Below are 71,712 nucleotides of genomic sequence, written 5' to 3'. Positions count from 1 at the left end.
GGTACTACAGTGATTCCAATTATCAGAGACCAAATGTGTTTTAACCTACCTGACCAAAAAAGATTCAAATTCCAATTCGGATCTCTTGGAAAAAGCACGCTGACAAAATGCTGTCAGTGTAAGTAAATGCTTTATTAAATATCAGTGAAATTGCTAAAGAAAACAGTTTAAATCATGTAAAAACATATTATACACAAAACACATTCACAAGACAATATGTGGCTGTACAAATAGCTTCCCATTGTAGTTGTTATTTTTTATTTGTACAAAATTAATACAAATTGGAGCTCAGTCCTCTTGTGGATATTCTGTCTCACACTTTTCACTCCTCGTGGCCTCAACTTAGCTAAACAGTGGAATTTGGACAGAAATTTGGTCCAAGTTGGCTTGTGGGGCAACTCTCACATGAAAGAATCGTCAAACCTCGCTTCACGACCTTAATTCATTCAGAGACTGAAAGAAACAGAATTAGTCCGTTCCAGCCCCAGAACCAAGTTATATTTACCTTGTTTTTATGGGCTTAGTTAAAAAGACATGCAAACAGAAATGTCAACACACTTCATTATAAAGATTTTGCCAAACCAAAGTGCATAGCGATATCAGAAACACGAACACCTTTCTCTTAAGCTATTATTTCCTTCTTTTTTTCCAACATGAATCCTAATGGCGCTATCACTTGTAATTCTTGGGAGCTACAATTTTAACGGCAATTTAAAAAAAAAAAGGTAATTTAGAGCATAAAGCAAAAAGACATGTATGTGAACTATGGAAGAGAAAGCACAACTGACAGTTCCGCGTGGATGCTGTGATGTAAGCATAGTTCGTGAACTGGAGCAAGATTTGTTGGAAAACCGATTTTTCCATGAACAGGGTCGTCCATTAACTGAGGTTTGATAGTTTTTCAAAGTCTTTTTTTCTGTAGGGTCAGTCCTCAGACGTAGGCTCGACTGGTGGCTGTGGATCTTGCGCCCGAGTACTTGACCGGGTACTCGGGTCCGTCCTTGGGTGGGCACGAGCTGCACAGGAGGGCCCCGCCTAAGATCAGCAGGGCCGCCGTACCCCAGCCGATGTAGAGGGCGGCACCCAGCTCCCTCCTCTGAGCGTTGGTCAGGATCGGGTTGTAGAAATCCCGGATGATAGTGTTGGCCGACCAGGACACTGGGATGAGTACCAGGACCCCGGCGCAGATGAAGACCACGCCTGCCGCGATCGCCACCTTGGCTTTGGCTGCCTTATCATCCACGAAGTTGGTACACTTTCCCCCGGCTATACCCAGGATGATACCGAAGCCGGCCAAGATGATGGCGATGACCAAAAGGGCACGGGCGGCCTGGAGGTCCTGGGGAAGGGCGAGCAGGGAGTCGTAGATCTTGCACTGCATCTGGCCCGTGCTCTGCATTACGCAGTTCATCCACAAACCCTCCCAGATCACCTGCGCCGTTACGATGTTGGCACCGATGAATGCGGTCACCTTCCACATGGGAAGGGCGCACACGATGATGGTCCCCAAGAAGCCGATGATGGCCAGGATGAAGCCTAGCATCTGGCGGCCCAGCGACACCATGTTGACCTCTTTGTGTTTGGTTTTCAGAGAAGCGGGATGCAGGAGCTGAACAAGTCAGGTAAAGACGTCGAATAACCACGCCGGAGCGTTCGAGTTGGTTTTAAGGATGACGAGCCGTACGTGGGGTGGAGTCCAGAAGCCCGAGTCTTGACTGAAACCGGCCGGCCTAGTGATGAACCTGCCTGACCAGATTCCTCACCTAGGACTGACGAGAGTTTCGACGAGATGAACATCAGTTCCTCCATGACTTTATGTAAATAAGGCAGCATTCTTGGTTTAAACGATGCTCCGACACCTGATTGGTGGGTCGTCACCTCCTTCCGGTTTTCAAAGTGACAAACCTTGGAGGTGCGGTAGTATCAGGGGGGTTTGATGGGCTTCATTTAAGACTTGTTGTTGTGGAAGTGGAAATTGTTGAGTGGATCAGTACAACCAATTATTTTGCTTTTAATTTGATTTTTTTTCATTTTTATTATCCCTTATACGGGAGGGGTACAGTTCATTAGCCTAATAGTACAGTTGTCTAAGTCATATTTGAACATTTCCGGAAAACAAGAAAAAAATATTTTTATCAATCAGGTTGGTGTTTTTTTTTTTAAATTGATACTGTAACAGTAAGTTAACAATGACTTTGAAAATGAGTGTATACTATGAAGGGTCATAGATTTATACCAAGTTCTTTATTATTTACAGTACTTTCTTTATTATTTGCTTTTTAAAAATATATACCATGTACATACACACATGTACATCTAGTAGAATGGCCATCAGGGTAACCAGCCCCCATCTCAATAATTTGTTTTGTAAAGTATGTTCAAGAAAATGCCACATTGTTGAGGATGTGTGTAAATTCATAAGAAAAGCACGGCATTACGTTTATAACAATAAAGACCTCTGTTCAAAGTGTGCTTGAGTGTAGAAACTCGACTTCCGGCATGTGTAAATGCTAAAGACCCGCAATTTGACCACATACAGATTGTATTCAATATGTTGATCAGAAACTGTGACTTAATAAAGCTAGATATTTTTTTAAAATAAAAACAGTACTCCTACTTTTGCATCTTTTGCATGTGTATTAGTGGCTTCCTGCAGCTACCTATATTCATATTTACAGACATGAAGTCGTAAAAGATACAGTTATTACCAAAGAAACTAGAGAAAATAGAAGACCAACCAAACAAAAACAAAACATATAGTATAATGTACATTATCAATGGGAAATGGCATTACTAAAGAGAAGATTGAATCTGTGTCATTATTATAACATTTATTTATACTCTTTACACTTATTGTACAGTATACATTTCAAAGGGGACATTTTCACATGGCTGTATAAATATTTACATATTTTACGTTTCTTACGTCATATTTTGAAACATAATTATTAAGATTTCTCACAAGCATTTTGTCCTCACACGTTTTTTAATACTCATCTTCCATTTTGTCAGCTCAAATGCAAATGAAAAAGACATGGAATGGCTGCTTCATCCCAGAATGGCTGACATGCTGTTCACTGTTGACCATGAATCCTTTTTTTGTGCGTCCTGTCATGATAGACATGTCAAGTGAATTTCATGTCGATAGGTGAAACTGGAATCTTTCCAGGGGTGCTACTGAACGAGAGACTTGGACGCCATGCTCCACCCAGATTAGATAGCCTAGGCAAAAAAGCTTGGTAATTTAGCATCTGTGATCTGTCTAGTATGCTTTCTTCCAATCGGGGCTGATTTGTGCGAATTTCCAACTAGGAGTCCTTCAAAGTACATGCCATGGAATTCACCCAAGATGGCTGCCTCAACCCAAAATGACCGGTTTCCTGTTCAATTTCAGGCATGGGTCCTTGAGACTTTTTAGTGCGTCCTGTCATGTAAACCCAATTTCGAGTTGATCGGTGAAACTGGTGCTGGGGGCTGATCTTTTCAAACAGTCCAGGGGGCGCTAATGAGTGAGTTTTTGGGCGTCATGTTCGGCACCTTTAAAATGTATACATTTTCACGAGGATACATGCACATGCCAATATTGGTGAGTTTTTGGGCTTGCTCTTTCATGATGTTGATACACAAAACAGTGCTATTTTTCTTTATTAAAAACATGTAACAAAACTGATTCATGGTATTTGAAATCATTTCAAGTAAAACATGTCGTTAATAATCATGTGAGCTTATTCATAGATGGATTTAAACGCTCAACTCAAGGTACCACTGTACAGCAATCCCAAATGGGCCTTGATAAATGATGCCACAAAAGAGGCCTGTTGTTCACTCAAATATTTTATTAACACATTCCGAGTCATTTACACAAAATCAACATTTACCAAAAAAAAAAAAAAAAAAAAAAGAATTACACAACAATGTTAGACTCCAGTGCAAACGGGCATGTTGCTGATACCACACTTCCAAAAGTGTTCGGTTCATTGAACACTTGTAAATTGTCCATAGGTGTGACTGTGAGTGTTAATGGACTCACACGTTGGGTTTCAAAATTCTGGAAATTTTAAAATTTGGAAACTATTCATGTGAATTAACGTGAATAAACCAAAAATTTGCAAAATTGCTGGTTGTGGGCAGATTTCATGCAATTACAGTATTACCTTGACTTACGAGTGCTCCAACGTATGGGTGTTTTGAGTTACAAGCAGCTACTTTTTTTGCTTTGCGATGTGAGGCAAAAGTTGAAGTATGAGCAAGCTTTGGATACGCTGCCACCATAGTGAAGTCAAACAAAAATGGAGGAATTAAGGTACAGTAATGCCCTCGCATGCGGGCAAGGAGAGCCATTCATTTTTGCATGGTCGTTTGCTCATGACAAAAGTAAATGTTTATAATTATGCTTGAATACGATACCTTTCCAATTCACAGTTAATCCCCATTGGAAGTATCCAATTTAGAATATTTCAAATATCTCCCATCTTAACTTTCCAAAGAAATTTGCTGAAAATGTCCACCCCTTGTCACAATAATGCGACATTCCAGTCATTTTGCAGTACAATACATACCATCTTCAGTGTGTGCTGTTTTGATAGTTAGTGTAATCAGGACAAGAAAGATCCAGACTGCAGTCTCTTTGCGGGTCCCGGTCCGGTGTTTAAATGTACTGTCGTGGCGAGTATCCGGTCGGCGCCGCGTACGGCTTGCCGGGATAGTACGAGCCACTCGGCGTGTAAGGCTGGCTGGAGGCCGGCGCGTAAACAGGGGCGTACGTGGAACCGTCGGCGTAGGGGTATGCCGCTTGGGAGCCGGGGTATCCGTACACGGGTCTCTGAGGCGGGCACGAGGTGGTGAGGATGATGCCGCCCACCAGGAGGATGGCGGTGGATCCCCAGCCAATGTAGATGGCCGCCCCGATCTCCCTCCTCTGCTCGTTGATGGTCAAGGGGTTCTGGAAGTCGGTGATGGTGATGGTGGCCGACCACGTGACCGGGATCAGGACCAGGACGGCCGCCAGGATGAGCAGGCAGCCGCCGATGATCACCACCTGGGCCTTGGAGGTCTCCTTATTCAGGCAGCTGGTGCACTCGGCTCCGATGAACGTGATCATGAAGCCGATGAAGCCGAAGACCAGCGAGATGATGACCAGCGCTCGGGCCGCCTGCAGGTCCGGAGTCAGCCTCATCACTGACTCGTTGAGTCGACACTGCATCTGGCCCGTGCTCTGCATCACGCAGTTCATCCATAGGCCGTCCCACACGATCTGGCCTGTCACGATGTTGGCGCCGATGAAGGAGGTGACCCTCCACATGGGGATGCCGGTGGTCACCGCCACCCCCACCAGACCGATGAAGCCGATGATCTGACCCGCAGTCTCCTTGCCGATCTTCCCCATGGCGAAGAAGCTGCGTACTGGAGAGGTCGACGCTCGGAAGTCGGCAGCTGCCTCTCTCTCGTTGACCGGGGGGAGGTTCCTCGCTCGCGGTCGTCGGGTGAGTTCTCCTCGCCAAACCGGATTTCCTCCTCCTCCTCCACCTCCAGTCACAGGAGTGGCATCCCGTTTGAAAAACACGCTTTTGTATGCAAACCACACGTGTTTACGACTCTGTGACGTCAAAGTATAAAATATCAAATAATAGTAGAATATCAAAGTAGATGGCAAAAGTTATACATTTCATTTGTTGAGCTATTTTATTGAGCAGGTTTTACATTTGTACATCACAATTTACTGTTACGCAGCAAATGAAATATTTGCTCTGTTTTCTATTAAAACAAGTTGTACATTTCTGAGAAATAGGAAATGGATGGACGAAAGATATTGTCCATGGATGGCTGTATCAACTTCATAAAAAGTCGGAATTTTGAGAAGAATAAAGTCAGATATTTTGTTCTGCTTTCTTCATAAAAATGGAAAATGAATGCGTTTACGCTTGCTTAAAGCCGTACTTTGAAATGCTAACCCAGGCTTGAATTTCCAAATGTAAAGTCTAATTTGAAACCCTAACCCTGGCCCAAATCTACTTAAAGCTTCAAACCCCACCCTGAAAACTCTAATTTAACCCTTCCCCTGGCTTGAAACAACATATTTAAACCCTAACTCTGTCTTAAAACGCAAATTTGAAACTCCAACCCTCCCCCAATTGAAACGCTCCAGTCTCATTTCCTTTGACTGGCAAGGGAGAGGGCTTTACATATGCTAATAATACCCACACATACTGTGCTTGCACGCCAAGATTTTAAAAGTGTCTTCCTCATGGAAACTCATTGTTACAGTCATGTTTGAGTGAGCATGGCCCTTCAGTGATAGCCAGTATCACTTTCTGTGAGAGATTTTCCGATTGTGTGCAGTCAGCAAAGTAGGCAACCAAAAGTGTTGCACAAAACCACTCACCACATATTCACAGCAATGATAACCATCAGCAGCAGTCAACAGGGAGTTGGTCATGAAACATACTTGAATGCCACTGGGCATCGAATGACACATCATTTTGCTACTTACGTACACAATAATTTGCTTTCGTTTTGTGTCAGTTTTACAGTAAACGTCAACCGGCAGTGACAAACATTATGCTATGTGGCGTAGATGAGAGTAAAAAATAAAATAGTAGGATGAATTGTAGTGGGGCGGCACGGTGGGGACTGGTGAGTACATCTGCCTTACAGTTCTGAGGACCGGGGTTCAAATCCCGGCCCCGCCTGTGTGGCGTTTGCATGTTCTCCCCGTGCCTGCGTGGGTTTTCTCCGGACACTCCGGTTTCCTCCCACATCCCAAAAACATGCTTGGTAGTTCGATTGAAGACTCTAAATTGCCCGTAGGTGTGAATGTGAGCGTGAATGCTTGTTTGTTTCTATGTGCCCTGCGATTGGCTGGCGACCAGTTCGGGGTGTACCCCGCCTCTCGCCCGAAGATAGCTGGGATGGGCTCCAGCACGCCCGCGACCCTAGTGAGGATACAGTGAGGAACAGAAGCTGAATGAATATATATATATATATATATATATATATATATATGCATTTCAGAGTAGCAATTTATACCTGGAAAAACCTGTATATTATCGAGTAAAAAGTAATCATTTTCATGTGACTCTAATCAGATATTTCCCCCACACAAAGTTATACATCTTTGAGAATTTTTTTTTTTATAAATTTGAGAAAAAGTTGTAACTTTTACAAGTAAAAAGTGATATTTGAGTGAATAATAAAAAAATAGAAATTTATAATTTATTTGACACCAGCGTTTTATATTATTTTCAGTCTGCTTGAATCAGTTTCAAGAGTTTTAAGAGTTTTAGTGGCTAAGTACAAGGCAGTTTCCATCAGCCATGTTTTGTTTACAGAGACTGAGGATGACGCCATTCTATTCAGCTGCAGCTGAATCCAATAGTGAGTCAGACAGGCAGTCAGCTAAAAAAACACTTAATGCCCGGTCTATTAAAAAAAAAGTAGAACTCTTCTATTAGCATTTAATGCCATCTTGTGGTATCTAATGGAGTTTCCGAAAGAAAACAGGATAGGTGGGTTTTTAGTAAATAACAGAGACAAGATATGGAAAACAAAAGTGTGAAGATGTGAATGTGAGTTGCAAACTACAAATAGGCTTGGGAACAGTGTAAAGAGGTACCTAGATTTACAACTCACACATTTTTGGACTTATGAGCTGCTGCTTGGTCCACTTTTTGCTTTTTTTTTTTTTTGCAAGTCAAAATTTGCTTCAGATTCTCTACCGTTCAAGAAAAGTGAAAAAAACAAGAGGAAAAAGTGGGGGAAAAAGGAATTTAAAAAAGGAATAATTCAAATGAGAGTCTGCATTTTAAAAAACAACAACACTTTTTGTCATTATATGTTAAAATTGTCTGTATGACCTGACAGCAGAATAATATTCAAATTATATTTTGAAAAATGATCCCACGATTGCCTCTAATTTAATTTAATTTTTTTTTTTTACAACTGGGTACAGCATGAGAAAAATTGCCAGATATTCCTTTAAAGACAGGAGGCGTGACCAAATAGTCTGTCACTCATTTGCACATGCACACATAGCCTCACACGGGACACCGTAGTCTTACGCAAAAGGACACTATAATAGTTTCTTGAAAAGTTTAAAAGAATGACTTGGACATCTCTACTTCAAATCAAGGGTAAACATATATTACAGTGGTGCCCTATACACGGACAGCTGCATATTACTGGGCTTGGAAACGACCATTGGCGCTGACATACAAACGAATGGTGACGTCACCGTTCTCACCGACTCGTCAGATAAGTTGATCACCTGTCTTATATTTGTACTTGACTGCACATTCCGAAAATTACAACATCAAACCGGGAACATTTTGTGTTTGGCACGCACATAGTCAGGTGGGGGCGTTTCTTTGGGCAGAGACATGAGGGGGAGGGGTGGGCAAAGAGCGAGGTGACATTCAAATGTTCCTTAAAGGTATTGTAAGAGCCACAGTCGCTGATGCACTTTCAGCCATTTATTGATTGGTACAAACAGTCAAACACAAATATGAAACAAGAACACTCACATGGAGCTGCTGTTGGCCACAACTCGTGCCCAGACGCTCACACGAATAGCGAAAAGCCGCAGATAATCGACGGCCATTATAATTGCGTTGAAGAAAAAAAATCATTCTTAAAATAAAATAAAAAACTTGAATAAGTGGGGATATACCATCAACAGGTCTTAAGTGTTTTTGGGGTTGTTATCACCCCCCCCCCCCCAAAAAAAAAAAAAAAAAAGTAAGAAGAAGAGCAAAGAATCAAATAAAATTTAAAAAAAATGGAAAAAGAACAAAAATAATTGAAAAACATAGGTGAATCGCTGGGTGCCGAACCACGAGTATGCTGGCGTCCACTGTATTACGATTTCTAAAACATGTTGATTTTGTTGGATTCTATTTTATTGTTGTATTATGATTTGAAATATTGTGTTGTGTTCTCGGGGCTGGAGCAGATGAATGACATTTCAATTGATTTGAATGAGGATACTGGATTTAATATTAAAGTAAATTGAGTATGTGACCTGCGAGTGGCTGGCAACCAGTTCAGGGTGTACCCTGCCTCTCGCCCAGAGTCAGCTGGGATAGGCTCGAGCACGCCCGTGACCCTAGTGAGGAGAAGCGGTACGGAAGATGAATGAATGAGTTCCGGGTTTGGTCAAGGACCAAATTGAAATGTAAGTCAACTAAGTCAAGGTACCACTGTAGGACACATTTTCTATTAGACGGGGCTTTGGTTCCATCTTGTGGCATGAGGGCATTTCAGAAGACCACAAAATACGAAGAATTGAAGCTAGGTTCCCCGAAAAAAAAAATAAAGAATCTCTATGTGAAAGTAACGAACCGCAACCTGGCCGGTCAAAGTGTGAGTACACTTTTGACACCTTGTACAATGCAGCAATTCACTGCTAATTCCTTTTTATCGTTTTAATTCCCATCAACGACGTTTCATGCGTATTCCCTTGAAGTCGTCGTCGACCTCACGGGCGTGAATTTAGGGACGTAACGAGGGTTCTGGTGATGTTTCGGGGGGCAGTTCCAGCACAGCAGCCCTCCGCCGATCAGCAGCAGCGTGCCGGCCGCCCATCCCACGTACAACGCCGCCCCCAGTTCGTAACGCTGGGCCTGGATGACCAGAGGGTTGTAGAAGTCGGTGACGATGGCGTTGGCCGACCACGAGATGGGAATGAGGCACAGGAGCCCGGAAACGATGAACAGGACCCCGGCCATGATGCACGCCCTGGCCTTGGAGGCCTCCTCCTCGATGCAGTTGGTGCACTTCCCGCCCACGATTGACAGCATCACGCCGAAAATCCCGGTCAGGATGGAGATGATGGTCATTGCCCGGGCGGCCTGCAGGTCCCGCGCCAGCGCCAGCATGGAGTCGTAGACCTTTTGTTAGAGTTAGAGACTACTTCACTGAGTGTCTGTGGAGATTATGACTCATCCAGGTTACGCTAATCTGCAAAAACTGAACTGAGTCAAGTGGACTCTTCTTGGTTGTTGAATACATTTCATCCAAAGAATTTTGGTCCATAGAACGAGTATACCACTAACACTTTGGATTAAAGGCCTTCCACTATCAATAACAGTAAAGTTGCCTCAGTTCAACTTCTGCAGATCACCATGATCTGCAGAACTGAGAACATTCTTGACAATTCTTGGATGCTGAAGACACTAAAGACATTGCAACCTTAATCCAAAACCCTTTTGGATTAAATCTCCGCTATGAATATTGAAAATCTACGAGTAATTGACGCCCCCACAAAGATGAATACTGTGCTGTAATTACCTACAGATGCCACAAGACGGTGGCAAAACATGACTTTTGTCTCAATGAAATGCGTCAATTAACTTCACATAGTTCCTTATCTTAATAGCATAATTACCCATGATTTGAATTTGCAGTCACAATATTACTAAAAAAATAACAAGATGCTTCCTAAAAATTGTGTTTTTCTTTATGTAGGTCTTGATTTTCAGCCAGCCAGGTCATTTTAATTTGCAGTGGTTGAATCGAGGCAATTGGACTTATATTTTGATCTTGTTTCTTCTTGTTTTCCCAAAATATTCAAATATGACTTAGGCAACTATGCCATTAGGCTAACAATTTGTTGTTCTAAGTGAACAACAAATCGTTAGATTCTCTCTCTCACTACCATTGTTTTCTCTTACACCAGGAAGATGGTCTTGTCATCCTCTGATTTTATCAGACACGAGCTACCACCCCAACCACAAACGTAATCAACAGTCAGCTCAGTCATTAGTCAGTATTAAGCAAGTCACATATTGTTAGCCTAATAATATAGTTGCCCAAGTCACAGTTGAACATGAAGGAAAACAAGGAAAAACAATCAATTTGAAGACCAAGAGGAGTCCAATTTTCCTCAATTCAACCTTGACGGATTACCATGACCTGGATAACTGACAATATACGGACATAAAGAAAAAAAAAGCCAATTGGGCAATTATGGCAACAATATGTGCGATTTACAGTTACATCACATAATATCTATGATTGTATAAATTTTCCATCAACCTTGCACTGCATCTGGCCCGTGCTCTGCACCACGCAGTTCATCCACAGGCCCTGCCAGACGGTCTGCGCCGTAATGATATTGGCACCCACGAAGGCCGTCACCTTCCACATGGGTAACGCGCACACCACGATGACCAGGAAGCAGCCCACCGTGGCCAACGAGATGCCGATCATCTGAACGCCCTGTGACACCATCTTGCCGATTCACGTCCAGTCAGAGAAACAAGCGGTACGACGTGAGCTTCTGTTTGTAAAGTTTGTTGTGGGACAAGTGGCAACCGACGACAGAGAGGCGTGTGACTCCGGAATCCCGTTCTCCTATTGGCTTTGGTGAGTTTACACACAAACACAAGCCTAGTCACCTTCAGTGATGACCCGCCAAAAATACTCCAAGGTCAGAAGGCTCCCGTTCTTGTTCTCCAACACAAAGGGTTGAAAAGAAGATTGAAAATGTGTCTCATAGTGTTTAGTGCAGGGGTTCTAGATATTTTTCCAAGGACCCCCCTCAAATTCCGATTTCAGATTTACTGGATGTGTTGTTATGTCACAATCATATCTGAGCTTATAATAGGTCAAAATCTATTGTGGATGACAAGACTAATGATTTTGCGGACCCCAGGCCAAAAACGTATATACAGTGATGGTTCTAGAATTGAGTTTAATTTGTTCTGTGACCATGCTCGTAACTCAAAACTCATACTGTATCTCCAATCATCTTTCCCCATTGAAATGAATAAAAATGGCAATAATCCATTCCAGCCTGTGTTTCTAATAAGAAAACTAGCACTGTATGAAATTTTACTTACATACTGTGATTACACATTTAAATAGAATCTAAAGAAATAAACAGCTTTTGAATTTTTTTTTTTGCTTCAATTCAATTGGCATTGTGCTGCTCCTTCTGGTGCGATTACCTTGACCACCTGGGGGCAGTATGATAAAGATTTATGGCTATACAGACAGTCACAAGTTACTTCTCAAGTCAGCCGCAGTCGTTCTTCGCAGAGGATAAAGAATAAATGCCTATGAATATTGTTATATCGTCTGTCTACATATTTTGCTCCACTGTTTGTGTTCAACTATCCGTTGGGTTATGACACTGTGACACTGATGCAATTCCTTAGTCCGTCTATGGTGTTTTGCCTGATATATGTTAGCATTAAGGCAGCAGACTTGAAGGCAAAGCTCTGTGGCAATTTCAAATACACCATGTGCAATTCTCTTAGTTTTGTGTTCACTTTGACAGTAAGCTTCAACGAGGAGTGGCATTAAACAGCTTGAAGCCTCTTTTTGAAGAATTGTTCACTATCAGCCAAACTGCTGCTTGTTGTGAAGTGAATTGACGCGCCACCGCCACGATCTAGCGCTCGTATCTCAAATTTTTGCTCGCAAGTCGAAGCATAAAGAAATTCTGACAAATGACGGCTCATATCGCGGAAAACTTGGAAGTTGGGTCACTCATATCATAAGGCACAACTGCATCCTGAAATAATGATGATTTTGTCTCAATTTACTAACAAATTCACTTCTGTGAAATCTGAAAATGAGAACGTCCCAAAGATCCAAATTGCCCGAAATCGAACAGAAAATTAACCTTTTTTTGGTTTGAAGCAGCTTTTTGAAGTCAATTCCAGGCTTTGCACTTTGACTAACTCCTAGTCAGGAGTTAGACTACATGAGCTCCAATTGGAAGCAGACAGATGGGCCAAATTAAACCGCCAAGCTTTTGTGCCAATGCCATCCAATGTTTACCCAAAGTACAATGATAATTTGGAGGACTCGCCAAGAAAAACATGCAAGGGCCCCTTTATCGCTTAATATTTTCCTGTAATACCCCATTTATTCGCAATTCACCTCTTCTGTGTCTTTTTTAGGAACCTTCCTCTGCTATGCTCATATTTTTATGGTCTGTCTGTAACACCATAAGATGCCATAAGATGGCATCAAAGTCCTGGCTAATAGGAGAGTAGTAATTGGTGTCAAGGAAGTATGTTGAAGTGACACATCCAGTCTGTATGAAGATCATTGTGTGTCAGGAATGAGCTAAGTTCAGCCTGGGTTGTTAATAGATGTAATCGAGAGCCGTATGTGTATGTTTTTGCAGGTGCATTTTAAAAATATTCCAACAATCTGTAAGCCATTTATTTTTAAGGGTAATGATAAAACATGAGTTTGAAATAAAGTATTTTAGGATAATAGTTTGTGGTATATGAACTCCTACACCGACTCCTGCCGTGAACAGCAAAAATAAGTTAGCTACATCGAAGACCCCCCCCCTCCCCTACAAAAGGTTTATACTACAGTGAACACCCTCATATTCACAGGTCTTCATCTTCGAATTTGCCTATTTGCAGATTTTTTGGGGGGTAACATTTTCTTCTTCTTCTTTATTTGCTGAAAAACTTTTTTTTCTGCTCAGGTCAAAGCAACAACATTTTTGCTTTGCCACCAACTGACGGTTGCATGAATTGAGATTTACACAAATTTATTGAAGCAAATAGTACGCTACTACCATCTTGTGGCATACAGTATATTGACAATCACAAGCCTTTTTGTGGGAGCGTCAATTACAGGGCTCAGGGCTCTGTTCCAATCCCCTTTGAATAGTGGGGGTTCAGTGTAAAATAATTTCCAATACGTGCCACAAGATGACGTCAAAGCAATTCTGCGTGAAAATGCAAGGTACACCCTGGACTAGTCGCCAGCAAAGCGCACGGCACGTATAGATAAACAAGTCGCAACACTCACATTCACATCTATGGACAATTTAGAGTCGTTAAAGCATCTAACATGCTAGTTTTTGGAATGTGAGAGCTGAAGTACTGGGAGTAAACCCACACAAACAGGGAACGTAGGGAAGCTTCAGGTTAGAACCCCAAACTGCAACATTGTAAAGGAGACATCCTAACCACTCAGATGTGCTTTATTATACAGCAAAATAAAACAATAGAAGAGAAGTGATCATCTTTATAAAACACTATTTACACATGCTGACAATACACTATAAAACAAACCAAATAAATGAAAAAGAGTATATAAAAACACATGGAAATGAGCAATGAAAAAGAAATGTAACAGGTAGCACGTGTTGTCTACTTTCCAGTCAACAAGCAGGTTCTGGTCGTCAGCTGTGGTCCGTTAAGCGGGTGCTTGATAAAACAGGAAGTGGTGAAATACTGGTCATCCTTCAGATGTAGTCTTTGGGCGCAGACGCTCTGCTTGCCGAGTACTTGGCGGGGTTGTCGTCTTTGGGCGGGCAGTTGGCGCAGAGGAGGGCGCCGCCGATGAGTAGCAGGCCGGAGGCCCCCCAGCCGATGAACAGGGCGGCCCCCAGTTCCCTCTTCTGGGAGCCCGAAGTCAGTGGGTTGTAGAAGTCCCTGATAATGGTGTTGGCAGTCCAGCATACAGGGATGAGGCACAGCACCCCGGACAGGATGAAGACAACGCCAGACGCCATGCAGATTTTGACCTTGACGCCCTCGTCCCGCACGCAGTTGGTGCACTTGCCGCCCGCCAGGCACAGCAGCACCCCGAGCACGCCCAGCAGGATGGCGATGATGACCAGGGCCCGGGCGGCCTGGAGGTCCTGGCTCAGAGCCAGCAGGGAGTCGTAGACCTTGCACTGCATCTGGCCCGTGCTCTGGATCACGCAGGTCATCCAGATTCCCTCCCAGGTGGTCTGCGCCGTCACGATGCTGGTGCCCACGAAAGCCGTCACCTTCCACTGGGGCAGCGCGCACACCACGATGGTCCCTATCCAGCCCAGGACGCCGAAGGCGGCGCCCAGCATCTGCAAGCCCGCTGAAACCATGTTGAAAATCCGCTTGAAGTGGAGTATTGCTCCCTGAAGAAATGTTCAAGTGAGGCTAGATGGCCTCTTTTATACACTTAACACACCTGTTGTCTGGAGTACACCCCCCACCCCCGGGCATGTGTCATCATGTCAGGTGACTGTTGCAGGTATAATGGGCAGGCACCCTGTGACTCACTTGTAGAAGTTAAAAAAAAAAATCACCTCAACCCTTCCTTCTAGAGCAGTAGTGTCAAAGTTGTTCTTAGTGTGGGCTACATTATAGTTATGGGTGCCCTTAGGGAGTTGGTTATAACGGTGAAACCACATAAATATGAAATCGTGAGGCGTGAAACAGTGTAAGAATAAGGGTTTGGTTTCACAACCACAACAGTAAATTAACAAAATGCAGAAAAAACTGCCTCTTTTGTGAAAATAGGCAGATTTAATGACATTTAAAATGAAACATCAACATCTTACATCTTTTCTGTCAAGGAAAGTGGAACATCTTCTTTCCACAAAATGACCTTCTACCTGGGACTTCAGTGGGAACTAACTTAAATCCATCTCTTAATACAACCACTATCACATCGTGATTATAGAAGTCATCAATACTAGACAAAAATGCAATATAACAACATGCAACTCTCCCACATACATCATCTGGAGCAGTTTAAAATTAACGTGTCTAATAACATTACTAAAAAACAATCAATAACACACAAGAGATGCTGATTATCAAATGCATTAATGTGTGCAGATTGCTACAGATGCGTTTTGCGTGTCGAAGTTGATTGTAAAATATTCTGCTCTGACCAATCGATCAGAAGGCAGAAAAATGCTGACATCATTGAGGGGCAGCGCTGTTGCCCTGTGAGGATATATTTGAAATCTGATTGGTTAAAGAAATAGTTCCATGTATGGGCCAAGACTACTGGGCAGTTTAGATTAACATGGCAACACATAGAGGCTGAAATCTGATTGGACAAAACAATTTGAACATTTAAATACACTACTGGAAGCAGCGGAGCCAAGAGAAACATTACCAAATGAAGAGTATAGCCCGTTTGGAATAAATTAATACAATTTCATGGAACAAATATGAGAATTTGGGTTGTAAAACCAAATCCAATCTGTGACATTGGTTGACTTGCATGTTGGTTTCATTTCAAAAACAAGGCTCAAACAGTCGCCGTTATGAAACGTTTCCCAGCTCACACTGGATAACAGCAGGGGTCACCAGCCAATTGCAGGACACAGAAACAAACTCGCATTCACACTCACAGTCACACATAGGACAGTCTTCAGTGAAGCTAACATGCATATTTTTGGCATGTGGGAGAAAGCAGGAGGAAGACTCACGCAATCACGGGGAGAACATGCAAGCTGCACATAGGAAGGCCGAAGCCGAGATCTGAACCCACAATCTCAGAGCTGTGAGACAGACGTGCAAAGCACTCAACTTCCGTGCTGCCCACTGTGAACTACAACTACGATAATAAACATAGTTCTCTGACAGTTTCACGAAAAAGTGAGCAGAGCAGATGCAGAAACATATAGTCTACCAAATTAATGTATCAGTTATGTTAGTTACATCATGCCCTTCTAGACATGCTTTACTGTGTCCCTTCATGGTAAAGTGTGTATTAAATGTGTATTCTCACCTGTACGCCATGTAATCTGCAGCCGAGAAAAGGCTGTCTATACACAATGAACATAAACATAAATAAAAACAGAATACAATGATTTTCACATCATGTTAAACCTTTATTTAATTGAATATACTACAAGGACAATATGTTTAATTTTCAAACGGATAAACTTGATTGTTTGTAGCAAATAATCATTAACTTAGAATTTTATGGCTGCAACACGTTCCAAAAAAGCTGGGACAGGTGGCATAAAAGACTGAGAAAGTTGAGGAATGCTCATCAAACACCTGTTTGGAACATCCCACAGGTGAACAGGCTAATTGGGAACAGGTGGGTGCCATGATTGGGTATAAAAGGAGCTTCCCTGAATTGCTCAGTCATTCACAAGCAAAGATGCGGCAAGGTTCACCTCTTTGTGAACAAGTGCATGATAAAATAGTCGAACAGTTTAAGGACACTGTTGCTCAGCGTACAATTGCAGGGAATTTAGGGATTTAATCATCTACGGTCTATAATATCAACAAAAGGTTCAGAGAATCTGGAGAAATCACTGCATGTAAGCGGCAAGGCCGAATACCAACATTGAATGCCCGTGACCTTCGATCCCTCAGGCGGCACTGGATCAAAAACCGACATCAATGAGTAAAGGATATCACCACATGGGCTCAGGAACACTTCAGAAAACCAATGTCAGTAAATACAGTTCGGTGCTACATCCGTAAGTGCAACTTGAAACTCTACTATGCAAAGCAAAAGCCTTTTATCAATAACACCCAGAAACGCCGCCGGCTTCTCTGGGCCAGTTCAGGGTGTACCCCGACCTCATCTAAGATGGACTGACGCAAAGTGGAAACGTGTTCTGTGGTCCGACGAGTCCACATTTCAAATTGTTTTTGGAAATTGTGGACGTCATGTCCTCCGGGCCAAAGAGGAAAAGAACCATCCGGAATGTTATGGATGAAAAGTTCAAAAGCAAGCATCTGTGATGGTATGGGGCTGTGTTAGTGCTAATGGCATGGGTAACTTACACATCTGTGAAGGCACCATTAATGCTGAAAGGTACATACAGGTTTTGGAGAAACATATGCTGCCATCCAAGCAACGTCTTTTTCAGCAAGACAATGCCAAACCACATTCTGCATGTGTTACAACAGCGTGGCTTCGTAGAAGAGTGGGGGTACTAGACTGGCCTGCCTGCAGTCCAGACCTGTCTCCCATTGAAAATGTGTGGCGCATTATGAAGCGTAAAATACGACAACGGAGACCCCGGACAGTTGAACAGCAAAAATCTGTACATCAAGCAAGAATGGGAAAGAATTCCACCTGCAAAGCTTCAACAATTAGCGTTCTCAGTTCCCAAACGTTTATTGAATGTTGTTAAAAGAAAAGGTGATGTAACACAGTGGTAAACATGACCCTGTCCCAGCTTTTTTGGAACGTGTTGCAGCCATAAAATTCTAAGTTAATGATTATTTGCTAAAAACAATCAAGTTTATCAGTTTGAACATTAAATATCTTTGTAGTGTATTAAATTAGATATAGGTTGAACATGATTTGCAAATAATTGTATTCTGTTTTTATTTATGTTTAACACAACGTCCCAACTTCATTGGAATTGGGGTTGTATGAATAAAAATGAAAATGCTCAATTTTATGTTTGTGCAGTCCAGAAATTTCAATGTTAGTTCAATAAGGTGGGACACAAACAGTATACATATACACTACCTTAGTTTTTGGGGTCACTTAGTAATGTACTGTACTTATTTTTTATAAGCCAACTTTTATAATCACATTAATGAAGTGAATTAATGAAGACTGGGTTTCTGTTTAATTGTTTGTTATCTTCATTGAAAAGAAAAACATGCTTTTCTAAAAAAGAAAAGGAAATTTCTATGTGACCCCAAACTTGGTAACGGTATATATATCTGCATACAGCACTGGAAAAAAATTAGGAGACCCCAGCAAAATGATAATTTAATCAGCTTTTGACAGTTAATAATTTTGAGTAAAATTGACATTTCTTGTTGTATTCTATAAACTGCTGACAACATAATTCCCAGATTCCAAATGCAAATACTGTCATTCACATTTATTTGTAGACAAAAATGGTCAAAAAAACAAAAAAAGGTTCCAAGTTTTGTTTTGTTGTTTTAATTTTCCCCTGAGCTGTACAGACGGGTGCTTTTCTTTATAGATAAAACATTGATAAGTCACCCCAAACATTTGAATGGCAGTGTATATATTTTTTTCAATATTTGAAAATCAACTTAATTTATAGTGATGTGCATATTTATGAAAGATCTAAAACTAGAATGTAGCATATTATTGGTTTAGGTGTGTTTTTTTGTATTAAACAAACACAATTTTTAAAAATCAAATGTCATCAACATCAACATATTTTTCAGCTATTCAGATAACAGCCTGTACATATTATAAATATATAGGATGAGACAACACAATGAAGACAAAAAAAATCCATCTGACCTCAGAGTGAATCTTAAAGTATGAGATGTCCACTCCAATCTTCACGATCCGAGTTGGTTTTCCCGATGATGAAGACGCGAGCAGGCCCAAAGACCAGTGAGTCCACCCTACTACGAGTGTGTGGCCAAGAGTGCTGCCAAGGGAATCATATTGTCCCACAAATGAATGGAGGCAGTGTGCTAGAGCTAAAAAAGTGGACTATAATCCCTCTGTTTGATCCACGCTGGGATCATTGGACATATTGAATTCCACAAACCAGGAGGAATGCCCACAATTAATTCTCTGAAGAGAGATGCTTTCAAGCCACCGGAGAGAGCTCTGTACACATTTATCTATTGGGATGTTGAAGGCAGTGAGTGTCTTAAAAAGTTTAGGAAAGAATGTCTCTAGAATCTGATAATGAATCTTTTTTTTCCAAGGGTGTGTGCGGGTGAGGGGGGTGCGGGGGGTGCGCCAATAGTGGGGAGGTTGAGGGGAGTCTGTGGCTTGAATCAATTGGGGAAGGCTGTTTTGAAGCTAGTTCAATGATGGTGAGGCACCAACTCTTTTGGGATGTGAAAGGGTGTGTGTGGGTAAAAATAATGAGAAAGGATGATTTATAGATAGCTATGATAAATGTTGTCCCCTCCAGGGGTCTTTTTTAAAATGATGTTCCCCAGTTATTTTTTTTGGGGTGTGTGAAGATGAAGATGGGGTTTTGCACGCCCTTGTCTTAGTTCTGGCAGCGTGCAAGTCCTCAATGGTGGGTAGGGGGTTACCGACAATCCTTTCAGCAGTTTTGATTGTCCGTTGCAGTCGGAGTTTGTCCTTTTTTGTAGCAGCACCAAACCAGACTGTGATGGAAGAACACAGGACCGATTCGATGACCGCTGTGTAGAACTGTCTCAGCAGCTCCGGTGGCAGGCCGTGCTTTCTCAGAAGCCGCAGGAAGTACATCCTCTGCTGGGCCTTTTTGAGGACGGAGTTTAATGTTGGTCGCCCACTTCAGGTCCTGAGAGATTGTAATTCCCAGGAACTTGAAGGTCTCGACGGTTGACACAAGGCAGCTGGACAATGGATAATTGGCCAATTTATCATAATTAAATTGCTGTATTTCTAAATAGAATCTACAAATGAAATATAATTTTTTATTATTAAAATATATTTTTTTTCTGAAATAGAATTTGGCCAATTTGCTTCATAAACTATTTTATACATACAATCAAAATTGTCATTTTATTAAAAATTATTAGTTGTAATTAAATAAATTACAAATACGTCAATAAAAACAAGAATAAAAAACTTTGGTAAAATAGTTAACATTGTAACTAATAAAACATTAATAAATAAATACAATAAATGTGTATTTAAAACTAATTTTATGTAATAAAATAATTTGGTAATGTATTATATATAAATTATTTATAAAAAGAGACTGAATTACTATTTAATAATTGACTTAAAACTATTTTACATGTTAATTTATGATATATAAATTATTTATAAAAAGAGAATGAATTACTATTTCATAATTGACTCAAAACTATTTGACAGTTTTTTGTTTTTTTAACCATCTACAAATGAGTAGGCCTACCTGTCCTTTTTAGAAAATCTATTTTGAGCACAAAATCTTGCCCACCCCTTCTCGACAGTATCTACGACGAACGCAACCGTGAGAAACTGCCGTAGGGAGCGATGAGTGTTGGCGGGTTGTGGCGAGGCAAGCCCAGACTTCCCCTGTTAATCTTTTGGATTTGCAGGTTTTAATGTAAGTGTTCAGCTGTGTGAACGGAGATGAGTGGCGGTTAAATCGAGTTTAACAAGCCAACCCTAAATAAACTTTTACAACCTACAAACAATACAAATCATCAGATTATGTAACTATACAGACAATGTTTATGTCCTGGTGAGGGGAGTAGGAGGAATGTGTTGTGGTTTGGTTGTCATGGTTACAAAAAGATCAGGGACATGGCGTCCTGACCTCCACTACAACTAAGTGACACAAGCGAAGATGGTTTAGAATGTCTGATAGATACATACATACATACATACTGTATTTATATTCTTTATGGGAAGTTGATGCTGTGGGAAATGAACTTGTTTGGTATTAAGAGAAATGAAGTAAATCTCAGAAGATGGAAAAAAAAAAGCAAAACCTGTCTGGAATAATGTCATTGTCATTTGCTTTTTCTGTAACTGAAGGGGGGTGGGTGGGGGTGGAGGAGCGTGGGGCAAATGGTTTAAAATCATAAATTGGATGTTTGTGGAAAAAATGTATTTTATTTTGAGGGCCATATCGCCCAGCTCTACCACAAACTGACTCCTGCCCTTAAAAAAAAAACAAAAAAACATTATTCCACCTTCACGAATCAAGGAACAGTGTTCAAGTCTACGACTGAAGAGACTTTCAAAGACGTGAGTCACGTGGAGTGATGTCATCACAGTGAGAATGTCATTCAGGCCCCGTCACAGTTTCAGTGTGCAAGTGGCACTTTTGAGTCACACACGTCATCACATGAACAGGCGCTTGAATTGTGACTTAAGAGGTTTTTTGTCTGTTTTGTCTGCTAGCCTCTAGTTCTGCAATATATATTTCATTAAAATTTTATCTTTTTAGCCTAAGATAAGCGGTTCAGAAAATGGATGGCTGTTTAATTCAAATGTATTTATTTAATTTTAAAAATCTATTCTTTATGAATTTACTACTTTACAGAATGGATTTGTATTTATTTATTTTAAATCATAAATAAATAAAGTAAACAACTAATAATTCATATTTAAGAAAGTTGTAATAAATATTTTTATTTTTCTTTCTGTTTATTTTTCTAGTTTCAGTAATTATAAGTAACATTTCTAATAAGTAACAAGATTTTGATAGAGGAAATAATTATTCCATTATTAATAATAAACTATTTTATTGGTTGCATTAATTTAAAAATGATTCCCTGAAATCGGTAAATTATTTTGCAGTCATTTTGCTTGTAAAATAGTTGGTTAACTTCGCCACAGCTTCCCCTCACGCTGTCCAACTGCCCTGTCTCAACCGTCGAGACTTTCAAGTTCCTGGGAACTACAGTCTTTCAGGACCTGAAGTGAGAGACCAACATCAACTCCATTCTCAAAAAGGCCCAGCGGAGGATGTACTTCCTGCGGCGTCTGAGGAAACTCTCACTGTTTTATTCCGCTGCACTATTTGCATTCTGTTGTTGATTACTACTGGCCACTTAGGTGGTTGAGAACTCTTGGCACCATTTGCACAATCGTCACTGTATCATATCATTGCGCTTTTAGTCACTTCAAACTGCTCTAAATGCCTTGAGGACTGCGTCATTTGCAAAATTGCTATTATATCAATATCACCACACGAGTGGTACACATTCATTGCTCAATGACTCTCCACATGTGTTTTTTGTTTCCTAAATTTATATTTCGTCATAGTGGCTGTTTGCTGTTATACTAGAGCGGCTCCGACGACTACAAATTCCTTGTAACTTACTTGGCCAAAAAAGCTGATTCTGATTTGTTCTGAGCAAGATTATTACTTTTTTTCTTGGAAAAATATCTATTTTTTTCTCATAACACTACAACTTTTTTCTCTCAAAAAATATAAATTTGTTGTAACGTTATGACATTTGTTTTATTCTGATGGCCTTTAGGGGTAGATGTGGGAGTTGTTTAAATGCCCTTCGGATTGTGAGGCGTTCTTGGTAAAATGTATCCTCTGACGGGCTCAAAATGTTTGAGAACCCCTAATCTAAAGGATTGAAATACAGCGCGTTAGAAATAACTAGTGGAACTGGTCAGACTGGCTCACGCTCCCACAAAAAGTGAATGTTTACAAGAAGCTCTGCAGGCTGTGTCATGTTGATTTGTTGAGATGTTTGGATGGAATGTGCCACCCATCCATTTTCTGTACCGCTTCTACTCACTCGGGCCGCGGGCGTGCTGGAGCCTATCCCAGCTAACTGCGGACAGGAGGCGGGGTACATCCTGAACTGGTTGCCAGCCAATCGCAAGGCACACTCACAGTCACACCTACGGGCAATTTAGAGTTTTCAATCAACCTACCACGCATGTTTTTGGGATGTGGGAGGAAAGCGGAGTACCCGAAGAAAACCCACGCAGGCACGGGGAGAACATGCAAACTACACACAGGCGAGGCCGGGATTTGAACCTTGGTCCTCAGAACTGTGAGGCAGATGTGCTAAGCAGTCGTCCACCGTGCCGCCGATTGAATGCGCCATTATTATTATATACAGAAAATACATTCTTAAACACCATCTCAGCCCCAACCTTTAGACACCAGATTCAAAACACAGTAATATTATATATATATATTTTTTTTTTATCACACTTAGTCTTGTTTTTGCATTAAAAAAAAAAAAATCAAATGATTGATGCTGATGCTCGTCCATCAAATGCCAGAGGATTACAGCAAGCGTGAGCCAATAAAACTGCTATGATTCATGATGTATTTGGATTTTGATACTCTGCAGACTTCTGCTTGTCTGATAAAGAAAAAAATCCATGGAAAAACATCCAGTCATTAAATAAATATTATTACATCTTCAACTCCTTTGCAGTCAGGTGAACCAAACGTGAAAATGGAAATTTCAAGACGGCGTCAGTAAAGCTGCATATTCAGATTTTTTTGGGATGTGTGCGGAGAACAGGGGGTGCGCAACTCTCTTGAGATGTTAAACGGGGTGTGTGGCTTCCAAAGTTTCAGGAAAGCTGTCATACTGTGACCATGGATTTCCACGAAGTTGCAAGAAATATTTTTTACGGTGTGCGTGAGGGAGAGGGGGGACGCTACCTCCCCCGGGATGTTGAAGTGTATGGTTGTGTATGATGAAAAGGGGGTGCGCCAACTTTGTCAGGATAATGAAGGACGTGTGTCATTTTGAGTTTGATTAAGGCTGCTATAAAGTGACCATGGACGTGCACAAAGGTGCCTATTCATTTGTTTTAAGCGTGTGTCTGGGTCAGAGGGAGTGTGCCAACTCTGTCAGGATGTTGCGCTGAGCTAAAAATGCGTGTGAAGCATTTTAACGGAAAGACGACCTCAAATCTAACCCCGTTGGTTAGGTGGTTTTCAGGTCTAAGAGATGGCGGTGCTGGGCCTGTTTAGCATCAGCGCTTGACATTTTGATGGCATAAAAAGTTGAAGCCTATAATCATGTCAAGTGAAAATCGGATGCCATCACAACATGTTTTGCGCCGTTGTGTGCATGCAAAGTGGGAATATGTTGATTTCCGCCGGAATGTTCACTGTAGAATCGAGCATAATGTGGAACAAAAGGTAACTAGTATTGTCAATCACTGTCAGTCTTAGTAGGTTGGGCGAGTGGATATCACGTCTGCTTCACAGTTCCGAGGTTTGGAGTTCAAATCTGTGAATTCCCAAGTTTAGAGAAGGTCAAATTAGGTGCACCTTGAAAGGTTATAGTGCATTTTAGAATCATCCTTGTAATGTGTATGGAATGAAACAAAGTTCTAGTGTGTATTCTGCTCTGTCAGTAAAGCAAAAGCATACACTGACGATTCATTGTTGAACTGGGGCCTGTGGAGAAGGAGGTGGGGGCATTTGGGAAATGATCACCCTGACTGCTGACCCAGGATGACCTTAGTAAATGAGAGGAAAGCTCATAATGACACAGAGTTCACCTGGCCTTGCACAAAGCATACATTTACTCACCCGCAATAAAACCCTAGACAGCTATTCATGTCATACAAATAAAATCTGCGCCTTAATATTCCGAAATGTTCCTTCTTATGGGAGCAGAATATGACGTCTGCACGGAGTTGGCAAAGCAGACGACGACACCATACGTTGTTCTTTTTTCGATCCATGAAGCACAGGTAAGAAGAGTGATTCAGCCTTTTGCTGCACTCATATATTCTTTTAGTAAAATCCACAAGCTCGGAAAAGTCGTGACACGAAAACTTAGTGGATCCTGTACACGCGAGCATTTGATCATATTCAAACGCTCAAAGGTTTGGGGGTCACTTCATTGAAAAATGAGACGCACTGGTTCTATCGACAATGCCTAGATTTTTGTTAGCTACTGTAACATTATGCACAGGTCAAACATTAACACTGCGCTTAAATAAAAGAAAATTTAAAAAAAACTATTTCAATATAAATAAAAGGTATTGCACATAAAAGTTGATTTCTTTTAACCTAAATCTTCATGTGGAAACAAACATTTCTAAATGTTTAAATGCAAATGTATTTCACTTAAAAGTTAAATACAAAACTGTACTTAACAAATACACTGTACTGGATTAAAAACAAGTTAAAGCCCGTGTAACATGCACGCAATTCAGTGATTCCTTCACGTACCACTAGCGAGAGCCCGCAGACCACTTGCTGGTTAATGTTATGGATTTTATTGTTAAATAACTGACAGTAAAAATAACGAAATAAACACTTTTGTACTCAAGTTTTCATTTTTTAGAGTACGTATTTTATAAACCTTTAGTGAAGAGGATATTTGAAAAAAAAATTATAATAAGAACAACAAAACACAATTTTTTTTTTAATCAGTTTGAACATGTAATATTTACTTTGTAGTCTATTCAATTGAGGTTGAAGAGGATTTGCAAATCATTGTATTCTATGTTCATTTACATTTACACAACATACCAACTTAATTGGGATTGTTCTATCTATCTATCTATCTATCTATCTATCTATCTATCTATCTATCTATCTATCTATCTATCTATCTATCTATCTATCTATCTATCTATCTATCTATCTATCTATCTATCTATCTATCTATCTATCTATCTATCTATCTATCTATCTATCTATCTATCTATCTATCTATCGGGAAGTAGTTTCCAGCATCCTTCAACGTGAGCTTCACTCCACCTGGCGCTGCTGACTCCACCTTCAAGCTGTATAAAGAAGGTAGAAAGAGAGTTTCTCCCTCAAGTCGGACTCGGGACTCGGCGGCGAGGGGATCTGCTATCACCTGCAAGGCAGCACACACACAAATCCACAAAGGGGCCCTCTTTCCCCGAACTATGGCCTCTTCGGGCGTGGAGATCCTGGGACTGACGCTGGCCGTGGCGGGCTGGCTGGGCGTGATGGTGGCGTGCGGCCTTCCCATGTGGCGCGTGGCAGCCTATGTGGGCCAGAACGTGGTGGTGTCCCAGGTGATCTGGGAGGGCCTATGGATGAACTGCTCGGTGCAGAGCACGGGCCAGATGCACTGCAAGGTTCACGACTCCATGCTGGGGCTGCCTCGAGACCTCCAGGCGGCCCGCGCCCTGGTGGTGGTCTCGGTGGCGTTCGGCGTAGCGGGTGTCGGCCTGGTAACGGCGGGGGCTCAGTGCACGGACTGTAGCCAGGACGTGAGGGGCAAACGGCGTCTGGTGGTGTCTGGGGGGCTCGCCTTGACCCTGGCGGGGTTTCTGACCCTGGTGGCCGTGTCCTGGACGGCGCACGCCATCGTGTTGGGCTTCTACGATCCGCTTCTGGAGGACACGGGGAAGCGGGACTTCGGTAACGCGCTGTACTTCGGCTGGGCCGCCTCCTGCCTGCTCATCCTGGGTGGGGCGCTGCTGTGGTGCACCTGTAGCCCCGGGAGAGCCGCACAGGTGCACAGGGAGCCTGCCCAGGTGGACTACTCGGCTGTAACTCGGCGCGGATATGACAGACGAGACTACGACAGACGAGATTACGTGTGATGAGCCTGTTACTAATGTGACCAGCAGGAGGAGCAATGAACAGTGGTTGAATATTTAGTTTCTATGGTGGTGGGTGTCTTTGTTTGCTTTTATATTCTATCTAAGTGCGCTCCAAGGGGTGCGCCAGATTACAAGTGTCATGGTGGTCTGGTTGAAGATTATAGTCTATAGGTTTTTTTTGGGTGAAAGTACAGTGGCGCCTTGAGATACAAGTTTAATTTGTTGTGACCATGCTCATAACTCAAAACACCTACACCTCAAACCAACTTTTCCCCATTTGAAATAAATGGAAATGCCATGTATCTTCCAGTCTCACAACAACCCAACAATTAGTTTTTGTTTTTAAGAAATATAACAATAAATAATATTGTACTTTGTAAAAACATACAGTAATGTTGCTTCAATTCAATGGCTATTGTGCTACTCCATCCGGTGTGCACACCTTGGCCACCCGAGGGCAGCAAAATACAGACATACGGATATACATGGAGAAGGACAAAACTCAGTAACCCGCAGTAATATTAGCCATATGCTCCACAGAGGAAAAAGAATATATGCCTGTGGGTATTTTTATATTGTCCGTCAACGTGCTGATGCACCTTTTGTGTTCAAATATCTGTTGCTTGAAGGTTATAACATTGCAAAACCCATGCTATTTGTTAGGCATGTGTTAGCATTAAGATAGCGGACTTTTAGGCAAAGTTGTGTTGTTACACAATGTGTAATTCTAAGTAAAGTAAACATTTAGACAAATGTATTTCACTCTAGTAAACAGGGAAGTGAAACAACTGTCAATGGTTGCAATTAAACTCATGAAATCATGTGGTAACCATTTAGTTCTCAACTATTTGTCGATTATATTCTGTATTACAGTCACTATCACTATGATAAGCACCTCAGCTGTGTCCGTTTAATATGCAGAAAGAGGGCACATACCAGCTGCAGCCCTGACATGAGATATTTAGTTTCGGGACAAACTTAGAAAGGACACAATAGGGGGCTTGTTGGCCTCCTCTTCCTTTGTAACCTGTCCTGAAACCTGGTCAGGGATAACCGGTCAAATGTGCAACAGAGACCCTCACAAAGACTTCATTGATAACCTGGTCCCCACAATTCCCCCTCCTCAATGGGACTCTGTAAAATAAAATTAATGTAAAAGTCATTCAGTCCAAATGTGCTATTGAGTGACCTATTTAGTGCATTTTAAACAAACAAAAGTGACCTACTTGGTTGTTTTTTGGCCAGTTTTCCAAAGTGAAGTCAGGGTGGTGGCCTTGGTTTTCATTTGAAACATTCTTTAGTTCCAGTATGAGGTTAATCATCAGAAAGAGCACAAAGACTGTGAATTGTTGAGTTTTTCAACATATAATTGGGGATAGGATCAATAGAAAAAAATACATGTAATATCTCTTAAAACCTAAACGTGAAGAAAAATTGCAATTTTGGGAAAGACTTTCTACCAAAATGAAAAGAGCAAATCCATTTAGGAACAAACATGAAATAAACACACTTCCTTTGCTTTCGTGGGCCACATAAAACGATGTGGCGGGGCAGATCTGTCCCCCGGGCCTTGGGTTTGACACCTGTGACATACATGGCGAAATTAACCAGTGGTGCCTTTGTGCATGAGCCACTCATTCACAGTCTGGACATGCTGTTCTTGAGAGAGTCCAGAAGAGTCACTCATGTGTTGACGAGTGCATGAAAAGACAAAAATATAGAAAAACGGCACTCAAGGGTTTAAAAAGGTCTCCAGACAACAAAGCAAACCAGTAGAAGTGTTAAAAAAAACTAGTAAGAGTTTGTATAGAACAAGTAAAAATAAAAATAAAATAACCCAAGGGCAAATAAACCTTTAAAAACACTATGACCTTCAAAACAAGGACACTGATAAGACCCTTCGCTCCCCCTCCCACCACCTGGCACCATTGTGCACACAGGTAATTGTCTATTTACTTCCTGACAAGAATTGTGTGTACATTCTGACTTTTTCATGGAGGAGGAAATTCCCTTATAAGTGATGTCATGCCACCTGGTCACTTCATTAGGTACAGAAGCGTAATGAGAGCCACACCAAGGGCTGCGTCAACGACTCTGCCCTTTATAGATCATAATGCTCAGATTGTTGGAGATCGTGTACACAGGAGTGCACATTTGCCCTATTTGGCTACACAAGTGCGTCAAAAGGTTAGAAACGGCCCCTCAGTATGATGCAATACAGTTATACACCACTGCAAAAGACAACTGCTGGCTTAAGGAAGTCAAATTTAAGAAGACGTTTTGCATTCAAATGATGTGCTATTCTAACCCACGGGTTAGTGGTTAGCACGTCTGCCTCACATTTCCGAGGTTTTGGGTTCGAATCTCGGCTCAGGCCCTCCAGTGTGGAGTTTTGCCTGTACTTGCATATTCTCCAGGTACTCCAGCTTCATCCCACATTCCCAAAATATGCATATTAGGAAGACTATTTTTCTTCTTATTATTTTTCTCCCAAAGTCCATGTCGATCTGATCGTAAATAGGATTCAATTTGATTGTGATTCTTGTTTCTGATGTTTATCAGAAATACCTTAAAACCTCATCCGTACAAAATCATTCCACCATAAAATGTTCTGCTGGTTAACTGGTCATAATGGGTAAGTGTGCATGTGTGTGTGCATGACGTGCCTGTGTGTTGAGATGCCTGGTTATGTTTATGTTACAGGTCAAGTGAAGAGACTTCAGAGTAGTCTGTGTGTATGGAAAGCTGTTTCAGCATTCATTCCGTAATGTCCATCTTAAAGGGGAGTTTGCAATAAAAAAGAAAAATAAAAAAAAACTTTTTTTCATAATTGTTTCAAACTAAGCTGACAGTGGTACGAGTAAAATGATTTGTGGGAAAAAAATCAGCGCTCTGGTCCAACCTCGTGCCTCTAATTTGATTTGCAAGAAACCATCGTACCAGGGAAAAGAAAATCAATCAAAAACAGAAGGCCTGACTGATGAGGTGTCAATCATTTATTGTGGGCCCACTCATAGGGAGCACACCCCCGTGGCCTTGCGGTGACCTGTTACCTTGGGCTTCAGGAGCTTTGCTGAAACAATGGGGGAATATCCACTTCCAGGAAAAGAAAAGGCCCATCCTTCTTTTGCTAACAACGGGTCGTAAGACTAGTAAACAGAAGCAGATGGCGACGACGCGGAATTAGCAGTGTTTCTACTCGACAGGGGAGTTACTGACCTTTCTTTGATTTCTAATTGATTGTACATGAAAAGAAAACCTTCAAACCGGTAACATTCAATGTTATAATAACACTGCATTCCAAAAAAGCCATACAACCAACGTAGCAGTCGTGGCTAAGATTGTCTTGTTTACAGTGCTAATGCTAGCTTAGGTTTGCTAGCGCTGCTATTTTGTTGAAGCTGGAAATGAGTTCTCTGTGACTATCACGACTATGCACGTTCATAATCGCACTCCATTATGAATGGCCATGTTTGAGTATCGCATACATTCGGGCAGGAGGGATTCGTGAAGTGAGGTTACATTCAACTCTTGCTAGAACACTGCAAACACCCCCTTTAAGGTCCATGTACTTTGTACGCTCTTTGTCCTCACTAGTAAGACAGTTGAGCACACTACCAGAACAACTCTGTCTTATGAATGACATTTCCCACTACTGCATGACATTTGTACACACTATTGGGAAAACTTTGGCATACGAGTAAGACAACTAGATTCTAATGAGGCACTAGTTGGCATCTTCACGCTACTGCAACACCTAGTGAAGGGCTAGGTGTTGACTCAGATTTTATAATGTCACAATGTGTGCAACAATTTTATGGCGTGTTAAGTAAACATCCAAGGCCACATTCTTCTTGACGGCCATTGCGTGTAGTTAATAAAAGGTTTAATGGTGGTGTTAGTTTGACCATTTTCATTATTTCCTCAGGAGAAAATTGATTCCAAATCTGAACAAATCAGAGGTTGAATGGCTTGTGTTGGACCATCGAGGTTTCACTGTCATTGTTGAAGAGGAAAAGTCAGCGTGACAGACACCCATGGATGCTGATATTCACTTTCAATCATTCATTGGCTAGTTCTTGACCACCTCTGTTACTCTTTAACTGGTCTCGATCTGAGATAGCAGCTTTGTGTGTGCTCTCCCCTTAACCCAAACAGGTGGGAGTGCTACCGAGGGGTTGAATGATTAAGCTGAGGCAGTTTTCCTGAGCCAAGGCCGCTACATTTTTTGGACGCTCCACCACAGAGAGGGACAGTTTGAATTCTGAGACTCCACCTTCTGTTGCCTATATGAGCGATTGGACACTTTGACACGACAACGAGAAGACCTCGGTTCTGAGACATGCCTTCAGCAGGACTGGAGATACTTGGAGTAGTGCTGGCCGTCCTGGGATGGATCCTGGGCCTGACATCATGCATTCTGCCCATGTGGAGAGTGTCGGCTTTCATTGGGGTCAGCATCGTCACGGCGCAGACCATCTGGGAGGGTATCTGGATGAACTGTGTGGTGCAGAGCACAGGCCAGATGCAGTGTAAAATCCACGACTCCATGCTGGCCCTCAGCGGCGATCTGCAGGCCGCCCGGGCCCTTACCGTCATCTCCATTGTGCTGGGCCTGGTAGGCATCCTGGTGGCCATGATGGGGGCCAAGTGCACCAACTGCGTGGAGGAGGAGCGGGCCAAAGCTCGGGTGATGATCGGGGCCGGGGTGGCGTTCATCCTGGCGTCTCTGACCCAGCTCATCCCGGTGTCGTGGTCGGCCAACGCCATCATAATGGAGTTCTACAATCCCGCCATCCCCGAGGCCCAGAAGAGGGAGATCGGAGCCGCTCTGTATGCCGGCTGGGCTGGCGCCGCCTTGCTGCTCCTCGGCGGGGGCATTCTGTGCTCCAGTTGTCCCCCACAGGCTGAGAAGTACAGGCCCCCATCAAAAATCATATACCCGCCCAGCAGATCCATCCCCCTGAGTGGCTACGAGCAGAGAAACTACGTCTAATGTGGCTATTAATGGACAAACTGTCTTGAACATGTTTGAGACTGTGTTTCAAACTCAGCTCAAATCCTTTTTTCATTCTCGTAACTACAGCAATCCACCTAATATTAAGGATTTGCTCTTCGGGAATTCGCCTAGTTGACCTAGCCTTCATTATTTGCTGAAAGTAATTGGTGTCAATGTAGTATGTTGAAGTGACATACTACAACTGTTGAAGAACTTTATATGTCGGCGAAGGCATCCTTGCACTTCCAGTGCATTCTTTTCTTTTTTTTTTTTTTTTTTTTTTTTTAAATCAAATCATCTGTAAGCAATTTATTTTTAAGGGTAATGTTATAGGATGAGTTTGAAATGATAGTGTTTTGCGATCATAGTTTGTGGTATACTGTAGTTATGTTTTAAAAAAGGGATGTACTGATACTGATACCAATATCGGTGCTGATACTGTACGTCTGCACTTGAACTTGAAAAAATGTTCCGATACCAACAGAACGATACCACTTTACCAGCCTGACATGCAGTACAACTTCCCCGCAGGTGGAGTCAGCAGTGTCAGACGTGGAGATACTTTTAGGTAAACACGGATGAAAACACTTTGTTAGCTGACTGCAAAGTACACTATTATGTTTTCTATTAAACATTTGTTTGGATAGTGGATGCCTGAATCTTAGTTATTCATTTAGGAACCCTTTACTCTGGAAACTCTGAAAAAAATTAAATTAAAAAAATCATACAAAATATTGAGGCACATACCATAAGTCAATAAATCAATGAGTCTGAGGTCGGACTTGAGTCCTCCGTTGTACCTGAATTTAATTATTCTTCGGAGGACATTTTGAACAACTGAATGCTTTCAACTTTGCGGGAAGAATTTGTGGAAGGCAATCTTCTGTTCCCATACTTGACTCAAGCCCCAACCTCAAACCTTTTTTTTTTTTTTTTGGTTAAAGATTTGTTTGTGGAATGTAAACGGTCCTTTTCATTTCAACTTTGGTATCTTCGGATGTACATTCTATTGAATAGAAGCTTCAACAGCATCAGAGCAGTCGTCTACCTGGCTGTTTGCTCCCAGATAACAAGAACGGTCGTCTACTTTGTCGGCTTCCTAAACAAAGGACTTGCTTCATGGTTGAGAGAAAGGAAGAGGGTTGGGTGAGGACAGAAGGCAGTCATTGGTGGTGATGATGAGGAGGGGGTCTACATTTCTAGAGAAACGGTCATTCTGCCAAAGAATTCCAAGGGCATCCCGCAGACAGACAGTGATTAAAGGCCATCAAACACTATTTGTTGGCAGGTGAATGCTGTAAAAGTGACTGGGGAAACTTGGAGAAAGTTCCACAGTCCTTTGCTATAAACTCCTGATGTGAGTTCAAAATAAACAGCAGCTCAACTATACATTGTAACCCAAACTTGTGTAAATGCCTTGTCTACAATGTTCATTTGACATTTGCTCCCTTACTCCGATAACCAAAATTAAAATAAATGCTGCCTTCATTTTGGAATCCACATACGATTGGACTTCCTTCTTCCTCACTACCAACCAATTGCATGCTTCTAACTTGGCACAATCAGAACTCCATTAATAGGACGGTGAAAATTAGAATGTTATGGCTATCTTTTGGGACCCTGCACAAGTGAAATGCTGACAAACGAGTACACAACTGAATGGTGACTGTATGAACAAGATTTAGGTACACCACTTCAGTCAATCAATCTGAGGTTGGACTTCAGTCCTTAGTGGTCCCTGAATCTGAATTGTTCTTCTGATCGAGACATTAAAAAATGGTATGCTTCCAACTTTGTGGGGACAGTTTGGGGAACGTTCCTTTTCTGTTCCACAGTGCACAAAGCAAGGTCCTTAAAGTCATGCCTGGATGAGTTACTGTAAGAGTGGAAGAACAAACACATCAAGCAACTCCTGTGTTCAGTGACCTTACAAATGGACAAACATTCCCACAGACGCACTCCCACATCTTAAAGAAAGTCTTCCCAGGAGTGTGAAAGCTGTTACAGCTGAAAACATTGGGAACAAAACCACTTTTTCACTTCCTGTCGGTGTTTGTCCTTTGGTCAAATTGATCCTAGGGTCCTAAATTGATTAGATTGGTTCCACCTTCCCCTTCATGGTACACTTCCCCAGGACATAATACAAAGAACAATTAGGAAAACAAAGCATACATCGTCATTAAACACAAAAAGTACAATTGTAATGCCTTAAAAAGTGACGTCATTATATATAGTCAATTCATACAATCAGCAGCTCAGTCAGTCAATGCCATTAATTAGGAGAAAAATGGATTCCAAATCTTAATAAATGTTCCTGTTTGTCCACAGATCGACATCTTAATTCATATTTTTTTCAAGTTTAAAAACATATAAGAAATCCTTTTCCAAATGCCAGTTAACCCGTGGACCTCTAAATGTCATAAGGATGGAAAAGTTGCCTATTTTTGAGAAAAAAAAGTTGTGGAGTGCAGTCCTCTTCATGCAGGCATGTCAGATTTATATGATGATATTTTGCAATCATATGATTTTAATTGGCTGAAAGCAATGGTCGGGAGGAGTAATTGGTTATGTTTGCTTTATCGACGTGCCAGACCCTATGTGCACAGTAGATATGCACTTTTTAAAATTCTACCACATAATAGTTTATCACAAATTCTTTTGGGGCCCTCCAGGCTACCTCTCACTGACCCCATTTGAGAACCACTACCCGACAGACATCCTAATGATTACGGTAGAAAACCCCCAGTTATGCTAAAATGCCACCAATATGCTCTTATCCCGTTCAATTGCTGCTTGCTTGTTGCATGTATGATAAAAGGCCTCATTGTGACGGAGCAGGCCCATTGTGAAAGCCGAGAGCAGAGTCTCTTCTTCTCCGCGTCTTTCCTCCCCCCTTTTGTGGTGATGTCAGCTCCTCCAAGGACTCCTCCCATCCACCTGACCCTTCTTTATAAAGCATAGTGCTCACGTCGACGCTGCACACACACACACAGTACTAACTTTCTCAAGAGTTTCTCCAGCGCGACGTTGGTGGAACAGCTTACAGGATGTCCGTCGGCCTGGAGTTGCTGGGCATCTCCCTGTGCATCCTGGGATGGATCATCGGCATTGTGGCGTGCGCCCTGCCCATGTGGAGGGTGACGGCGTTCATCGGCAGCAACATCGTGACGGCGCAGATCATCTGGGAGGGCCTGTGGATGACCTGCGTGGTGCAGAGCACGGGCCAGATGCAGTGCAAGGTCTACGACTCCATGCTGGCCCTCTCGCAGGACCTGCAGGCCGCCCGGGCGCTCACTGTCATTTCCATCTTGCTGGCCATCATGGCCGTGCTTATCGCAATCACCGGCGCCAAGTGCACCAACTGCATCGAAGAGGAGGCCTCCAAAGCCAAGGTGATGATCATCTCTGGGGTGTTCTTCATTGTGTCGGGCGTCATGCAGCTCATTCCCGTCTCCTGGTCGGCCAACACCATCATCCGGGACTTCTATAACCCTTTACTGACGGACGCCCAGAGGCGGGAACTGGGCGCCGCGCTCTACATCGGTTGGGCGGCCGCCGCCCTCCTGATCTTGGGCGGCGGACTGCTTTGCTGCTCGTGCCCGCCCAGCGAGGCCCGGTACAACAATTCCCGAATGGCGTACTCGGCCTCCAGGTCCGCGGGAGGCCAGGGGATGGAGAGGAAAGACTACGTGTGAGCAAGGACAGGGACAAAAATACTGGAAGCCCATCCCTGCGAGGAGATGATGGAAAATTGATCCAATCATCAGTTGATTTCTGTACATTTTTACCTTAATGTAAGTCTATATACTGTATACTGAAAAAAATTATGATCTCGACTTCCTCAGTGTGAAATCTGGGTGAATTTAGACAAACACAAAGCTAATATTCTGTTGTATGAACGGCAACATGTGGACACAAGTTAATTGTACCTTCTGCCATCTAGTGGAAGAGCATTTCATTTATCCTGCCTATCACTATACGTCACTGGCTTAGATAGATGTACAGTGATACGTTTTTTTTGTCATGACTTAATAATCATTTTGGACCATTTTGGCAGAAAATCTGTCCCAAAATTGCAATTTTTCTTCACTTTTAACAAGCATTTTTTACCCACCAAATCCCTTCTCAATAAAAATTGAACAATAGTTTTATACTTAAATATTTATGTGCCACAACTTTCAATGACTTCTGATTTCAACTTCAATTTGTTGTTTACAATAGATATAACAATCAATTGCAGGGGCAATTGTGTACATGAGACGACTACATTTATTTGTTTTTTTATTGTCGTAACGGTCCTCCGAGGGAAACCACAACTACAATGTGAGCCACAAACAAAATGAGTATGACACCCCTGGTAAGACTGTTAAGTATAATTGTGGTTATGGGGGGATAGTTCCTGTTTGATTAAATCCCATCTAGTGGCAGCACATTTAATTGTTCTACCTGTCACTATACATCACTGGCATAGATGAGCAAAGATAAATTAACTCAATTTTCTCCTCTAGAAACAAACCGCACAGAAAGGATTGTCTGTGCACCCGTGCTGAATATTTTGATCCTGACACCATGACGTCACCTCTAGACGAGGTGCCAAAATGTCCGGAATGTGTTCCAAGCTAAATTGAAATAATCCAGAAGTGTTATCAACAATGATGCGTGTAATAAACAGAGCAGTAAGAGCATCATTAATCTCATGACACATGTAATGTGATGCAATGTGCACTGATATTCATAGAACAAGGTTTGTTTATCATACGGTTTTTCTGTGCTTGTATCTTTTGACAATAAACATCATTATGTTTTAATGAAGGTAATATGGTTTCTTCTTGAATTTTGACTTGTGACATTGACTACAGAGCCACAGGATCGGTTAACAGGTGGGCCAGTATCAATAGTAATAGTAACAGAAAAGAAGACAGAGACAATCACAACTGTAATTAGTATTAGTTTCCAATGCGCCTTTTTGTTTACAATACTTTAAATGAAACACATTTTTAAAAACAATTTTAAAAAGTCTACTAACTCAATTGCAGTGCAAATAAATGTAATACATTACTTTTCACCGGTGCTAAAAACAATTCAACTTTACAGCTACAGTACATAATAATGCTCAGTTGTGTTCAACAGAGCGGTATTATTAGTCTGGGAAGGGGGGGGTTTGTAGTAAGGGGCAAATTATTAGAAACAGCTCTCAGTGTGATACAACCACGGTAATGAACACCTCGTTAACCCTCCTGTTATGTTCCTTTCTCAGGAACAGCAGTAATTTCCCTGGGTCAGTTTGACGTAGGGTATGTTTAATTATTCAAAAGTGCCTGATATTAAACAAAGAAATCCCAATAAACGATGTTTTTATGTCATTAATACCGCGACTATTCATCATTTCAATCAGTATTCATAGGGGATTACACTTATTAACTAAACTTACTACTTTCTCCATTTCTCAAACAAAAATGAGCATTAAGTTTGTGAAGGCAATTTGGGACATTAGCTTGTGTTTATGTGGTTCGAGCCAGCGTGTCATACCGAGTAGGTGACAGGATTCTAAAATATTGATGGAGGACTGATAGGCAAGTGTGTCGTGTTACGATTACGTACCGGTGTCACCACCGACAAAGACAGTGTGATATGGTCACTGTAATTAAAGCTACACGATGACAACATCAGCATTACGCAGCCAAGAAAACACATTCAACAAGTACAATTGAAATAATTACTACTACACAATGCAATTTCTGTAGAAATTGTGTGTAAATGCTGAAGCGCTGACGCTAAACTGAAATGCTGTGGAATTACTCAAAATGTTAAATATTTCTGAATTTAAGAGGTTTATTGCGAAAATATGGGAATTTAGGGAATGTGATAAATCGTATACTGTATATCCTGAAAATGTAAATAAAAACAGTGTAATTCCAAAAATGTTGGAACATTGTGTAAAACACATACAAACGGAATACAACGATTTTCAAATCCCTTTCAACTTATATTTAACTTAATCCACTACAAAGTTATTTACTGTTCAAACTGATAAACTCGATGATTTTTGTTTTTTTTTCCCAAATATTCACTCATTTCGAATTTGATGCCTGCAACACATTCCCAAAACGTTGGGACAAGGGCATGTTTACCACCGTGTTACAGTACCTTTCCTTTTAACATAATTTAATAAACATTTCTGAATCGAGGACAGTAATTGTTGAAGCTTTTTTGGTGGAATTATTTCCCATTCTTACTTGATGTACAGCTTTAGTTGCTCAACAGTCCAGGGTCTCCGCTGTTGTACATTGCGCTTCAAAATGCGCCATGCATTTTCAATGGACTGCTGGCAGGCCAGTCTCGTATTCACACTCTTTTACTACTAAGCCACGCTGTCATAACATGTGCAGAATGTGGCTTGGCATTGTCTTGTTGGAATAAGCAGGGATGTCCCTGAAAAAGAGGTTGCTTGGATGTCAGCATATGTTGCTCCAAAACCTGTAGGTACTGCTCAGCATTAAGTTACACATGCCATAGGCACTAACACACGTATTTGGAACATGTTGCAGGTGTCAAATTCAAAATGAGAGAATATTTGGAAAAAAAAATTATAATAAGAACAACAAAACAAATTTTTTTTTATCAGTTTGAACATGTAATATTTACTTGGTAGTCTATTCAATTGAGGTTGAAGAGGATTTGCAAATCATTGTATTCTATGTTCATTTACATTTACACAACATACCAACTTAATTGGGATTGTTCTATCTATCTATCTATCTATCTATCTATCTATCTATCTATCTATCTATCTATCTATCTATCTATCTATCTATCTATCTATCTATCTATCTGTCTGTCTATCTATCACACACACATACAGTATGTGTGTTTGTGTATATGCGCAAAAGTGAAAGAAAGTAGTTTTCACACAAACATGATATACTGTAGCGCATTTCAGTTTCATTTCCTGTCCTTTCATCAGTGTACAGTTTGTGCGTGCGTGCGTGTGTGTGTGCGTATGTAGGTGTGTGTGATCCAGCGACTTGAATCGGACAACAAGCATGTTTGACTAGTGCTGAGCTAATCATTGACTCTCACTGCACAAAATACAATTAATCCCCAACAGATTTTAAGTGTCATTCAATTACAGTCAGCATGATATTTGGTGTTTATTTTTTATGTATATCTGGCCCACATGTATTAATATGCACAAAGTGGTGTGTTATAGTGAGTGGTGTGTTATAGTGTTATAGTTATTTGGACGGGGGTCTGGTCACGTTCGGGCGGCTCGAGGCTGTTGACTGCTGATCACATGACCGAAACTGGGGAATGTGGAGGGCCGAGAGGTTGCCTGGCACCTGAAGTTGGAATGAAAAAGAAGCCCCCACCCCCTCCGCCTACACCCCCCACTCCAATTGCCAGTGAAAATACACAAGCGCACTGTCTTCTCAAAGAGACTGACTAAATGTGATCATCTGCAACGGCAAGACTGGTACCTAATGCTAATGAAGGCAAAATTATTGCTTTGTTTTGCCTCTTAATCCAATTTTAGGAACATGTTAATATCGTCTAGCCCAGTGTCCTCAAACTGCTGTATGGTGGCAGCGAACCCAACTCAACTCACTTCACAAAAAGCAGCAGTTTGGCAGATAATGAACAATTCTTTTCAAAAAAGAGGCTTCATGCTGTTTATTGTCACTTCCATTTGAAGTTTACTCTCAGAAACAAAACAAAGAGAATTACACTTTGTGTATTTAAAACAACCACATAGCTTTGCTTTCGATAAGTCTGTTTATCCTATTCTAAAAAACGATCCAAAACGCCATAGACGGGCTGACGAATAACATTGGTGTCATAACCCTTGAAGCAATGTATATTTGAACAAAAATAGTGGAGCAACACATGTAGACAGATAATATAACAATACTCACAGGCATATATTCTTTATCATCTGTGGATAATACTAATATAATATCAATATTACTGAAGCTTACTGAAGAGTGACCTTCTCCATGTACACTATATTGTCAAAAGTATTCGTCCACATGCCTTGACTCACATATGAATTTAAGTGACATCCCATTCCTAATCCATAGGATTCAATATGATGTCGGTCCACCCTTTGCAGCTATAACAGCTTCAACTATCCCAGGAAGGCCGTCCACAAGGTTTAGCAGTGTGTTTATGGGTAGCGGATTTGGGGGGGCTCACACACTGATCTTGAATGAGAAGGCCAGGCTGTCAGTCTCCGCTCTAATTTATCCCAAAGGTGTCAAGTTTATCCACACCAGACTCTGTCATCCATGTCTTTATGGAACTTGCTTTGTGCACTGGTGTCCAGTCATGTTGGAAGAGGAAGGGGCCGGCTCCAAACTCTTCCCACAAAGTTGGGAGCATGGAATTGTCCAAAATCTCCTGGTATGCTGAAGCATTCATAGTTCCTTTCACTGGAACTAAGGCTCCAAGCCCAACTCCTGAAAAACAACCCCGCACCCTAATCACCCCTCCACCAAGCTTTACACTTGGCACAATGCAGTCAGATAAGTACCGTTCTCCTGCCAACCGCCCAACCCAGACCCGTCCATCAGATTGCCAGATGGCGAAGCGTGACTCGTCATTCCAGAGAACGCACCTCCACTGTTCTGGTGTCCAGTGGAAGCGTGCTTTACACCACTGCTTCCAATGCTTTGCATTGCACTTGGTGATGTATGGCTTGGATGCAGCTGCTCAATGGAAAGCTGCTCATTCCATGAAGCTATCTGTGCACTGTTCTTGAGCTAATCTAAAGACCACATGACGTTTGGAGGTCTATAGCGATTGACTCACCAGAAAATTGGCGACCACTTCGCACTATACGCCTTAGCTGACCCCGCTCCGTCAGTTTACAAAGCCTACCACTTCGTGGCTGAGTTCCTGTGTTGTTTATGTTCTTAACGTTACATTAGCTCTATTTCAGTACTCCGGTTACCTCCCACATCTCCAAAACATGCATGAATTGGAGACTCTAAATTGCTCATCGGTGTGAATGTGAGTGCGAATGGTTGTTTGTTTGTATGTGCCCTGCGATTGGCTGGCCACCAGTTCAGGGTGTACCCCGCCTCCTGCCTGATGATACCGGGGATAGGCTCCAGCACGCCCGCGACCCGAGTGAGGAGAAGCGGCTCGGAAAATGGATGGATGGATACATATGATTTTATATTTGATACATTTCTTACATACATATTTAAAATTTTTCAAAAACAAAAATCTGCAAAACCTAATTGTAAATAATCACACTACCATAATAATGTTGAATCTCAGATTCAGGAGGAGCAGTGTGATTTTCGTCCTGGACAGTGGACCAGCTACATCCTTGGCAGGGTCCTCGAGGGTGCATGGGAGTTTGCCCAACCAGTCTACATGTGTTTTGTGGACTTGGAGAAGGCGTTCGACCGTGTCCCTCGGGGGATCCTGTGGGGGGTGCTTTGGGAGCATGGGGTACCGAACCCCCTGATACGGGCTGTTTGGTCCCTGTACAACCGGATATACCCGGCAGTAAGTCAGACTCGTTTCCGGTGAGGGTTGGACTCCGCCAAGGCTACCGTTTGTCACCGATTCTGTTCATAACTTCCCTTTATCACGGATTCTGTTCATAAGTTTTATGGACAGAATTTTTAGGCACAGCCGAGGCGTAGAGGGGTCCGGTTTGGTGGCCTCAGTATTGCATCTCTGCTTTTTGCAGATGATGTGGTTCTGTTGGCTTCATCAAGCCGTGACCTCCAACTCTCACTGGAGCAGTTTGCAGCTGAGTATGAAGCGGCTGGATGAGAATCATCCATCCATCCATTTTCTGAGCCGCTTCTCCTCACTAGGGTCGCGGGCGCGCTGGAGCCTATCCCAGCTATCATCGGGCACAAGGCGGGGTACACCCTGAACTGGTTGCCAGCCAATCGCAGGGCACATACAAACAAACAACCATTCACACTCACATTCACACCTACGGGCAATTTAGAGTTGTCAATTAACCTACCATGCATGTTTTTGGGATGTGGGAGGAAACCGGAGTTCCCGGAGAAAACCCACGCAGGCACGGGGAGAACATGCAAACACCACACAGGCGGGGCTGGGGATTGAACCCAGGACCTCAGAGCTGTGAGGCAGACGCTCTAACCAGTCGTCCACCACTGAGAATCAGCACCTCCAAATCTGAGACCATGGTCCTCAGTCGGAAAAGGGTGGCGTGCCCTCTCCAGGTCGGGGATGAGATCCTGCCCCAAGTGGAGGAGTTTAAGTATCTTGGGATCTTGTTCATGACTGAGGGAAGAATGGAACGGGAGATCGGCAGGCGGATCGGTGCAGCGTCTGCAGTGATGCGGACTTTGTATTGATCCTTTGTGGTAAAGAAGGAGCTAAGATGAAAGGCGAAGCCTTCGATTTACCGGTCAATCTACTTTCCTACCCTCACCTATGGTCATGAACTGTTGGTCGTGACCGAAAGAACAAGATCCCGGATACTAGCGGCCGAAATGAGTTTCCTCCGCAGGGTGTCTGGGCTCTCCCTTAGAGATAAGGTGGGAAGCTCGGTCAGCCGGGAGGATCTCAGCTGCTGCTCCTCCACATCGAGAGGAGCCCGATGAGGTGGCTGGGGCATCTGATTCGGATGCCTGCCGGACACCTCCCTGGTGAGATGTTCCGGGCACGTCCCACCGGGAGGAAACTCCGGGGACGACCCAGGAAACGCTGGAGAGTCTACATCTTTCGGCTGGCCTGGGAACGCCTCGGGATCCCCCCGGAAGAGCTGGATGAAGTGGCTCGGGAGAGGAAGTCTGGGTGGCCCTGCTCAAGCTACTGCCCCAGCGACCCGACCTCGGATAAGCGGTAGAAAATGGATGGATGGATGGACAAGATTAGATAGGCCCTTTCAATTTTTCGTCGTCTTGTCTCCTTCCTTTTCTTGACTCTTTCATTTCCTTCTTTCCTTCATCTCTTAATCGGAAAATCTCGAAGAAGAATGTTTAGCCATCAGTTTGTGAGCTGTCATACTCCTAAAGTTTGCAGACGACACCACAGTCATCGGCCTCATCAAAGACAGTGACGAGTCTGCGTATCGACTGGAAGTGGAGCGGCTGGAGCTGTGGTGCGGCCGACACAACCTGGAGCTGAACACGATCAAGACTGTAGAGATGATCGTAGACTTCAGGAAGCATCCTTCACCACAGCTGCCCCTCACGCTTTCCAACTGCCCTGTGTCAACTGTCAAGACCTTCAAGTTCCCGGGGATTTCAGTCTTATAGGACCTGAAGGGGTATACCAAAATCAACTCCATACTCAAAAAGGCTCAGCACAGGATGTACTTCCTGAGGCTTCTGAGGAAGCACAGCCTGCTACAGGAGCTGTTGTGGCAGTTCTACACAGCAGTCATCAAATAAGTCCTGTCTTCTTCCATCACAGTCTGGTTTGGTGCTACCACAAAAAAGGACAATCAAAACTCCTGAAAAAAATTCTCGTTACGCCCCTACCTATCCTTGAGGACTTCCCAGAACAAAGACAAGAGCATGCAAAATCCTCTTGGACCCTCCACATCCTGGTCACCACCTCTTCCAGCTCCTTCCCTCAGGTAGTTGCTATCGAACAATCCAAACTAAAAGTAGCAGACATTCCAACAGCTTTTTGGAAGCTCTTGCCTTTAACTTGTTAAAATGTTAAATTACAATTCCATTGTAACATGTTGCCACTTTTGTTTTGAGATTGTTTTCCCATCGCTGTCGGGCCAATTATACATTATTTGTATACTCACTGTAATAGTCTTGCCACTCTGCACTACTTGCATATCTGTTATTGACAAATACTGGCCACTCATGTGCTTTACAAGTATCTGCACCATTTGCACAATTGACACTGTTCCAGATTATCGCACTACTTTCGTAATTTCTCATGTATAATACGCACCCCCAAAGTTGACCTCAAAATTCTGGAAAACACTTCAACCTATGTATAATGCATTTTTAAAATGCATGATTTTGCTCCTACCTATATGATCTAAACATGAAGTATGATCTGTATTTTGTTAGTTTTTAAAATAATTATTCAGAAGTCAAGCACTTTATTTGAACACGTAATACTTTATTTTTATTTACTTGCTTTTATTTTTAAATTCTCGTTAAAGTTTGTTTAACATTTTTTTATGTTATTAGATTAATATTGATTCTGTACTGCTACAGATGACTTACATAGCACAGTTCCATGCTTTTATATTTTTGTATACTGCTGATGATTCTATAATTGCAAAATGTTAGTGGCGGTATTAAGTCGGTAAGTCCCCACTGAAGGCCCAGGTACCAAATGGCCATCCCACCACTGCTGTTCATACAGCATGACTTCAACAATTTTAATTCAGTTGACATGACATGCAATTAATAGCAAAAACGAATGTATGTTTGAAAAAATACAAATAGGAAGCTCGAGTGCAGCCAAAGAAGGGAGGATGGAACACGGTGTGTTGACTTTGTCGGGTCAGATTGTACCGACAACCTTTAAATGTGTGTGTGCGTGTTTGTGTATGTGCTGTCTGGGTGTGTTCCGGTGGAACGTTAGGCCCATTAGCTCAGCGCTGCAGAGGCAGATGTAAGGTAATGCCTGCTGATAAAGCTTTGGGCCAGATGAAAAGAGGCATAAAAATCCCTCCCTTAAATTCCAGCAGCGAGTGCAGATAGTAGATAGCAGTCCAGTACCGCGACGCTCGGGTCGGAACGGAAGCAGCATGGGAAACCAGCTTGTAAAAGCAACAGAACCTCTGCGACCTTGCCAAGTAGCCACTGGTGATGTGAACAAATGAGTTCACAATGCTCAGATTTATGCAAAACACACAGAAAAGATCTTTGCTGCCCACCAGTGGTCACACAAAACAATCAGTAGTGAACCCAACCCAATGGAAAACTAACATGTTGGCTTGCAGCATTTTATGTAGGTTTGGGCAAACGATGGCCCATATGCGAGAGGATTGGATGTGGTCTCCCATTCAATTCTAAACTTTTTAAATGTACTGGGTTCCAATCGGATTTCTGGAACCACTAGATTAGAAAGGTAACTTGGGTTGCATATGAAACTAGAATAGGAATGTAACAAAAGGTTGTGTATGGAGTAGTAGATTCGAAATGTAACAGGTTGTATGTGGAAGTGGTAGATTAGAAACGTAACAAAAGTTTACAGAACTAGTTGAGTAGAAAATATTACAAAACATTTTATGTACAAAACTAGTAGATTAGAAATGTAACACAGGTCAATTTATGGAACCAGTACATTTGAAAAGTAACAATGAAATCAGTAGATTGTAGAAAAGCAACACAGTAAAGTATATGAAAGTTTGGAAAGGTAACAGGTTGTAACATGGAACAAGCAGATTAGAAAAGTAACTCTGTAATCAAAGCATTAGAAATGTAAACCAAGGCTGTACAGAACTAGTTGATTAGAAAGATAACGCAGGTTGTACATGGAACTAGTAGATTATCAAAGTAACCATGGAATCAGCAGATGAGAAAAGGAACAAGGCTCACATGGAACTATTAAAAATGTAACATCAACGAGTAGATTACAAAAATTGACTATGGAATCACTAGATCAGAAATCTAACACGAGGCTTTTTATGTGGAATAAAGATAGTAGAAATTTAACAAAAGGCTGTAAATTGAACTAGTAGATTGGAAAATTAACAGGTTGTGAACTAGTACATTAGAAATTTAACTAGTGGCTGTACAGGAAGTGGTAGATTAGAAGATTGTCCATTAACTGGCAGAATAGAAATTAAAGTGGAAGTTGTGTAAGGACTATCCATCAATCCATTTTCTGAGTCGCTTATCCTCAGAAGGGTTGCGGGCGTGCTGGAGCCTATCCCAGCTATCATCGGGCAGGAGGCGGGGTACACCCTGAACTGGTTGCCAGCCAATTGCAGGGCACATACAAACAAACAACCATTCGCACTCACCGCCTGTGTAAGAACTAGTCAATGACTATTATTATTTTTACACCTTTTTATTTTACTTGGTTACTCATCTGTTTCTCAGATAGGTTCGTATTGGATTGTTGACTTAAGTTTAAATTGGAAATGTGATTTAAAAATTACAATGTTGATGCCGGTGGCACGGTGGACGAATGGTTAGAGCGTCAGCCTCACAGTTCTGAGGAACCGGGTTCAATGACCCGACCCCGCCTGTGTGGAGTTTGCATGTTCTCCCCGTGCCTGCGTGGGTTTTCTCCGGCACTCCGGTTTCCTCCCACGTCTCAAAAACATGCATTAATTGGAGACTCTAAATTGCCCGTAGGTGTGAATGTGAGTGCGGATGGTTGTTTGTTTCTATGTGCCCTGCGATTGGCTGGCAACCAGTTCAGGGTGTACCCCGCCTCCTGCCCGATGATAGCTGGGATAAGCTCCAGCACGCCCGCGACCCTCGTGAGGAGAAGCGGCTCAGAAAATCCATGGATGGATGTTGATGCCTTTACTGTCACAGTGAGCTAGTAAGATAAATGAAGACGTGCACCCCCTTATTAAATCACATCTTAAATTTAAATCATTATCATTTTTGATACAGTTTGAGGATTTAAAAAAAATAGAAAAATTAAAAGGAGCATTTCTAATTACATATCAATTAATAAATAGATAAAACTGAAAATGGATGTTACATGAAATAAATTAAATACAAATCTAAATTTAAAAGGAGTAATTGATTGTCTCAGTGACGGTGTGTATGTAAGTGAGAACACGTGCGCACTTCGAGGCAAACAAGATAAACACAACCCGCATATGTGAATGAAATTTATTTTTAATATGATTTCTGTTATAACAAACAAAGACACTTAACTGGGTGAAACAAAATGTAGCTGCAGGAAAATGGGGTTGAAAACCTTAAAAAAAAATTGAGAACTCTCCCGTTATCATCCGCAATAGTGCAAATCAATGTGACAAACATTTATATTAATGACAAAAAAAAACAAAAAAAAACTTTTGTGGCACTCAGACGTGGCCTTCACAGCTTTTCCTCGCCATCGCTGAGGGTGTAGAAATACGCTGCGTCATTTTCCTCGTAGATGATGGCGACAGTCTCTCCAGTGTTACTCATGCTGGCGCTGCTCTGGATGTAAGCCTGAGGGAGTCAACATAGAGACGAATATATAGATAGCTATACGGCACCATCTTGAGAAAGATAGTGTAAGACAGAGAGAGAGAGAGAGAGAGAGAGAGAGTGTGCATGTGTGTATAAGAGCATGTGGTTGTGTGTTGAGAGGGTGTGTGAAATTGTGTGAGTGTGAGAAAGTGCCTAAGTGTGAAAGTGTGAGAGAGAGTGCATAAGTGTGAGAGAATGCGTGTATGAGGTGAGAGAGTGTGTGGTTGTGTGAGAGTGCAAGTGAGAGAGCAAATGATAGTGTTCGCGAGAAAATGTGTGGTTGTGAGAGTGTGACGAGAGAGCAAGTGGATGAGAGTGTATAGGAGATTGTGTGTAGCACAGTATGTGTGTGACAGTGTGTGAGTGAGCATGAGAGCAATTATGTGAGAGTGTGAGCGAGCGAGACTGTGAGCAAATGTGTGGTTTCACGAGAGTGTCTGAGAGAATAAGAGAGGGAGTGTGTAAGACTGTGTGTGTGTGTGGTTGTGAGAAAGTATTTGAGACAGTGTGTGTACGTGTGATTTTGTGACAGCGTGATAGAGAGTGCGTGCGTGTGAGTGAGAGCGCGAGTGTGTGTGTGTGCGTGCATGTGTGTGTGTTGAGACAGCACATGTGTCCTCACCCTCTCCAGGAGCTGCAGTCTCTCTTCAGTCATCATGCTTTTCTGCCTCAGCTGACTCACGGTGTTCTCCAGGCCCAGCAGTTTGTCCAGGTGGCGCCGGTGCCTCTGCTGCAGGACCTTCACCTTCTTCTGCAGTTCGGCCACGACGACCTCCAGCTGCTCCTTGCTCAGACGGTGCTTGTGGTAGCTGGCCAGGTGGGAAAACACATCAAACGCAAATGGAGACGTCACCGTAATCATGACATACACACTAATTCATGTCTGCAGCATTCATTTATTACTATTAGTCACTTCCAAATGTATTAGGAAAGCGGTACCTTGACTCTCACTCCCTCACACAAACACCCATACAATCTCTGATGCAAACATAGACACGCTATTTCTCTTTCTCTCACACACTGTCTCGCTCACACGTGCTTTCTCTTCCTCTCATGAAAACACACACCTTTTCTGTCTCACACACTTTCTCACAAATGTAAACACACTGTAACTCACTCTCTCTCTCACACACACACACACACACACATACACTAAGAGCTCACCAGTGTTCCTCCAGTTGGTGGTCCTGGCTCTCTGCATCGTCATCATCATCATCCTGCTGGTCGTAGCCTCCGTCTGCCTCCAGTGCGAGGGGCTTCGACGGCGGCGGTGCGTGCTTGGACACGATAGGCAGCGTAGACGGGATAGGCTCGGGGCTGAGAGCGGACGACAGCATCGTGTCCGAGGAGACCAGCAGGTGGCCGGGGAAGACGCTTGGTATGGACTCAAAGTAGGCGACGACCTGACTTTCGCACGGATCCTCCGCGGGCAACTCTTGTACCGTAAGTCTATGGGCGGGCGTGAGAAAGGCGCCCAGCAGCTCCTCTTGGCGGTCATCAGGCAGCAGAACTACCTTGCCTTCATTGTGCTGGTCCACCGGCTGCGTTAAGGAGGCTATGGTAGGTAGTGTAGGTAGGTAGGGGAGGTTTGCGGCTGTGTTTGACCCTCCCACAACAGCCCACTGACTGGGTTCCTCCACTAACACGGCTTTCCTGCGAAACACTTTGGCTTTCTTCTCATTGTCATCCATCACTTTGCGTTTCTACAAACATGCGGAAATCTGTTTTTGCAATCACAATTCACTGGAGGTTGAAAACTGGAACTAGTACATTGAAAAAAGTAACAAAAGGTTGTGGATGGAACAGATCGATTAGCAATGTAACTGGAGTTATAGAACTAGTAGATTAGAAATGTAACATGTAGCACACGTAACTAGTAGATTAAAAAAGTAACTAAGCGGTATGGAAAATGGATGGATCAATGGAATCAGTAGAAACAATCAGAAAACGCGATGTCATTGGAGGTTCTACATTGAACTGGTAGATTAGAAGTTAAAATGTGGAATTAGTGGAACTGATAGACAAGTAAGGTAACTATGGAATCAGTAGTTTAAAAATATAAAGGCCTTTTCACACTGGATTTGGCAACACGCAGCCGCCGTCGACTTTTCCATTCATTGTGTACGTGCTGAGGGGGCGGGACCACGGAATGCCGTGTTGCGACAAGCGCCGAGACTGTTTGACGTGAGCCAACCTCGAACAGAAAAACATTTCTATTCAAGAGCAGCATTGTGGTCACGTCAGAAAGCGCACTACGGTAGTAGATTAGAAAAGTAACAATGGGGGGAAAAAGGTTGTATATGGAATCAGTAGATTATTAATGTAACTGGAGGTTGTACATGAAACTGCAGAGAGATTAGGGAAAGCAACAAAAGATTAAATACAGAACTCGTCAAATATAAATGTAATAAAAGGTTTATTAGGAGCTAGTAAATCATAAATGTGACAAAATGAAGTATACGGGACGGGTACAGGTAGATTAGAAATGTAACAAGTAGTAATATGGAACCAGCAGATGAGAAATGTAACAACAAATTATCCATGGAAATGGTAGATAAAAATGGAACACGGGCTGTATAGGGAATTAGTAGATTAGAAACATAACTGGAGGTTGTAGAGGGGACAGGTAGATTAGAAATGGAACAACGACAAGTGTTGACAAATGTAACAACAGCTTGTGTACAGAAGGAGATGATTAGAAATTAAACTAGAGGTACATACAGTATGTGGAACTAGTCGAGGAGAAATGTAACTGGAGGTTTTATAGGAAGTAACAGATTAATATCGCTGGTGTCCGAGAGAAACCTTTCACCGCCAAAGCCTTCAATTTTCATAAATAAAACAAAAAACAAAACAAAAAAACAGCTTGTTTGTTGATCCATTAAAATGACATCGTCAAAGACAGCAAGCCTTTCAACGCTTTATAGTTGTCAATAATTTGTAAAAATAAAATACCCATGTCAGGACCGTCCAATAGTATTGATTTACAAAAAATATGAACTTGACCAAATTTGGACATTCGGCCAGTGATCTGCAACTAAAGGTTGTATATGAATCAGTAGATAAGAAAAGAAACTGGAGGTTGTATATGGAATCAAAAGATTAGAAAAGTAAATGGATCTTGTTTATGGTATCAGTAGATTAGAAACATATGCAATATAAAAGGAGTTACAGCTGCGTTGTTGCATCTGGTCGTGTTCTGTTTTTGCGTTACCTCGACTCTGCGGAAGACGGTGGGCACAGCGTCACTCTCAAGGTAGCGAATCCCCCAGCGTACCTTGAAGCACGTTGGCGCAAAGTGTTCATGGCAGATATACTGGTGTCGAGAGGGGGTCCAGTTGTCACGACCGATGTTTCCCAGCCACACCTGCAGCCGCTCAGGATCATGAAGGGGGAATCTAGAACCAAACGTAAGATGTGTCCATTAAGGGACACTCGTGTGGACTCAGGATTTTGGCTTGTGACAATAAAGACATTTAACACAAGGTTGTCTGTGAATACTCTCGTTCATCCAGCCTGAGATGAAGCCTGCTCCGATGAGAGGCGAAACATCCTCCAAGACAAACAGAACAGTGCAGTTGCGGTCGATTCAATGCCCAGAGAATGAATACAAGGTTGTACATGCAAAAGATTAGAAATTTAAATTGATGTTTATGTGAACTAGATTTGACACAGGGTTGTATAAGGAGTGTTGTATTAGAAGCGAAACAAATTGTACATGGAACTAGCAGATTAGAAAGATAACTACGGAAGGAGTATATTACAAATGTAACAGAAGGTTGAATATAGAACTAGTAGATTAGAAATGTAACTTGAGCTATAGGGAATAATTTGAGTCCAAATTTAATACACGTACTATTCGGAATTAGTAGAATAGAAATATAACAAATTGCTGTATATGGAAGAGGCAGATTAATAATGATATTAGAGGTACATACAATCAGTAGATTATAAATTTAACGAGAGGTTGGAAATGTAACGAGATGTATGTAATGGTAGACGAGAAAAGTAACAGGTTGTAAGTGTAACTGGATGTTATAAGGAATGAAAATCCGTCTGGTATACATATCCACTTGCCACTTCCCTCAACTCAAGAAGCAACACGTCATGTAACGCAAGAATAAACAAAAGTGACTGGAGTGACTCGAAACTCCAGTATCAAAGGTCAAAAATCAGTACACGTAACTAACCCAAGTCCTCAAGTAAGTAATAACAATGTCCATGTTTTCTTTGAAATTTTGTTTGCAATGAATGTAGCAAACAAACATTTAATAACAATTAAAAGTTTTTAAAAAAACATCAAGAACAACAACAATAACAACAACAAAAATGCGCGGTTACCCAGACGACCGTAAACGGCTGAACGTCAAACGACATTTATCCAAAGTGGCTTACTTGTAAAAGCTTTTTCGGTCGCTGCCGCTCGTCGAGTCATTTTTACAATTTGGCACCGAACAATATTTGGGCATGATGGGCCTACTCGGTGTCGTCGTCGTCGGGTCGCCTTTTTCTGTGAGTCTCGGCGGGTTGACAACAAGGTGAAACTCGTGCAGTGTTGACAATGCGGTGCGCATAGCTGACGCCTAATTGACGCGACGAGATCAACCGCTCACAAGGCGCGTTAGATGACGTCATATACAGGCACCTGACAGCTCGCAACAACTTTTTCCTCGGTTACCACGCACGTTTCTGTCTTTATTTTAAATTGACCTGGATAGTAATGATAGTCCCACAATTATTGAAACTATTTTTTTATCATCATATTGTTACTGTTCTGTAAAACCGTATACTTGGTATACGTTTGTTTTATATGTACTGTCTTGTACTTTGTTATAAATAAAAACACTCGGCACCAAGAACGGTCCAAAAGAGTATAGTGGTGACACACGCGTTCCACAAGTATTTGTACTTTATTACTAAGTAGATTTTTCAGGTATCGGTAGTACTTGGATTTAGCGGAGGTCTACAAAAATCCCGTTTTCTGATTGTTTTGCACAAGGTAATAGTTGTTCTTCTGCGGTTACGTTGTTCGGAATGAAAATGTTCCTTGATTTAAGAGTCCGAAATCACACGTTTATAACTATTCAGACAGGAGTGAAAACAATATGGACGTGATGAACTACTGTATCAGTATTAATGTTTTCTGTGAAATCTGACGGGATTTACTTGCTCTCGGTCTGGACGGGAATGAGATGGCTCTACGAGACGTCGTCACTGAGAAATCTGATAATGGGTTGTTTAGACATATCAATTCTAACTAATTAGACGAACAGACGGGCATTTTTTTTCATCCAAAGAGTCAAGTTTTCGGTCACAAATTTTCTAATTACACTGATTTCTGGACAACAAAATCTGGGCCGATTTGTGACATAAAATCCTTCATCCTTATCCTATTCTTACAACCTAGGGCTCATTTATGCGTGTTTCAAACCTCTAATGATATCATATATTTTGATATACAGGTGGTTTGAAAATTTTAGTTACATACCAACTTTTACTCCCAGCATTTCTCTTACGGATTGTCCCCCCACAAGAAAAAAATGGATACACACACATATTTCTAAAATATCTGGACTGATTTTTATTTGTTATTTTTTTTGTCCAAACATTACATGTAATCTCAATAAATGATACAGTATATATACATACACATCAGTGTATATCTTTACCTAAAAAGTAGAGGGTCATCAGACAATGCGGCTGTGCGTTTAAAACAGGGTAACATTTTGGACGTTTTTATTCTTTTGTGTATTACTGGAGTAATCCACAATTCTGGGTGAAATGTCGGGTGTTTTGGTTCGGAGAGTGGGAACAGTGCGAGCTGCTGGGGTGAAAAGATGGGGGTGGTGGGGAGCAGCAGTATCTTCCTCCAGAAGAAGAAAAAGCAGTGCAAATTAAACAACCACGTCTGTTCTAGCTAACACGTCACAAATGGCAAACAGCACCTCGGCGTGAACCCAGAGTCAGTCTCTCTTTTCGAGATGGGATCATACGTGTATGGACACCTCATATACCTGAAAAGTAATAAAACATGAATAAAATGACATACTGTTTGGAGACACACTGATGGAAATGCCACTCTTGGAAACATCTCGGATGTGCGCATGCGCTAAACTCTTTGAGTCGCTTCTGGTTGAAAACTTGACTATCATTCCAATACAGCTCTTTGGTACGGACCAGATAGGTAATCCATTCAAAAAAAGAAACAATGAGACACATCCGTGATTCTGAGTGTTGGATTCGTGTACGAGGCGAGCGAACCATGGAAATGTTTTCCAGTTTGGAAGTGGCAACCTTGTGGACCAGGTGAGGGAGTCTAAGGGATCTCCCTCATAAAGCGAGGGGGCGTGGAATCCCTTAAGCCAAAATGGGAGTCGGGGAGCACTGAGGGGAGTGAAGTGTGACGCTTCTGGTGGTCTTGACGGACCGGCTCCAGGGTCTACATCATCCCCAGCTGCATTAGCGTGTTGGCGTACGCCATGGGCTTGACATTCGGATGAGGCTAGAAGGCAGAGTGAAGAGGAAGTCAACCATAAGCAGCCAATGTAATCATTAACAATCACCAAGATTCTCAAACTGGGGTCTGAACCCCTGGGAGTTTGCAAAAATTATTTTCAATAACTTATAATTCACAAATTACAATTGTATGTATAATTTAGAAAAGTGCATACCTACATACAATGATCAGCGCACCAATAAAACAAACATGATAAACCAATTACACCCTAACTTAGCTTTGGCCAAGTAAAAGCTCATATATGATTATCATCACATGATATTTTGTACAACAAAAAGGGCATATTATTGCTGAAATAAGGTTAATAATAATTTGAGAACAAAAAGGCATACCCCCCCAAGCATATACCAGTGGTCCTATTTTCTCGTGAATAAAGACCCCCTTTCTAGAAAACAAAGGTGTAATATTGTGAGAATAAAGTTGTATTTTTGAAATGTATTTTTTAAAATATGAGTCTTCCCTCTGTTAACTTTGACCTTAATATCATAACATTATCTTGGAAAAAGTATTACTTTATTCTTGTACAATTATGACTTTTTTCTTGAAAGAAACAAGACTATTGTAATCATAAAAACATTTTCCCTGTTAAAAATATGTCTCTTATTGTAAAATACCTTCATTTAAAAAACAAAAAACGGGCTGCCTTTTACTTCATGTCCCTCACACAATATTAAAAACTAAAGCAGATAGAGCACCAAACTGTGGAATGCACTTCCATTCGAGTAAGGAGTTGTCTATTTTTTTTAAGCAGTTAAAAACACATTTGTTTAGGCAGGCATTCGATTTTGTATTAACTGTTAGTGAGACGGCGGCGACTGGTTAGAGCGTCAGCCTCACAGTTCTGAGGACCCGGGTTCAATCCCCGGCCCCGCCTGTGTGGAGTTTGCATGTTCTCCCCGTGCCTGTGTGGGTTTTCTCCGGGCACTCCGGTTTCCTCCCACATCCCAAAAACATGCATTAATTGGAGACTCTAAATTGCCCGTAGGTGTGACTGTGAGTGCGAATGGTTGTTTGTTTGTATGTGCCCTGCGATTGGCTGGCAACCAGTTCAGGGTGTACCCCGCCTCCTGCCCGATGACAGCTGGGATAGGCTCCAGCACGCCTGCGACCCTAGTGAGGAGAAGCGGCTCAGAAAATGGATGGATGTTAGTGAGACTATTTTATTTTGTATGTCCTCTATGTGAGAAGTAGTATATAAATAAAAAATACTTATGGGAAGTGTTTTAAATTGTGGAATAAAAGGCATAATATGTATCCTCTAAGTGACACTGACCATTTGTGACAAAATGAAAGCACTTTCCCCCCATGGAGCATAAAATGTGCATGATACTGACCACAGCAGTGAACTGTTGGAACTCTGGCTTGAGATTGGATCCCCTGAGGTGGATAAAAGCTCCTTTGTTTCCCATCTGGTCACTGGGGGAAGGCAGAAAACCAAAGACATTACGGGCCAGCGGCACTATAAATAGGGCAAACGGGAACTTACCAGTAGTTGGGCGCCGAGAAGACAGTGATGCACTTCCCTGAGTGAGTGACCTCGTAGCCTTCCGCCTTGACTTCGTGACTCCGGATGATGAAGTCCAACTTGTTCTGATCCAGGAAGCGCTCTGTCACGTCAGGCCCAAACTGGCAGCTCACACCTCGCTTGCTGATCGACCGCCCGTTCTGCATCAAACACGGACATTCATTCATTTGTCTGAGGACCACGTTAAAAGAGGCACATGAGGTTTCGGCCTGCGCTGACCTGAGGCTGGGGGTCCGACCAGAGGAGGTCACACATGGGACCTACAAGACAGCCGCAGGAAGAAAATGCTGAGATGTGTTTCGATGAACATCTCGCACACAAACACAAAACCACCCCCCCCTCACAGACACACGTCACCCACACATACTCCAGTCACTGTTAACACACAAACATGTCACCAAACACTGGCACACAGGAACATATCATCACACACACAACCTCTCCCATAAAAAACACACACATACCCCCTCAACAAAACATACACAACCACAAAACCAGACAGACAGACACACACATATATACAACGCCCCCACTCACGCGGACACACAACGCCCCCCACTCACGCGGACACACAATCACACATAAGTCAGCCATCAATTGTGCAAGTTCTCCCACTTAAAAGAGATGAGAGAGGCCTGCCATTTTCATCATAGGTATACCTCACCGATGAGACAAAATGAGGAAACAAAAAAAATCCAGAAAATCACAGTCTGATTTTTAAACAATTTATTAGCAAATTATGGTGGAAAATAAGTATTTTGTCAATAACAAAAGTTCACCTCAATACTGTTATGCACCCTTTGTTGGCAATGACAGAGGTCAAACATTTTCACACACTGTTGCTGGTATTTTGGCCCATTCCTCCATGCTGATTTCCTCTACAGCAGTGATGTTTTGGGGCTATCGCTGGGCAACACAGACTTTCAACTCCCTCCAAAGATTTTCTATGGGGTTGAGACCTGGAGACTGGCTAGGCCACTCCAGGACCTTGAAATGGTTCTTATGAAGCCACTCCTTCGTTGCCCGGGATCACTATCATGCTGAAAGACCCAGCCATGTTTCATCTTCAATGCCCTTGCTGAAGGAAGGAGGTTTTCACTCAAAATCTCACGATACCTGGCCCCATTCATTCTTTCCTTTACACGGATCAGTCGTCCGGGTCCCTTTGCAGAAAAACAGCCCCAAAGCATGATGTTTCCACCCCCATGCTTCACAATAGGTATGGTGGTCTTTGGATGCAACTCAGCATTCTTTCTCATCCAAACACGACAAGTTGACTTTTTACCAAAAGGTTCTATTTTGGTTTCATCTGACCATATGATATTCTCCCAATCCTCTTCTGGATCATCCAAATGCTCTCTAGCAAACTTCAGACGGGCCTGGACATGTACTGGCTTAAGCAGTGGGACACGTCACTGCAGTATTTGAGTTCCTGGCGGCGTAGTGTGTTACTGATGGTAGCCTTTGTTACGTTGGTCCCAGCTCTCTGTAGGTCATTCGCTCCCCCTGTGTGGTTCTGGGATTTTTGCTCACCGTTCTTGTGATCATTTTGACCCCACCGGGTGAGATCTTGTACGGAGCCCCAGATCGAGGGAAATTATCAGTGGTCTTGTATGTCTTCTAATAATTGCTCCCACCGTTGATTTCTTCACACCAAGCTGCTTACCTATTGCAGATTCAGTCTTCCCAGCCTGGTGCAGGTCTAGAATTTTGTTTCTGGTGTCCTTGGACAGCTCTTTGGTTTTGGCCATAGTGGAGTTTGGAGTTTGAGGTTGTGGACAGGTGTCTTTTATACTGACAGGTGCCATTAATAATACAGGTAACGAGTGAAGGACAGAGAAGCCTCTGGGTCAGCTGTAGCCCAATGGTTAAGATCATCACTTGCCACTGTGGGGACCTAGGTTCAAGACCCCGACTGGACCATCCACCAACATCTCCCGGACTCACGGCTGTGGTGTCCTTGAGCAAGACACGGATACCCCAAAATGCTCCCCGGGCGCTTAAGTTGCCCCCTGCTCAAGTGTGTTCCACTAACAAGTGTGTGTGTTCACTGTGATGGTTAAAATGCAGAGAACAAATTTCGTGTGTATGCAGGGATTTACATGACAATAAAGATGATAACTCTTATTATTAAAAGAAGTCACAGGTCTGTGAGAGCCAGAAATCTTGCTTGTTTGTCTGTGACCAAATATTTATTTTCCACCATAATTGCTCATAAATTCTTTAAAAATCAGACAGTGATTTTCTGGATTTTTCTCCTCATTTTGTCTCATAGGTGATGTATACCTATGATGAAAATTACAGGCCTCTCTCATATTTTGAAGTGGGAGAACTAGCACAATTGGTGGCTGACTAAATACTTTTTTTTTTTTTGCCCCACTGTAACTCCCTCACTCATAAACAAAATGCAACCACAAATACCCCACCCACTACACAAAGCATACACGACCACAAAAACACACACAAGCACACTGTACCTGAGTCTGGAGGCTGTCTGTTCCTCTCGATCTTCCTGAGGTCCTCCAACGTGACCCCGTCTTCACTGAACAGCCCGCCGTGCATCACCTGGGGCACAACAAATCAGGTTGTTCACAATGTTGAAACTTCACTGACCAAATACAGAATTTTAGTGTAATGTGCTTTGCATACTGCCTTTTAAGGGCAAGGGAGAAAGAGTACTTGAGGGAGCCACTATAGGCTAACTGTGTGTGCAACAAGTTTAACACAAACGATAATGAAGGTGGATCACTGGAGAAAACCACAAGAGCCTTTTTTACTTGTGTATGTTTGTGTGAAAGCCTACATTTAATGTGGGGAACACATTTTAGACCCACTCGCAATCTGAGAGAGACCCGGCAACACACTAAACTTATTAAACCACACTTAAAGGTAGCGTTTGCAGTATTAAAAAAAAACCCACCCTATTTTTTGTTAAAACTCTACGACCTGACAGTAGAATATTTGTAATCTTCTGAAAAATCAGCCCACGCTGGCACCATTTCATGCCTCTAATTTTAATTATTATTCTACAATTGGTCATAGTGTGACAAAAATAGCCATTCAGACACTGTAGTGACAGGAGGGGTGATGAAGAGATTTCAATCATTTGCTTCGACGCACTGCCGCACATGGAGCTCTGCAGGGACACATCGCAGCCTCTTGCAAAGGAGACCATTATAGTTTATTGGCTGGGTAATGTAACTCCGGTTAGCAACAAAAGTTAAAAAGAATGAATTGGACAGCTCTCGATAAAAATTAAGGGTAAACATACACAGTATAATGGTGATGTCCTATACTCGGAGGGCTTCTTATAGCTGGGCTTGTAAAACCACCGCGTACGTCACGTCACCGTTCTCACCAGGTCGCAGGTAAATTGATCACCTATTTTAGATTTTTAATTAACTGTATATTCCCAGAGGCACGGTGGACGACTGGTTAGCACATCTGCCACACAGTTCTGAGGGCAAATCTGGCCTTACTGTGTGCCGTTTGTATGTTTTCAACGTGCCTGCATGGGTTTCCTCCCACATTCCAAAAACATGGATGGTAGGTTAATTGAAGACTCTAAATAGCCTGTAGGTGTGAATGTGAGTGCAAATTGTTGTTTATGTATATGTGCTCTGCGACTGGCTGGCGACCAGTTCAGGGTGTGCCACGCCTCTCGCCCAAAGATAGCTGGGATAGGCTGCAGCATGCCAGCGACCCTAGTGAGGATAAGATGTACGGAAAATTAATGAATGAATGTAGATTCCAAAAAAATACATCATCAAACCGGTAACATTTCGTGTTTGGCAAAACTCCATCATGAATAAGCCATGCTGGCAATGTAGTTGTTGTGCACGGTAATGTAGTGAGCTGGGGGTGTTACTTTGGGCAGAGACGCGACAGGGCAGGCGCAGGGATTGAAGTGAGGCTAAATTCTAATCTTAGTAGCAGTGTGAAAACTGCATATTTAAAAGACTAGAAATGTAAGTTTCCAAAATAACTACCAATATTTTGTTGTTGATGCACTGCGCGAGGGGAAGCCACTGGAAGACCTCGCTGAACAGCTGGAACATCTGCGCCGTGTACTTGGCTTTGACTTCGCCTTCAAAGCCGTACATTTGGTTCATGTTGTCCGTCTCGTGGTTACCTGCGGGTCAGTCGTTTTATCTTTTAGTACTCCGGTCATCAGAAAGCAAAATGCGTACTTCCGCCAACCACTTACCTCGAAGCAGGTGAAAGTTGTCGGGGAAGAGCAGTTTGAAGCCAAACAGGGTGAGGATGACCTCCACAGAGAAAGAGCCGCGGTCCACAAAGTCACCATTGAACAGCTGAGTTCAGCCCAGTTCAGAACCCTTTTGCAAATGCATGTAAATTTTGACGAGAAAAGTGTTTGTTTGAGCCAGTGAGGTGCATGGCATACATGTGCTAACAATCAGAATGTGACCACCTCTGCCTCAATTTGAGCCAGGAAGAACCCTGCTGAAGGATTAGCCACATTCCAAGACAAAAAGGATACGTAAGGATTGCTCTCCGATGGCAGGCCGTTCAACTCGAAGATGTTGAGGAGATCGTAGTACTGCCCGTGTGTGTCGCCACAAATGGTTATTTTTTCTGCCTGTCGAGGAAAAAAAACACCACATTGATGAAGAGCTGAAAAAAAAGAACCCATTTTGGATTTTGTTCATCAGCTGGATCGAATAAGGTTATTATGTGTAGTGTCAAGTCTTGCTGCCGTGGGTTACAGTTCAACATTATTGGCAGATTTTTAGATCTACAAACTTGACAAGGTCGTTGAGCGAGGTAGACACAAATATAAAACGTCAAAGTTGCAAGTAAAACCATAACAAAATTCTTCTCCTTTGTCCAGGAAGTCCACTGTGAGTTGAAATCACCTATTCTGGATGTGGAAATGAATGCGAAAGTGATGGAAAAAAAAAAAAAACAACAACTTCCTTTTGGCCATTTGCTGGTTACGCAAATCCAGTTTTCTTATCTGTAAACAGACTAACTAATGATGCTTCTCATGGAGTTGTGGTACCTTTGTTTTAAAATACCCACTTAAAACTGCAGTATTGTGTCTGGTCTGGTGGATTCAAATGACCCCCTAGTTACAGTAGGACTATGAATCCAATATATAGCCCCGGCTCCTCGCAGGCAAATTAATTTCAACCACTCACACGTCAACCTCCATCCATCCACTTTCTACAGCACTTGCCCTCATTAGGGTCGGACACAGGCTGGAGCCCATCCCAAATGCTTTTGGACAAGGGGCAGAGTACACTCTGGACTGGTTGCGATCTAATCGCAGTGCACATACAATATGCATTCCCCTTCACATTTACACCTACGGACGTTTAAGAGCAGGGGTGGCCAAATAAAATGTATATTTATTGATATGTGTGTGTTTAAAATACAATATTGGATAAGGGCTAACTCCCTTCACAGGTTGCCGCAGCTGAGTGAGAGGCGGGGAGCAAATAAAGGCACGGGAGCAAATATGTTGCGGGGATGGGCATTATGTGCAACACTGTACTGCACATTAAGTTCCTCTTAGGACACTCTTTGGGTTAGCGTTATTCTCTTATCATTAGTTGCTGTCGCTACACTTGCGCCACAATACACACTCGCACGTACCTCGTGTGATCTCTTCCTCAGTATTGCACCTCTGCCCCAATCATGCGGAGTTGTGCACACACTCACACAGATGTCACGCACACACTGAGCTCCCCGTCACATTGACGTCAGACAATACCTGTCACAATGGTGTGTCCCGTCTCCAGAGTCGAGGGGGGAATAGAATTTAAAAAACCTGAACCAAAATACCAGCACGCGAACTACCAAGGCGACCTTCATGATCGATCGGCGTATTGAGTGCCCCTGTTTTAGAGCCTTCAACTACCTTAAAATGCATGTTTTCAAAATGAGGAACGTGTAACACCACCAGAGTTGGGTACCAGTAAGGCAAACTGTTTGTCTTTTTGCTATCCTAGAGAGCCTAAAACTAAAAAGCCAACCTCACCTCTTGTACTGTGACTTCTACGAGACTTGGTAGTTTGGATAAAAGGTCTTTCACTTGCACCAAAATCTGCAAGAGAGAACAGTTAAAATTCCACCTCTGCTCGTCTCCTTCAGCGCTTTTCAACACGAGCGACACCTTACCTGATATGCACACTTTCTGTGCAGTTTCTTCTGCTCTTTGAACCAGTCCATCATTTCTTTCATGAACTTCAGGGTGACCTTGCCCTCCTCCAACTTGGGGCCCGTGTAGTCGTCCTCGATTGCTGCGACAAGACAGTGGCATTATTTCAGAACGACCAGACGAAAATGCTTCTAAATCTCCATATTAACCGTAAGCATCTAGGCTAAGATATCAATTCAGATGATTACCGTAATTTCTCGTGTATAATGCGCACCGATGTAAAATACGCACAGCCAAGTTGACCTCAAAATTCTGGAAAACGCTTCTACCCATGTAAAATGCATTTTTACAATGCATGATTTTGCTTCTACCCATATGATCAAAACGAAGTATGATCTGTATTTTGTTAGTTTCTTTTTTATTTATTATTTCTTTTTTATTTCTTTCTTTCTTCTTTTTTATTTCTTTCAAATAATTATTCTTATTTGCTCCCGAATAATTATTCGGGAGCAAATAAGTTAAGCACTTTATTTGAACACGTAATCCTTTTTTAAATTTACTTGCTCTTATTTTGTAATTCACAGCCCTTCTTTTATTTAGTAAATGAGAGAATACACAGTGCTGCTCATATGTTTGATTACCCAGGCAGAATTTGTAAGATGGGTACAATTCTTGAAAGAAAACATTAAGGACTATTTTAATGGAATTCAAATTAGACAGTCAAGCCTTTCAGAAAAGCATTATCATCAAACAAAACATTACCATAAAGAAATAAATGATGGTTGTTGTTCAGTCATGTTAAAAAAACCAAAAACAATATTTCACAAATTCTGCCAGGGTATGTAAACTTATGAGCACAACTGTACATATACGCAGTCATACGTACCCCTGTCTTATTGCAATGAAAATGGGGGCTACACTTTTTTTCATAACCACTAGATGGCGGCATACATTTATAAAATGTGAAAGGTTTTTCCATTTGCCCCTATACCTATGTATAATGCGCACTATTGACTTTTGACAATTTTTTGGGGGGAACAAATGAGCATTATACACGAGAAATTACGGTATGTTTATTGCTACCGTTGCTTTGTAGACACTGCATGTAATTTGTGTGTAATTGTTATAGGTAGAATGTGTGTTTACTATGAAAACGTTAAGATGTCTTTACTGGTATTACATAGCTTTGTTTCAATGTTTTTTGTTGTATTTCGGAGTGTGGTTGCGTAGTGGGTGTGCCAAATCAGTCAGGATGTTGAAGGGGGTGCGCAGCTCGAAACATATGGGAAAGAACGAGATTATTAAGCCTTAAAAATCAACTATCTTAATGCTTACACAAAGGGAAACGTCACAGATGGGCTACTGAATAGCATCGGTTTTGCTATGTTATAACGCTTTCAGCAATGGTTATTTGCACACAAATGGTGGAGCAACACATAAAAATACTCACATATATTCTTTATCCTCTGCAACTAATATTACTGCAGCTTATTTATTTATATCTGTATGTCTGTATTATACTTCCCCCAGGTAGCCAAACCGTGAAAACCAGAATGCACACTAAAATAGCCAATGAATTGAAGCAAAAAAAACACAAACAAAAAAACCCGACAAAACCTGTTTCATTGATTAAATTCTATCTAATTGTGTCATTACTTCATGTTTTTATAAAGTACAATATTATAGAGTGCTATGTTTCTTATTACTTTTAAAAATTGTTTTTTTTTTTTTTGGGGGGGGGGAGGCTGGAACAGATTAATGGCATTTTCATTTAGTTTAATGGGGATAGTGTTTTGAGTTACAATCGTGATCACAAAACGATATAAACTCGTATCACAAGGAACCACTTGTAAATGTGTTTTTTGTTTTTGATGGTGTGTATAGTGAAGAAAGAGGTGCTCCATCTCTGTCAAGATGTTGGAGGGTGCATGGTTTAAACATTTTGGAAAGATAAATGACATAATTAAGAATGTAAATAATTGCTCGCTACAGCTATTTTTTTTTTTTTTTTACACTTACTCATGCTTTCAATGTCCAAAGAGTCGACAACTGACTTTTTGATCTCGTCGCTGGCGATGGCTCTCTCGAATGCCTTCTGCTTGACAATCTTGTTACATTCCTGGTACTTCATTTTTGCATCCTTGTCGTTCGGTCGAACGCGCACTACCTGTCATCACACAATATATATTTAAAAGCGGCTCGTTTAATTTTATTACAGTAACCCCGCGAATAGGACTGACCGCTTGTGCAAATAGCGAAAAAACATAACTGACATCCACCTAAAAACTTTTATAATTACTTATATTAATAGTTTAAACCTTAAATATACCACAAAGTAGAGTACAAAACAATTTAATAGCATTTTACATTAATCTGACAACACTATTCTGACAAATAAAGGGCTAACAGATGGTTTGATTAAAAAAAAACATAACCACCAAAAACAAAAAAGTGGCAAAGACTCTCCAAAACTTTCGCTAACAACCCAGGCTAAATTCTCCTCTCCAACGGTCAAACAGTTGAGAATCAAGATGCATTACTTCAACATACTTACTTGAAACCAATGACTAATTTCCTTCTAAACTGGGCTTTGCTGCATTCTTGTGGCATTTTAGGGCATTACAGAAAGAGCACAAAAATATGCAGGTGAGTTCTTCCAGTGAATGGCTGCGGATAAAGCCCCCAGCCACCCGAAAAAACATGAATAAGTGAATTTGTGAAGCGTGAACCACGAATGTAAAACTGAATTGCTTCATTTTTGTCAGACTTTTTAGTCATGGTGCTTCTTCAAAGAGTATGCAGGGGGCCTCTCAAGCAGATTACTTGCTTTAGTCTCAATATGACAATGGAAGACATGACACTGGCACGCTCGACACTTTGCCATGATGACGGGATTATCAGATAATCCCGTTTTCAAAGTGTGGACGATTAGCTGTATGTGGATTTAGCGAGGCTTTTCAGGTGCCTCTTATATAGGCTGTTTTACCGTGTCGTAGTCCTTGAGCGCAGCCTTGAACTTGCCCAGGGCCATGTTGGAGGTGGCCCGGCGGTAATACCCTTTGATGTAGTTCTTGTCAATATCCAGGGCCTTGGTCGCATCCGCCAAGGCATAGCCGTAGCATTCAGTGCGCAGGTATGCCAGGCTGCGGTTGCTGTAGTAGACTGCATTGGATGGATTGAGTTCCAAGGCCTCCGAGTAGTACTTGATTGCATTTTCATAGTCTTTATCTGCAAAATACACAGATGTAATAAAATGATGTGCAGAGGCGGCGGAAGAGGGGTGGGGTGGGATGGGGTGCACTGGCGGCATGTCCCCCCCACCGCACCCCCCCCACACACACTTTTTACCCTGTGTGTGTGATGTGCCCCTTTGCTCCATTAATAATGTGTAACCTCACAAATAATATGTCCTGGCCATACACTATATGACGAGGTGTCCCTGAAGTACCGTGCCCCCACACTCCAAAAGTTGTTCCGCCACCGTTGATGATGTGTGCTACGGCCCTACATTTGATCTGTACAGGTCAGTATATGTATGACATTCACGCAGCAATAACTAAGTATACTGCTTAGCTTAGGGCCTGATCAAAGACAAAATGTTACTTTAATTATTAATATGCAATATATCCAACTGCCAGGCAAGAGAGGAAGACCAAAGAGAAGGTTGATAGATGTAGTGAGGGAAGACATGAACGCAGTTGGTGTTAAGAGAGGATGCAGGAGATAGGCTTGCATGGAAAAGGATGACACGCTGTGGCGACCCCTAACGGGACAAGCCGGAAAGAAAAGGTGGCGGCTTGGGGGTCTGCTAAATTTGCAACAAATTATTATGTTCTCATTTTAAAAAAGTGCATGGCTACTAGGGTTGCCAATAGATTCATTTCTTTAATCCGATTAATGATACTTATATTATATTTTTATTAATTAATGATTAATTATACTTATACTATATTTTTATTAATTGTGATTAATTACAGGTGCCAAATATATCACAATTAATACCCCATTTTGCTTTGAGATGGTATTTTAAACTTGTTGTGCTTCAATGAAAGGAGTGCAGCGCTGCACGATAAGCAAATGAGAATTGTTTTATCCAAAGTCTAATTTTGAAGCAAAATTTGCCGCCAAGCACAATAGCAGGGCACATATGAACAAATAACGATTCGCTCTCACATTCACACCTACGGACAATTTAGAGTCTAAAATTAATCTACCATGCATGTTTTTGTAATGTGGGAGGAAACATGAGTACCCGGAGAATTAACTCTTTAATTTTAACAGCCCTAGTTGGTAAATATGGGAATCAAAACAGACAAACAAATTACTCCCTCCCAACTTGAGCTTTGGGCCAGTTAAAACATCTGATATGATCCGTGCAAAGGAAATACGTAGTAATTTCTGTAGAACAAAAAGAGTAATATTATAGGAATAAAATCACAATCTTTTTCAGAAAACAAAAGGCATATCAGGGCTCTACACTATCTTTTCCACTATTATCACTGCAGCACATGATTCGGTCGCACACTTTTTTTACAAGACGACCATGGCATAACATAGTTTCTTTCGATTGACAGTGACTCGAGATACGGTATTTGCAAAATATGTTACTGTGAACAAGAAGTTTGTCCGCAACAAGCCGTAGCAGACAAAACTGGTCAATTGGCTTAAAAAATAAATAAATAAAAAATAAATAAAAAAAATAAGCTTTACTTATATTTGATAGATCGATAGATAGGCAGATAGACAGATAGATAAATAGATACTGTATATAACACAGTATTGACATGAATTTATTTTCCACAATAATTTCCTAATATTCTTAAAAAAATCAGACTGTGATTTTTTGGATTTTTTTTCGCATTTTGTCTCTCATAGGTGAGGTATACCTATGATGAAATTACAGGCCTCGCTCATCTTTTTAAGTGGGAGAACTTGGACAGTTGGTGCCTGACTAAATACTTTTTTGCCCCACTGTAGATAGATTGTTAGCTTTGCTATCTTCATAACAAAGTTATTAAAACCTTTGCACGACTCTGTGTTTAGAATAACGAGTGAAATAAAAATGACAAACTAAGCAGGCAATCTTTGCAGTTAGCGGTATATATATGGTTATGGAAAGTTTTCAGATCCCCTTAAATTTTTCACTCGTTATATTGCAGCCATTTGTTAAAATAAGTTCATTTTTTCCTCATTAATGTACACACAGCACCCCATATTGACAGAAAAAAAGGAATTGTTGAATTTTTTGCTGATTTATGAAAAAAGAAAAACTGAAATATAACACAGCCATAAGTATTCAGACCCTTTGCTCAGTATTTAGTAGAAGCACCCTTTTGAGCTAATACAGCCATGAGTCTTTTTGGCTATGATGCAACAAGTTTTTCACACCTGGATTCGGGGATCATCTGCCAGTGCTCCTTGCAGATCCTCTCCAGTTCTTTCATGTTGGCTGGTAAACGTAGGTGGGCAGCCATTTTCAGGTCTTTCCAGAGAAGCTCAATTGGGTTTAAGTCAGGGCTCCGGGCGGGCCATTCAAAAACAGTCACAGAGTTGTTCTGAAGCCACTCCTTCGGTATTTTAGCTGTGTGCTTTGGGTCATTGTCTTATTTGAAGGTGAACCTTCGGCCCAGTCTGAGGTTCTGAGCACTCTGGAGAAGGTTTTTGTCCATGATATCCCTGTACTTGGCCGCATTCATCTTTTCTTCGATTGCAACCAGTCTCCCTGTTCCTGCAGTTAAAAACACACCCACAGAATAATGCTGCCACCACCATGCTTCACTGTTGGGACTGTATTGGAGAGGTGATGAGCAGTGTCTGGTTTTATCCACACATGCCACTTAGAATTAAGGCCAACAATTTCTATCTTGGTCAGACCAGATAATCTTATTTCTCACCATCTTGGAGTGCTTCAGGTGTTTTTCAGCAAACACCAGGGCTTTCATGTGTCTTGCACTGAGGAGAGGCATCCGTCGGGCCACTCTGCCATAAAGCCCTGACTGGTGGAGGGCTGCAGTGATTGTTGACTTTCTAGAACTTTCTCCCATCTCCCGACTGCACCTCTGGAGCTCAGCCACAGTGTTCTTTGGGTTCTTCTTTACCTCTCTCACCAAGGCCCTTCTCCCCCGATTGCTCAGTTTGGCCGGACGGCCAGCTCTTGGAAGGGTTCTGGTCGTCCCAAACGTCTTCCATTTAAGGATTATGGAGGTCACTGTGCTCTTAGGAACCTTAAGTGCAGCAGAATGTTTTTGTAACCGTGGCCAGATTTGTGCCTTGCCAGAATTCTGTCTCTGAGCTCTTCAGGCAGTTCCTTTGACCTCATGATTCTCATTTACTCTGACATGCACTGTAAGCTGTTAGGTCTTATATAGACAGGGATGTGGCTTTCCTAATTAAGTCCAATCAGTATAATCAAACACAGCTGGACTCCAATGGTGTAGAATCATTTTAAGGATGATCAGAAGTAATGGACAACACCTGAGTTAAATATATGAGTGTCACAGCAAAAGGTCTGAATACTTATGGCTGTGTGATATTTTAGTTTTTCTTTTTTAATAAATCAGCAAAGATTTCAACAATTACGTTTTTTCCTGTCAATATGGGGTGCTGTGTGTACATTAATGAGGAAAAAAATGGACTTAAACGATTTTAACAAATGGCTGCAATATAACAAAGTGAAAATTGAAGGGGGGGGGGTGTATATATATGTATGCATACATATATCTCTCTCTATATATATATGTATGTATGTATGTATATATATATATATATATATATATATATATATATGAATATATATAAAAAATATATGAATATACATATATATATGTATATATATGAATAAAGAAATAAAACAAATATTCATTATTACTAACAATATACTTTTAACCTGACCCGTTCTCAGATGACATTAATTAATTTCTGGTCCAGAGGCCGTGAATAATTTTACATTTCTATCTTCAGACGTATTATTCAGACATGTATTAATTGGCTTCTTATTTTATTGTTTAAACTTGGGTTACACTCTCCTATAATGCGGTTCCAGCCAGACCTATGTTACAAGTGTACTGTATCATCCAATCACTTATTTCAGTGTTTTGCGATATCATCACACGATAACTTAGCAATTTAGCATCATGCTTTTCCGTCTTGTCCTACCCACTCCACGCCGTACCTTCATGATAACGTACACGATATGCGTAAGAAGCACGGTAAGAAGTGTAGTTTATGTTACCATGGGGGCGATGATTAGTGACTTACAATGCATTGACACTGGACGCAAAAGTAACTTTCACCTCCACAACTTGGCAGCCGGGGGCGTAATAAAATAGCGTGCAAGCAGCCTTTAGCTCTCTCTCTCTCTCTCTCTCTCTCTTTTTTAAACAATATCGTGTTAATTTCTTCTGATTCATTTATAAAATCTTCGTCACGGTAGCCGGACACAGCGGCGTACTGGCATGTAATGTTGGATGCTGTATTCCCCACTCACCCCCAATATCCGGAACCATCGGAGTTATGACTGTAACGTGTCAGCATTCAGTGATTTCCGAAACAAAATTGGGACGTTCCGTAACATTTGGCAACTCTGGAACCATTTTTGAAAGTCAATTGTTAAAATATGCCTTTCTTCTTTAACTTTTACTTTAATATCATATTACAACTTTATTATTTGTTGTTGTTTGCAACTTTCTTCTCATAGATAACTCGAAAACCAGCAACTTTTCAAGTCTTATCATATTAAAGACTACACATGGTAGTAATGTCAAGATTATGAGGGGGTGCATGGAAGAATCTCTCTCCTTTAAGGGGTCCCTGGACCTGAAACGCTTTAAGAACCCCTGCTATAAACAATACATTTAAGTGAGGTCAGTGCAATAATAAATATTTTACTGTCGAAGAGGGGCTGCCGTTGAACGCCGTTGCTCACATGACGGTTCTGCTATTTAAGGGAATGTTCTAGCAACTTTTATGCACGCCAATTATTGTTTTAAATCTCGCAAAACAAGCAGCTACGTGTCTTAACCACCCAATCGGGGCCCAAATGACTGTGAAGTGAACTTGACTTGGGTGGGACAATGACTCAAGCGGTTTAAGGCACCGTTAGCTGGAGCTAGCCGAATGGGCTAACCGCTTTCAAGAGTCCAATGAATGGGCTTCACGCGTTAGCATAGATCGTTAGCCTAGCTTCACATTGACGTGTGGTGCGATCGGGGCTGTTTTAAAGCCAATATTTCGCCCTCCTTGAGAATACCGGGGACGCTCTCGTCTGCTTTCGGCCGTCGAAGCAGGCTGCCGACTTGACAGCGTTGCGAGCTCACCTTTAAAGTATTTATTGGCCTTCTCCTTGAGTAGCTCGGCATCGTTTACTCTCTCCGCCATCTTCTTCACGCTGCCGTATTCCGACGCGTACGCCATTGACGGACTGTCGCAAAGGTCGCAAAGTTGTGACATATTTTTGTTCTTTTTTTTTTGCTCGAGTCGAGGGATTTTTTTTAAGTGTTTATTTCCACGAAGTAAGTCAAACTATACACTCACTGTCATTACTTAAGTAAAACATAAAGTAAACAGAATAAATGTGTTAATTAACCTTGCCTGCAACGCAAAACACCAAAGTAAGACACTAAAAAGGAGGACAGTAGTATAGCATAAACTGATTGTCAATATTATTTAAACGTTTGTTTGTGTTAAATACTATTTATGTGACGAACTGGAATTTAAAACAAACATACAAACTCACAGTTCTGAGGACCCTGGTTCAAGTCCCGCCTTCCTGTGTGGAGTTTGCATGTTCTCCCCGTGCCTGCGTGGATTTTCTCCAGACAGTCCGGTTTCCCCCCACATCCCAAAAACATGCATGTTTTGTTAATTCAGGACTAAATTGCCCGTAGATGAGAATGTGAATGCGAATGGCCCTTTGTTTATATGTGTCTTGCGATTGGCTGGCGACCAGTTCAGGGTGTACCCCGCCTCCAGCACGCCCGGTGATACGGAAAATGAATTAAATTAAGTTGGGTCCCCCCCCCCCCCCCGATTGTATTTAGCGTTATGAACCAGCAGGGAGCACTGACATTTCATTACTTCACTATACTGTAGTTCTGCACGTTGAATGAATGTGTCACTTAAACATGGCCTAGAACACAAAACAAACGACTCTAAAAAGGAGGAAACCGGTATTGTATTTGTTGTGTTATTATTATTATTTTTGAACAATTCTCCCTGTTCGATTATATTTCAGCGGTGTGTTTCGCTACCAACCAGCAGGGAGCACTAAAGATATTCAGCAGAATCCCAAGACTGTGTGAAAAAATATTATTATTTTTTTTTAGCCAAGCCACGTCCTTAAGAAACGTCTAATGATTGAACACAATGCTGTCATTTTGTGAAATGTAACTGTACTTTCTTACATCAAGTGTAAAAGCATTTAATTGTTTTGCATATGCCACCGACTATCCGTCGTTGACATAGATAGTTGTACAAAGATATATTATTAATTATAATTTTCAGACCAATTAAATTGGATAATAAAACAGTGGTTTGGAATCACTGAACTAAACACAGTTGACAGGAAAGTGCATGTGAATTATGCTTGGAGTCAACCGCATGGTAAAATATTAGTTCTAACCATATCATTAGCCAACATTATTAATTTGAAAGGAATTCATGGATTGAAGTGCTGTGAAATGACATATTAAAAACAAAAACAAGCCTGAGACACAACAGCGAAAAAGTACATCTTCACATATAACCTTTTCTTTTGGTCTTCCAGGTGACTCCAGGCGTGAGGATGTTGCTCAGGAAGTTTCCTGCCATCTGAGGGCAGCAGGTGGTCGCCGGCCTCCACAGATGTCAGAGTAAAGGGGACAAACAAAGCGCAGGTGCGCATCCACACAAGTACGCATGCACAGAGTACTTACAAATTTTTACTGGTATTGGGCTTTCGGGTTAAATATCAGGATGAGTCCAAATGCACTATAACCTTTACAGGGAGACTTAATTTGACCTGTTCAGTGTTTGAGTACTTAATGCACAAATTGTTGCTCTCTGTCAAGGAGCTCAACAGCAACTGTTGCTCAAATGTTACTTGTCGTCTTGGACTCATGATGTCAAAATGTGAACAGTATGATGATGACAATTGTTTAAATACAAATCCTAATTCAACTGGGAAATTTATTGGTTCATTCATGGATCAAACACCTGTTGTGAATTTGTTGTTCAGCTCCTTGTTAGAAAACAGCAAGTTGAGCAAAATGTACTTGGACAAGTGCATTCAAAAGTCAAATTTAGGTCACCTGTAAATGCTATTTTTACATTTTATGTTCAACCTGAAATTTCAACAGAAAGGCCAATATCCCCAACTTTTTGTGAGTCACGTATACACGCACATATAGTGCATGGCATCTGACGCACTGTTGCCTTAAAATAAGTCGTTTGCCAAAAACATAACGCAACCTGAGGCGAGTGGCTCGCTTTTCCACAGCCAGAACTCCACTGGACAGATTAATGAGAGTGACGCCCGGGTAGAAAAAGGTGACTTTTGATTTAAAAGTTTGTGGCTTTCTTCGTTAATGAGGAGACTATGAGAGGTTTCATAAATTACTGTGTCATAGAAGAGTATGGCCCAGTCCGCTCTCTTTGCTCTGACTCACAAAGCACATCCCAGAGTTAAGAGTAAGAGTTCCATCAGCTAGGTGAGTCACCCCCGGTGACCCCCTGGTGAACACTCACTAACCCCACAGTGTGAGTTCACTTTCCCTTTAGCCAGAAGAGGGATGACTCGTGTCTCCTTCCGAGTCA

General features: G+C 41.9%; 5 protein-coding genes across 8 annotated transcripts in view; 1 reads left to right on the top strand and 4 right to left on the bottom strand.

Moving 5' to 3' along the window:
- LOC133405595 (claudin-4-like) overlaps positions 1–11,279 on the bottom strand; it is a 17,635-nt gene extending 6,356 nt beyond the window's left edge. The window contains exons 1-3 of one of the 3 annotated variants that reach the window (XM_061682709.1): positions 11,032–11,279; positions 9,611–9,884; positions 2,849–5,403 (exon numbers count right to left, since the gene is read on the bottom strand). In XM_061682709.1, coding sequence (XP_061538693.1) covers positions 4,649–5,403; positions 9,611–9,884; positions 11,032–11,226 — 1,224 coding nt within the window. In that variant the 5' untranslated portion in view covers positions 11,227–11,279 and the 3' untranslated portion in view covers positions 2,849–4,648. Of the gene's footprint in view, positions 1–111; positions 1,685–2,848; positions 5,553–9,610; positions 9,885–11,031 lie in introns of those variants that run through there. The other 2 variants (XM_061682711.1, XM_061682710.1) reach the window with 2 other exon arrangements.
- A 2,659-nt stretch (positions 11,280–13,938) lies between these two features.
- LOC133405046 (claudin-4-like) lies at positions 13,939–14,896 on the bottom strand. Its single transcript, XM_061681682.1, has one exon. It carries the CDS (start codon positions 14,840–14,842, stop codon positions 14,219–14,221), a length of 624 nt encoding a protein of 207 aa, XP_061537666.1. The 5' UTR covers positions 14,843–14,896; the 3' UTR covers positions 13,939–14,218.
- Positions 14,897–25,971: 11,075 nt separating this feature from the next.
- LOC133405311 (uncharacterized) lies at positions 25,972–36,177 on the top strand. The gene is made up of 3 exons (XM_061682165.1): positions 25,972–26,449; positions 31,041–31,627; positions 34,642–36,177. Exons 1-3 carry the CDS (start codon positions 25,972–25,974, stop codon positions 35,329–35,331), a joined length of 1,755 nt encoding a protein of 584 aa, XP_061538149.1. The 3' UTR covers positions 35,332–36,177.
- A 10,224-nt stretch (positions 36,178–46,401) lies between these two features.
- LOC133405069 (THAP domain-containing protein 5-like) lies at positions 46,402–51,319 on the bottom strand. The gene is made up of 5 exons (XM_061681714.1): positions 51,151–51,319; positions 49,970–50,153; positions 47,920–48,458; positions 47,378–47,564; positions 46,402–46,734 (listed from the first exon to the last, which is right to left on the bottom strand). The coding sequence occupies exons 1-5, from the start codon at positions 51,222–51,224 to the stop codon at positions 46,618–46,620; spliced, it is 1,101 nt and encodes a 366-aa protein (XP_061537698.1). The 5' UTR covers positions 51,225–51,319; the 3' UTR covers positions 46,402–46,617.
- Positions 51,320–52,312: 993 nt separating this feature from the next.
- On the bottom strand, positions 52,313–69,848 carry ppp5c (protein phosphatase 5, catalytic subunit). Of its 2 annotated transcripts, none has more exons than XM_061681503.1 (13): positions 69,656–69,848; positions 63,908–64,149; positions 62,941–63,088; positions 60,942–61,063; positions 60,802–60,867; positions 59,299–59,397; positions 59,005–59,110; positions 58,787–58,929; positions 57,275–57,362; positions 55,017–55,057; positions 54,759–54,937; positions 54,607–54,688; positions 52,313–53,257 (listed from the first exon to the last, which is right to left on the bottom strand). In XM_061681503.1, the coding sequence occupies exons 1-13, from the start codon at positions 69,768–69,770 to the stop codon at positions 53,195–53,197; spliced, it is 1,494 nt and encodes a 497-aa protein (XP_061537487.1). In that variant the 5' UTR covers positions 69,771–69,848; the 3' UTR covers positions 52,313–53,194. The 2 variants fall into 2 exon arrangements, with proteins under 2 accessions (XP_061537487.1, XP_061537488.1); XM_061681504.1 differs by lacking the exon at positions 69,656–69,848 and adding an exon at positions 69,237–69,333.
- Between the last annotated feature and the right edge of the window lie 1,864 nt (positions 69,849–71,712).

Source organism: Phycodurus eques, chromosome 7 (genome assembly GCF_024500275.1).
Source record: "Phycodurus eques isolate BA_2022a chromosome 7, UOR_Pequ_1.1, whole genome shotgun sequence".
Taxonomy (NCBI): Eukaryota; Metazoa; Chordata; class Actinopteri; order Syngnathiformes; family Syngnathidae; genus Phycodurus; species Phycodurus eques.
This window is presented reverse-complemented; position numbering and strand designations above follow the sequence as displayed.

Bases quoted from the DNA above. Each gene is read 5' to 3' on its own strand.
- ppp5c (XM_061681503.1), bottom strand. From the start codon at position 69,770: ATGTTTTTGGGATGTGGGGGGAAACCGGACTGTCTGGAGAAAATCCAC. The intron at 61,064-62,940 runs GTAAGTGTAAAA...GTCTTGTCGCAG, and splicing joins TTTGGACATTGAAAGCATGA to CAATCGAGGACGACTACACG. The intron at 53,258-54,606 runs GTCAGTATCATG...TCTGCCTTCTAG, and splicing joins TCCAACAGTTCACTGCTGTG to CCTCATCCGAATGTCAAGCC.
- LOC133405311 (XM_061682165.1), top strand. From the start codon at position 25,972: ATGGCCTCTTCGGGCGTGGAGATCCTGGGACTGACGCTGGCCGTGGCG. The intron at 26,450-31,040 runs TCGGTAACGCGC...GATGGATCCTGG, and splicing joins GGACACGGGGAAGCGGGACT to GCCTGACATCATGCATTCTG. The intron at 31,628-34,641 runs GTCTAATGTGGC...TACTAACTTTCT, and splicing joins GCTACGAGCAGAGAAACTAC to CAAGAGTTTCTCCAGCGCGA.
- LOC133405069 (XM_061681714.1), bottom strand. From the start codon at position 51,224: ATGCCCAAATATTGTTCGGTGCCAAATTGTAAAAATGACTCGACGAGC. The intron at 48,459-49,969 runs GTAACGCAAAAA...GCATGTTTGTAG, and splicing joins CCGTCTTCCGCAGAGTCGAG to AAACGCAAAGTGATGGATGA. The intron at 46,735-47,377 runs GTGAGGACACAT...TGACTCCCTCAG, and splicing joins GACTGCAGCTCCTGGAGAGG to GCTTACATCCAGAGCAGCGC.
- LOC133405046 (XM_061681682.1), bottom strand. From the start codon at position 14,842: ATGGTTTCAGCGGGCTTGCAGATGCTGGGCGCCGCCTTCGGCGTCCTG.